The 70,379-nt window shown below is 35.5% G+C and overlaps 1 protein-coding gene, 1 long non-coding RNA gene and 1 pseudogene across 5 annotated transcripts; 2 read left to right on the forward strand and 1 right to left on the reverse strand.

Moving 5' to 3' along the window:
- The first annotated feature begins 35,767 nt into the window (after positions 1-35,767).
- On the forward strand, positions 35,768-40,428 carry LOC145119832 (R-linalool synthase QH1, chloroplastic-like; annotated as a pseudogene).
- Positions 40,429-41,580: 1,152 nt separating this feature from the next.
- LOC145121565 (uncharacterized) lies at positions 41,581-43,639 on the reverse strand. Its single transcript, XM_079057290.1, has 7 exons — positions 43,635-43,639; positions 43,369-43,459; positions 43,105-43,239; positions 42,928-43,031; positions 42,664-42,834; positions 42,454-42,583; positions 41,581-41,616 (listed from the first exon to the last, which is right to left on the reverse strand). Exons 1-7 carry the CDS (start codon positions 43,637-43,639, stop codon positions 41,581-41,583), a joined length of 672 nt encoding a protein of 223 aa, XP_078913416.1.
- A 3,289-nt stretch (positions 43,640-46,928) lies between these two features.
- On the forward strand, positions 46,929-49,494 carry LOC145118521 (uncharacterized). 4 transcript variants are annotated; one of them, XR_013713334.1, is made up of 5 exons: positions 46,929-47,662; positions 47,769-47,851; positions 47,945-48,108; positions 48,537-49,181; positions 49,278-49,494. It is a non-coding gene; the product is annotated as an uncharacterized LOC145118521 (long non-coding RNA). The 4 variants fall into 4 exon arrangements; XR_013713335.1 differs by having other exon boundaries at positions 46,932-47,163; positions 47,223-47,662; positions 48,537-49,494; XR_013713333.1 differs by having other exon boundaries at positions 46,937-47,662; positions 48,537-48,698; positions 49,029-49,494.
- The last annotated feature ends 20,885 nt before the right edge of the window (positions 49,495-70,379 follow it).

Genomic DNA, 70,379 nt, shown 5'->3' on the forward strand with positions numbered 1-70,379 from the left:
GTCAAAACCTGTGAGATCCAGGTCTTCATACAAGTCAGTTTCTGACCCCGACCCCCTGTGAGAATCTTCTTGAACCCAAGCGGATGTCAATTCATGTTCCGAAGCTACATCAGCATTAACAGCTGGATCTTCTTCTTCTTCATGATATGAGACAGTGATGACATTTTCAGAAATGACCCTCTCGGAGGAAGTTGGCTCAGATGACATTTTCTCTGACGTTCCATGCGACTCAGAAGACTCGTCAATTTCAGCAAATTTTCCAAATTTGACCAGAGGATGCAATCCTTGAAAAACGACTTTGCCCTTTCTATTTTGCTTGATAAGACCAACTGTGTGAGGGCCCAAGGATTTGATATCCAACTTGTCACCATCCTTGACCATTTCTGGAAACTGATTGTCGACAAACACTTGGATAAGCCTTGGATAAAGTAGAAATGCATCTCTGGTCCCCCGGGTAATGGCATTAATGTTCACCGAGAACTCATCAAGAATGAACTTTGAGAAATTAAACTTTATGCCAGCAGCCAAGGAGACAATTGCCCCGGTGTTTCTGAGAGAGATCTCACCGGCTCCTGATCTCCTGCCAGAAATGCAGCTCACGAACACGTGTGCCAGGAATCGCCAGTAAGGAGGCAGGAGCTTCTTCACTGTGGGAGGGTAGATACCCTCGTATCCCATCCTCTCAAGAACCCTTTGTACATCTTCAATTCCAATTTCAGTAGGGAAATTAGATTCATCGACGACAAGCAAAGTATTTCTGATGTACTCCTCCGTAATAGTGATCTTGCAACCTTTGACTATGGCTTCAATTGTTATCTCTCCGTTGACCTTTTCCATTTTTACAGTTTGCCAAAATTCCCGGATGATGTTTTGATAAATGACGGGATTGATGGCATAGGATAAGCAGCACTCCCTTAGCCTATAGATCATGGATTTGAACTCCGCATGAGCGACTGGAGGATCATCCAACACGATCGCCAAATTATGCATATCCGCGAACTTAAGATTGGCCATTTTTTTTTTGCACTAAACAAGCCAAGTAAGAAAACACAGGATTTTAACAAGTTAAATCATTTAGTTTTCTCAATTAGACAATTTATTTTGGCTTTTAAAAATTAGTTTGACTACAAAATATTGGAGTTTATGGTCAAAATAGTCAAACATTGGAGTTTACGGTCAAAGGAAGTCAAGCATGGGTTTACGGTCAAAGATGGTCAACAGACCGTAAACTGAGTTTACGGTCGTAAGACCAAAACTTGGGTTTACGGTCGTAAGACCAAAACTCGGGTTTAAAGTCGTAAGACCAAAACTCGGGTTTACGGTTGTAAGACCACTTTGGGTTTACGGTTCTTGAATGATCCGAAACCGTAAACTCCTCGTGAACAGTAAACGCCGACAAAACTTTAAACTTCGATTACTCCTTCGTTTTTGGTCGGAATGGCGAATAGAGAGCATATCCTTGGTCGGATTCATCATACCTTTGAGATGTACTAGGCCGATTTCTCAAAAACTTCAACAAAAATTTCGATGAGAGAGAGTAGAGAGAGAGAATGTGATTGCGGCTGTAAAGGGAGGAGGAGGTGGAAAAGGGTTTACGGAAGTAAACTCTTTGTTTTATACTTCCTCGAAATAACCAGTCTCCCACACAGTGTAAAACCCAGTCTTCTATCCCGATAAAAATTTTATGAATAAATCTCTTGAGGATTTATTTAAAATAAAAATAAAATAAAAATAAAATTAAAATTAAAATTAAAATTAAACTAAAAATAAACTAATTTCTAAAATTTAAGAATTAAAGGATTTAAAAAATAAATTTTGACAATTATAAAAAATAAAATAAAATTAGAATAAAAATTAAAAATAAAATAAAACAAAGGAAAATTTAAATTTTGAACAAACAAAATTTATTTCAACACTACTAACAAGATCTTGTGACACTGGGATCAAAGTTGTTAGACAGCCTTAATCCGCTTGTCGGTACCTTTCATCTTCACATCTTTATCTGGTCGATCGCCAGTATTGTGGTTTACTTAAACACGAAAAATCGTGACAGATTTTGGACATTACTATTTGTTACAAGACAGGTGAGCTTAAGTTCCAAGATACTATATCTTAAGGACCATTCAGCCGACGACGACCAGGGATATTGTTGTCCACCTAAATTGAGCAGCGAGATCTATAGACAATCTTTGAGAGTTCAATTGTTAATTGTACTGGAACATGTTTCCCGCTTCCTGATATGCCCCCGTAATCAAGAACTTCCAGAGTACTCCTTACATCGGGTGAGAAGACAATCATTAAGAGAGAGGATGAATTCAGACTATTATTAATTATAGTTTTTAGAGGGATTAAGATGTAGAAGGGTGCATATACTGTGTACCAGGTCGGATTATGAGTCACGCAAAGGAGACAGTATATGGCTAACAGATGGGAAGAATTTCATAGATTTAATATGCAGAGAGATAGATTTGCATATGTTGCAGTCCAGGTCGGATCTCTTCCAATCATGCAGAGGAGGCAACATATGACTGACAGATAGGAAGAGAAAGAAAACAATTTTCTACAGACCTAACTTATCGGAATTTACCAGTCGCCCCATCAATACCGGATTTAAGGACAGAATCCGCACATCGAGGAGAAGTTAATCCACGGTTCCAAGTACGGGTTCATTTAATGTGACGAGTCGATTCCCATATATATCTCCCTGCTCAAACTATCCAAGCATCGTATTGTCAGGCTAAACGGATCTAACTAGGTCAAGATTTGTTAAGTCTAAGAATTTCTTAAGTTCAACTCTGCCTAGTCAAGTCCATTTATAATCTTTCGTGCCTACCGACGCATCAGCCCAGAGTAAAGACCCTTCAATTTTGGGTACGTTACGCAGACTCAGATTGCCTGTTATCACTTGATAATATCACTTCCCAGTCTTTTATCAACAAGCAAAACTGTTAGAGACAATATTTTTGATTTTTCTGAAATTTTTAATGTTTTTGGATTTTTGTTTATTTCTCCCCCTAAATTTGTGCATGGAAGAGAATGAAATGACTGAAATGCTCAAATTTAAACTAAGAAAAACCTTAAAAAAATCCTCAAAACGAATCATTTTTAAAAATCCCACAAGCACATCGAATCGAGCTTTGTGAAAAGGCTTTGTGAACAAGTCCGCCACATTATTATCAGTGTGAACATGTTCTAGCCTAATGAGCGAACGCTCATAGCAATCTCTAATAAAATGAATTTTGATGTCAATGTGCTTGGTTTTGGAATGTTGGACAGGATTTTTAGCGATTTGAATAGCAGCCTCATTATCACAAAAAATTGGGGTTTCTAGATAATTCAAACCGTAGACCAACAGCTGATGTTGGATCCATATGACTTGAGAACAACAGGCAGACGCAGCTACATATTCCGCTTCTGCTGTTGAGGTTGAGACCGTATGCTGCTTCTTGCACTGCCATGAGACCAGTCTATCTCCAAGAAACTGGCATCCTCCTGAAGTCGATTTTCTATCAAGCTCACACCCGCCATAGTTGCTGTCTGCAAAAGCATAAAGGTCAAATTCGGGATTTTTCGGATACCAAAGGCCCAGTTTTGGGCAACCTTTGAGATACCGAAAAATCCGTTTAACAGCAATTAGATGAGAGAGTTTAGGATTGGCCTGGTAGCGTGCGCATTGACAGACCGCAAACATTACATCTGGGCGGCTGGCAGTCAGATACATAAGCGATCCGATCATTGATCGATAATACGTCTGATCTACGGATTCGCCTTCAAGATCAGGAGTCAGTAAAGGTCTCTCCGCCATGGGTGTAAGAGCAGGTTTCGCGTCTTGGAACCCGAACTTCTCCAGCATATCATCCACATACTTCGCTTGGTGAATTAGGATTCCGGTAGAAGATTGTTTGACCTGAAGCCCCAGAAACATGGTCATCTCCCCAAGAGAACTCATCTCAAACCTTTTCTTCATCACACCTTCAAATTCCTTGCAAAGCTGTGGACAGGTTGACGCGAAGATAATGTCGTCAACATAGATTTGAACTAGTATCTGATCATTACCTACATGCTTGATAAACAAATTTTGATCAATGGTGCCGCGAGAGTATCCATGCTCGAGCAAATGCTTTGTTAGAGTCGCATACCATGCTCGAGGAGCTTGATGTAACCCATACAATGCTTTGTCCAACTTGTAGACACGATTAGGGAACTTTGAGTCAACAAACCCAGGGGGTTGATCAACGTAAATTTCTTCCTTCACCTTGCCATACAAGAAGGCAATCTTGACATCCATTTGGTAGACCGTGAAATTCATGTAGGAAGCATATGCGAGAAAGATGCGAATAGCCTCCAACCGAGCCACGGGAGCAAATACCTCAGTATAGTCAAGACCCTCAATTTGTCGAAACCCGCGAACCACCAGCCTTGCTTTATTTCGCACGATCACACCCGAATCATCTTGCTTATTACGATAGACCCAACGCGTGTCAAGAGCCCTTTTGCCCTTCGGTAAGTCAACCAGCTTCCAAACCCCGAGCTTTTCAAACTGATTCAGCTCTTCATGCATTGCATCCACCCAGCTGGGATCATTCAAAGCCATGTCAACATTCTTCGGCTCTATTTGAGATATAAAGCAAGAGTAGAGACATGCATTAACGTCTCCACTCTGACTTCTGGTTTTAACTCCATCTCCCAGCTGGCCAATGACGTTATCGATCGGATGATTGCGTTGAATACGTGAGGGAATGTCTTGGCTGATATCATTGATAGAAACAGGAAGAGTGTGAATATTGAAACTTCCATCATTTACTGATTGATTCACATTAGATGAATCTGCTACAAACTCATTTGCGATTTCTTCGGGAAAGAGGAGTTCCATAAACGTTGGATTGACAACGGAAGCGTCTCTGGACATGAACTCTCTTTCAACGGGTGTAAGAGGTGTAGCATCAGTATTAGGAGTTCCATCTTGAACTTTAGACTCTGGACTATTAGGTTGATCAGATGGCTCCCCCTCAGGTGGAGCAGAGGACTCCTCCCCAGATGGAGCAGAGGACTCCCCCTCAACCGTTGGAGGTCTGTAGACAACTTCTTCGTCTTCGTCTTCATACACGATCTTCGAACCAGAAGAGGATCCACTTGAACTATTTGAAGACACATTTAAAGATTTGAAAAGCGATGTGTAATCAAATAACCAGTCAGGACCCACTCGAGCGTCTGTTTCATTCTCCTCCAGCCAGCGTACGTCGTAGGATTCGACTATCTGCTTAGTCTTCTTGTTGTAAACCCTATACGCGGTGCGCGCAGCATACCCTACAAAGTAACAATCATCGGCTTTGGCGTGGAATTTAGGGTTGGATTCCAAATGAAGAAGGGTGCAGGGGCAGCTAAATACACGGAAATGGCTGACAGAGGGCTTGTGTCCATAGAGAATTTCATACGGTGTCTTCATCTGTGCTTTGTTGATTAGAACACGATTCTGCACGTAGCAAGCAGTATTAATCGCCTCGGCCCAGAAGAAAACAGGTAGTTTTGAATCACAAAGCATCGTCCTTGCGGCGTCTTTCAATGTTCTATTTCTCCTTTCAGCAACACCGTTCTGTTGAGGCGTGTAACCAGAGCTATATTGACGCACTATCCCCTTTTCTGCGCAAAAATGGTCAAGAACCGAATTCTTGAACTCAGTTCCATTGTCAGTACGAAGCGCTTTCACTTGATTGTTGGTCTGTTTCTCAATCATCACCACGAACTTCTTTATCAGGTCAGCAACCTCCGCTTTGTTGGATAAGAAGAAAATCCACGTAAACCGAGAGAAATCGTCGATCACAACGAGGCAGTATGAGCTTCTGTTGATGCTCAGGACGTTGACCGGACCAAATAGGTCCATGTGTAACAATTGGAGCACTTGACTTATTGAGTTGACATGCTTGGGCAGGTGTGGTTTCCGATGGTGTTTGCCTTGAGCACAGGAAACGCACTTTTCAAATGTAATAAAGTCTCTGACGGGTAGGCCTCGGACCATCTCATTCTTGGCAAGACGATTCAAGTTTTTCGCGTTAGCATGACCGAGCCTTCGGTGCCACAGCATTGCGTTTTGTTCGGCGACTTTTGAGAAGAGGCAAGTGACTTGTTCAGGGAGATTGGTGTTCATGTCAATAATGTAAGCATTCCCATCCCGCTTAGATTTGATGAGGATCCATTCTTCCGGGATGATAATGCCTGGCTTTAAGATCATACATTCCTTGTCGGTAAAGTGGGTGGAGTAGCCTTTGTCGCAAATTTGGGAAACACTCAACAAGCTGTGCTTTAACTCGGGAGCGAAGTTGACATTCTCAAAGCTTAACACTCCATTTGTAACAGTTCCTCTTTGCGTGATCTTTCCTCCATCTCCGCCCGCAAAGGAAACATACCCCCCATTAAAGGATTGAATTTCACTCAATTGGGATATGTCTCCAGTCATATGCCGGGAGCAGCCACTGTCGACGTACCAGGGACGAACGACATTCCTCCGCAACTGTCCCTGCAAAATGAGCGGAATCATTTAGATTTAGGAACCCAGATCATTACAGTCTTGGGTTTCCTTTTTACTTTCTCTGAATTAACATTTAAAGATGTCAAACTAGGATCCTCATTCCTAATTACTTCAGAGGGTGGCAAAGATGGATTAGAAAGTGATTTAGGCTTCCATTGAAGTTTAGGTTTTACAACATTCTCTTGTGGTTTTGAAATAGATTTCTTAGGAGTTTGCACAAAGCTTCTAGATGTTCTACCAGAAGTGGTTGAAGATCTAGAATTGCTTTTTGACGAAACCGATCTTGGCGGAGCCTTGTTCGGTTTTGGCAAGCTCTTTTGAGTTTTGTTGATAAAAACCTTTTTATTCTTTTGAAAAACAGCTCTTTTTCTACTTCGGTCATCTTTCCAATCATCAATTCGAGAACAATTTCTTGAGGATTTTCTAATTAAAGACCTTCCTCGAGATTCGTTCTCTCCTCTTGGTGACAGATAGTTCACAAAGATCCTGTTATGGCAATTCCTAGCTATGTGACCACCAGCGCCACAATTAAAACAAGTATGTTTATTATTTGAACTTGTGCTACATTTATCAGATTTATTTTCTTGATGGACACTCTTACTTTTCTCAGAGGAGCATACATGAGAGACAGATTGTGATATAAGTGAGGGTGCCTCAGAAGGTATGACATGTGGAATTGATGGTTTTTCATGAGAATTGCCAGCATCAGAATTACCAAAAAGTTCATCAAACATATCAAAGAAATTAAATTCAACAGAATCAGAAATAGGAACATCACACAAAATACTATCAGTCTTAACATCAGAATCACAAATAGGAATAGAAACATCAGAAATAGGAACAGAAACAGAAACACCAACTCCATGCTTTGCCTGATCTAAAGGATGATCTGCAGAGGAAGAAGAAGCGTCAGTACTTTCAACATTTATAAATCCTCCTGAAACGAAGCCAGATGGATTGCCATAAACCATAAAAGATTCATTGGCAATCTCATCTTTGGACAAGAGTTGATACTGATAGGTATGATTATATGGAGGAGGCACGTTATCATATCCTAAACCCTTAGACTGATTTCGTTTAAAATCCATGCAGTGATCAATCATGGTGGCAACTACCTCGCTTGATCCATCAAATTTTTGAAAAGCAAAGTTTGCAGAATTAAACCTTTCCTTTAATGTATCAAGCTCGGCAGTTAGCGCATCATTTTGTCTTTTAACATAATTGTACAGTTCACATTTCTCACTGTACTCTGCCTGGATTCTTCTAAAATCGTTTATCTTAGCTTCTAATTGGACTTTAAGAGGCTTTTGTCCTTTCCTAAGTTGGTAGCCCTCATATCTAAGGTCCTCTACTTCTCTACGCAATAATTGGACTTCATCACGAAGAACTTTAACATATTCTTTACATGCATAAGAACAGGATGGTAGGGTTACCTCGCTTCTCTTGGGCTCAGAAGAAGTAGACGCCATGAAAGCAAACTGCAGCTCCATCATTTCTGCCTCGGGATCAGCTTCATCAGTCTTTAATGAGGCATCATCGATCTGATCAAGGTGAGCATTTTCTGGCCCTGAAATGTTCAAAGCCTGAATCTGGTCCTCCCAGTCAAAAGACTGAGCGACCATAGCGGTCTCACCATTAGCTGCAGCACCTGCACGGTTGTTTCCCACTGCTACCATCATTCTGTTGTTGTTGACCCTGCGATCTGGTTTAGGACATTCACGAGCAAAGTGACCCGGCTCGTGGCAGTTGAAACATCTCAGTGTGCTCTTGTTGAATCCCACCTTCTTGTCAGCATTCATGCCCCAATTGCTCTTCCCAGTCTTCTTAGCAAACTGCTTGGCCCTAAAAACAGCCATAGCAATCTGCCACGTGATGTCCATCTCTTCTACGTCTTCAGGATGAATCTGGTCCAGGTCAGCAAATGACAGCTGAGGTGGAAGCTCTCCAACTACAAAAGCATTATAGCAGTTAACAAGCCCAGTAGCTAGAGCCAGATTTTCATCAGTATCTTTAGGGTTTGAGGAAGAGGCTACAGTAGGTACATTTGGGGAAGGAACAACTTGTAGGGAGATAAATGGTTGATTCTGAGGATGAGGAATAGGTGATGCAGCAGCGAAGGTCTGAATTTGAGGTGGTTTAGCAGTAAACCCTTGACCTGAAGAGGACATGATTGAGGAAAGAGCATTGTTGGATGAGATCCCAAGATTTGTAGTAGAGTATGAGCTCACGTGATGGATCTCTCTCTGTTTGTCATCAATATCACAAGATTTGATGATTGCCATGGTTTCAGCAAGAGTGAGGCGGTTTAGATCCTTAGTCTTCTTGATCACATCAACATTCATATCCCATGATCTGGGAAGAGCATTGAGAAGCTTTTTGTTGATTTCTGACTTGGTCAAGTAAATCCCAGATATGTTCATATCCGTTGTGAGAGTTGTGAACCTCTGCAATTGAGCCTCAAGAGTCTCTCCTGGAATGTAGTTGAACATGTTGAACTTTTGCCTCAACATGTCCTGGCGACTCTCCTTCATATCCTCATTGCCCTCATAAACTTCAATTAGGGCTTCCCATAGATCTTTAGCTGAAGTGTACTCACGAAAACCTTGAGCAATATCAGGAGATAATGCCATGGTTAAAGTGGCTAAAGCTCTTTCTTGCTCTTCTATTTTCTCAAACTCCTCATCAGTGTAGTTTTCAACCTCCTTGTCAATCACTTGGCCTGCAACTGTCATAATGATTCTAATAGGGCCTCTAAGAATTCTTCTCCATACCTTAAAGTCCTTCATTTTGATGTACTTTTCAATTCTATACTTCCATTCGGGGAAACCATCCGCAGACATCAATCTTGGAATTCGTGTGGTGGTGCCCATAACAGCGTCAAGTTCATGGAAATGATTTTGACCTTGAGAATCCATTTGAGATTAAGCAAATTAAGCAAATTAAGTTCAAAATTTGAGTTTACAGTTGAAAGGGTTTACGACCGTAAACCGAGTTTACGGTCCAGATGATTTCGACCGTAAACGGAGTTTACGGTTCTGAGCTTACGACCGTAAACTGTGTTTATGGTTGAACAGTTTACGGTTTGTGAGTTTCCGGTTTATGTGTTTACGGTTCTCGAAAGTTGGTTTACGGTTTATGAAGATTCAGTGTTTATGATTATGATGTTTTTGATTCAACAACCGTAAATGGAGTTTACGGTTGACAGCAAACTCCCAGAAAACCCTTATGAACACGATTTTTCAGTAGAAACGATTCCCTTCACTACGTAAACACTAACAGCAGGTTCGAACTTCAAAGATATCGGTTGAAATAGCCCAAAAATCGATTGAAAGAAGCTTTAACACCGGTTTTAGCTCTGATACCAATTGTAAGGTCCAAATATGGATCTTTACCAGTAGTTAAGCAACAATCAATCACAGAATAAGAATAAGATGAAAAGAAATCAAGCTTGCACACGATTATATTGAGAAAATCGTCTGGTACAACTCGATAGGACTCTATGGCATCAACAACCACTAAAAGACTAACACCTCCTCTATATATACAAGACACGACCATAAACTGGGTTTGCGACCGTAAACAGAGTTTACGGTCGTAAACATGTTCCCGTAAACACAGTTTACGGTCGTAAACACACAAAAAGTTCAACAATCAACAAACAACCCATAAACACTAAAACAGACTCATTCTGAACACAAAACAATGAAAGCCTAGACCAAACCATTTCCAGGGTCCTTCACAACCTCGTTCTCGGCAACGACGTACTATCCTACCTCACATGGATCTATCATTAATGATAGTACCTTCTATCGTTAGTGACTTCGTTGTTACCCTTTAAACTTGAGAATTAGGAGCACTAATACCAAGTTGGGTTTCCATCACTAAGCGATTCTATTGTGGTTTTAGAACCATGACTCTCGTGGTAGATGTAACCAAATCTTTCGTCAGAGGTTTTGTAAACGAATCTTCCAAGTTCCTACTTGTCTTGACATAGGCAACTTTGATTGTACCACTTACAATTAGTTGTCTCACAAAATTGTGTCGCAGACCTACATGTCTCGACTTCCCATTATATAGCGCATTATATACTTTAGACAATATGGCTTTGCTGTCACAGTACATGGGTATTGAAGGCATTGGAATATCCCAAAGACGGATATCCATAAGTAGATCTCGAATCCATTCTGCCTCTTTGCATGTTGCTGCTAAGTCAATTATCTATGCTTCTATCGTTGAATGAGCTATGTATGTCTTTTTTTTGCTCGCCCAAGAAATAGCACTGCCAGCTAGAGAATAAATCCAACCACTTGTGGATTTCAACTCACTGGTGTGATCTATCCAGCTAGCATCAAAATACCCTTCTAGTATTCCATTTCATGATGAATACGTCAACTCAAAAGTACTTATCCTTTTCAGGTATCCTAGCACACTACTCACTGCCTTCCAGTGCTCCATCCTTAGATTGACAATATATTGACTCAGTTTGCTCACAGCGAATGCGATGTCAGGTCGAGTGCAATGTGTAGCATACATCATGCTCCCAATTGCACTTGCATATTCTAGTTGAGCCACTGCTTGTCTAGAATTCACGTTTAGTTTTACACTTGAATCAAATGGAGTGTTGAATTCCTTAATATTCAAATGTTGAAACTTTGTCAGAATTTTCTGTATGTAATGAGATTGACTCGGAGAAATCTGACCGCCTGTCCTTTTCACCTTGATACCAAGAATTGTATCAACTTCACTAAGATCTTTCATCTTAAAGTTCGAGGATATGTATTTCTTTGTCTCAAGAATACCTTCTAGGTGAGTGCCAACGATTAATGTAACGCCCGTAGATCCGGGCTAGTCAATTTAGAGATAATAGGGTCGAAAACGACTTTTCGAAAAAATATTATTTAGAATAAATAATCTAAACCAAGTTGTAGAATATGTCTCAAGGGTTCCGTAGATATAAAGAACGCCGAAATCCGAGTTATAACGAAGAAGTTATGACGCGTCGAAGTTTCGCGACGGAACCGGCTCGGCACCGGGAAGCGTAAATAGTGAAATTACGATAGAGCGACTTTTAGCCTTAGCGATCTAAACAAAAGTCGTATAAAACGTTAAACCGAGAGCGTCCATAAAAAGAACGCCCAAATCTGACTTCGTATGAGGAAGTTATGATTTTTCTAAGATTTGGCATAGCAGTGCACGGCCCGAAACTCGAATTTTAGTTCGAGCGGTTTTTGGCTTACGCGACCTAAATGAGAGTTGAAGATCTCATTAATAGGAAATCAACGACAAAAAGACAGACGAAAACGGAGTCCGGATGTAAAAGTTATGAATTTTACGCGGACATTTAACAGTGTAATCACCTCCTACTGTTAAATTTAAGATCGGTCGAGAATTAGCCGACGGAGTAAAAAGGAAAGTTGTAGATTTTATTTTTACCTACGCGTGGATATAAATAACGTCAAAAACGGAACTCGTATGCGAAAGTTATGGACGAAGCTTAGTCTCCACTTTTCGAGCGCGGCGAATTCGATACAGTTTTGTAAATCCGAGATAGAATGAGAATTAGCCAGCGAGGTCTAAATGAAAGTTGTAGTACTCGTAAATACCAACGTATGGATATAAATAACGTCAAAAACGGAGCTCGTATGCGAAAGTTATGGACGAAGCTTAGTCTCTACTTTTCGAGCGCCGCGAATTCGATACAGTTTTTGTAAATCTGAGATAGAAGGAGAATTAGCCGACGGGGTCTAAATGAAAGTTGTAGTACTCGTAAATACCAATGCGTGGATATAAAGAACGTAGAAAACGGAGCTCGTACGCGAAAGATACGGACGAAGCTTGGAGGCTACTTTACTATAAAATTACTATAAATAAGAGATGAACTCTTCATAATTTCTTCACACCATAAGCCTTTCTTTCTCTCTCTAACTTCTCTCTAACCTCCCTAAACCCCTCCCAAGTCTAGGGAACCTCCCTAGCACGAGAAGAAAGCCCCGGAGCGCCCGACGGCTCCGAGAAGAAAAGCTTTCGGCTCGGAAACACTGCTCCAGCGAAGCCCGGTTTTTAATAAAAACCCGCTGTAAGTGAGCTACGCCTATACTATATTTAATATAGCTTTTATTTAATTATAGTAACATTATTAGGACCTTAAAATAATTATTTGGGATATTATTATGAGTTATATTGAGTGTTATTTAACGCTTATATAATAATAATAATAGCTAGACTATTAATTAGTCGCGGTTAACGTTAAAAACTAAACCCTAGTGGTATTGATACTAGGTTTTGTCGAGGAAAATTGTTTTGAGATAACGAAGCGTTGTCTGAGTTCGGAATCACCACCTAATCAAGTGACTGCATAGTTACTTTCATCTTACACATAGATATGAAGTATTTTATATAAACTACATGCTATGTGTGCATATTATCTGAATACTTGCTGTCTATGCTGGATGAACGTTTTTATATAGGTTTTAAACGATTTAAACTGTATATGTATTTTATATCTACAAATATGTTGGGTGTGGCATGGGTAGATGAATGATGAGAGATAAAAGATGATGTGAGTAAACATTGGCAACTATAGACTTAGTGCCTATTGGACAAACACTGGTAGCTATGGACTTAGTGCCTGTTAGGAATTGGTAGCTATGGACTTAGTACCTATTAGATAAACACCGGTAGCTATGGATTTAGTACCCGATGAATAAACTATAGCAGCTATGGAATTAGTGCTTTACGAACGAGCATTGGCAGCTATGGATTTAGTGCCAGTCCTATAACCCTGGAAGCAAGGGACTACGGAATGAACGAATGCAGGATAGATGACTCTTAGGGTAGATCCTTAAGAGTAAAGAGGATAATGGGGATGGGGAATTGGGTTGATTGTTTGATTGTTTAAACATAATTATTATATTATTGTGGGTTGAAAACCCTATGTACTCACCAGGTTTCCCAACCTGACCCACTCGGTTATTTATATCACAGGTGTCGATATGAAGTTACATTACACTGAGAGATTAAGGAGATGTAAATCACTAGTGATAATGAATGTAAGTTCTGTTTATGCTTATGTTTCTGTATTGACAATGACATCCCGAATGTTTTAAAAACGAATAAAAATACATTTCTTCGGAAATGCTTTGATAACTTATTTATCATGTTTTACTGGGAACAAATTCCGCAACATTTTTGTTAAAAGAAGTACTCTGATTTTTATAAAGCATAAACAAAATCGGTCTTTTCTGGCCGTGAAAATGGGGATGTCACAGTTGGTATCAGAGCATTAGTTTAAGCGAACTAGGAATATGGAGTTATTTCTAGACTTAAACTTAGGATGCTAAGCGATGATTGTGAGGAGTGTGTCTAATAAAATTTAGGTAATGCACCTGAATAGACACAAGCACTAGCTTATTTAGGGAAAATGCCTAACATGCTATTATGTGCTAAATGATTTGTGATGCTTTATGCTATCGTTTGATCGGATCTATGGTCTGTTGCCGACCGGATCTGGAAACCTTATGTGTTTAGGATTCTAAACGTACGATTATTATATTAGAACTAGCATATAAACGTTTCGGAGTGATAAGGACGGTTTAAACGTCTATCCTAAATAAGGATCTAAATTCACCGTATTCGCTATATAGATCAAGATGGCAAGAAAATGCGAATGGGAACAGGAATCAACCCCCAGTGATTCAGCAAATACTTGTTGTAGTAGAAGTTACACCCGAGCCAATCACCATGGCTGGAGTACAAGCCATGATCCGAGCTATGTTAGCTGAACAAAGGGAAGAAATGAGGCAAATGATGCAAGAGAATAGGGACGAAGCCACCGTGCGCATTGTGCAACAAGAGATGATTCCCGAGCAATCGGAGGAAGGTAACTATAGCCGCCATGTGAGTCAAATTGGGACTCAAGCAGAACGAAGGAATGACCCGGAGAGGGGAAACGACAAGGATGGGCGGATGTATAAGAATTTCTTGGGTGCCAAGCCACCAAGCCTTTCTGGAAGCCCGAAGCCGGTTCAGATTATGGACTGGATCTCCGAAATGGAGATGGTGTTTAAAAGTTGTGACTGTAGCGACAGGCAAAAAACCGTCTTTGCAGTCAGACAATTAAAGTCTGGAGTACTAAGCTGGTGGAAGCTACTAGCTAACACAATGCCCAAGGGAGAAGCAAGCAAGATGTCTTGGGAAGATTTCCTGGTGCAACTGAAAATGCAGTACTGCTCTGAGCAGGATCTTCTGGAGATCAACAATGAGTTCCAGAATCTGAAGAAGGGAAGGATGAGTGTCACCGAGTATGCTGCAAGTTTTACGGAAAAGATGAAGCTTGTCTCCTACCTAGTTCCAACGGAACTTTCCAAGGTTAACAAGTTCGCCAATGGATTACCAGCGGACTTTGGTCCAATGGTCAAACAAGCAACCACTTTGAAAGACGCCATCTGGGCAGCCAAGAATGTTGAGACCCAAATAAGGGAAAAGGGTCTGGAGAAAGCTGAAGTTGGCGAGAAAAGGAAGCTTGAAGGATCCTCAAGACCTGATAATAAGGGAAAGTTCTCAAAGTCTAACCTAGATGACCAAAGGTATGGAGCCAAGTGGTGTGAAAAGTGCAAGAAGAAACACTTTGGAAGATGCAACGAAGAGGTAACCTGTTACAAATGTGGAAGGATCGGCCACTATTCCAAGGATTGTACACAAAATGATAAGGTATGCTTCGGATGTGGAGGCAAGGGGCACATGTCTAGAAATTGCCCAAAGAAAAACGAAGCAGCAAGGCCAGAAGCACCACCAAGGCCAAGGGCATTCCACATGATCCTCGACGAAGCAGAAAACAACGCGAGGAATCAAGGATGATGACTTCATATATGAAGATTGAGTTATGCAGTAGCCATAGTATCGTATGATGTAACCTGTTAGAGGCATAGTATAGGGTGAACTCGAACACCTATGTAATAGTTTCAAGAAATAATAAAGCCTTCGTTTTGTTATCTGGTTTGTTAAACTGTTATGTGATTTTTGTATGGTGACTTCGGGATTGCGAGACAATACTTGGGACGAGTATGAGTAGGTGTGAAAGGTAGTAGATGCATATACTACCGGAAGCACAGGACTCACACTTGGATCAGGGAAAGTCACAAGGTTACCAAGAAACTAGTAATTGATTTCATTATTATTCAAGTATGTCGTTACCATTGTTTCGGTAATGATTAAGAAGATGATTGTTATTCCGACCCTAGTGGTCATATCGAATCGAGTCCGACTACGATGAGTATGATACGTGGTTCAGAGAACCAAGTTTGATGTAACATCCGACTTAAGGCAGAAGATTGAAATGGAAGATAATCAAAGCGATTGTGATCGTTGTTAAAGTAAAAAACTTGTAACTAAAAGGTGATTATATCGCATTAGAACATGAAAGAAGGTATATTCAATTATGGAATTTGACTCTAAAAGACCTGAGTCTAAACGTTGCATCACTCGATGAGAGGTCATTAGAACATGACCCATCGGTCTATTATGATAATCGAAGGAAGAAAATTATCTCAAGTTTGTTAAAGAAGGAGTCTCCAATAAAGATCGAGATCGTGACGTGAATATCATGATTGGAAGTCCAACATGAGATAGAGAGCGGGTCCAAGATCGGGCACCGCCTGCAGTCAGGAAGTCTTAGAGTTAGATTCTCGTTCGAAAAAACATCAAAGTTACGGTTATTACTTAGGATGAAGAGATAACGTATGGAGTCATCATGTGAGACCTGTTTCTTTGATGATTACGGGACGTAATCATCCTAAGGGGGAGATAATTGTAACGCCCGTAGATCCGGGCTAGTCAATTTAGAGATAATAGGGGTCGAAAACGACTTTTCGACAAAAGATTATTTAGAATAAATAATCTTAACCAAGTTGTTTAATATGTCTCAAGGGTTCCGTAGATATAAAGAATGCCGAAATCCAAGTTATAACGAAGAAGTTATGACCCGTCGAAGTTTCGCGACGGAACCGGCTCGGCACCGGGAAGCGTAAATAGTGAATTTACGATAGAGCGACTTTTAGCCTTAGCGATCTAAACAAAAGTCGTAGAAAACGTTAAACCGAGAGCGTCCATAAAAAGAACGCCCAAATCTGACTTCATATGAGGAAATTATGATTTTTCTAAGATTTGGCTTACGCGACCTAAATGAGAGTTGAAGATCTCATCAATAGGAACTCAACGACAAAAAGACAGATGAAAACGGAGTCCGTATGTAAAAGTTATGAATTTTACGCGGACATTTAACAATGTAATCACCTCCTACTATTAAATTTAATATCGGTCGAGAACTACCCAACGGAGTAAAAAGGAAAGTTGTAGATTTTATTTTTACCTACGCGTGGATATAAATAACGTCAAAAACGGAACTCGTATGCGAAAGTTATGGACGAAGCTTAGTCTCCACTTTTCGAGCGCGGCGAATTCGATACAGTTTTGTAAATCCGAGATAGAATGAGAATTAGCCAACGAGGTCTAAATGAAAGTTGTAGTACTCGTAAATACCAACGCGTGGATATAAATAACGTCAAAAACGGAGCTCATATGCGAAAGTTATGGACGAAGCTTAGTCTCTACTTTTCAAGCGCTGCGAATTCGATACAGTTTTTGTAAATCTGAGATAGAATGAGAATTAGCCGACGGGGTCTAAATGAAAGTTGTAGTACTCGTAAATACCAATGCGTGGATATAAAAAACGTAGAAAACGGAGCTCGTACGCGAAAGATACGGACGAAGCTTGGAGGCTACTTTACTATAAAATTCCTATAAATAAGAGATGAACTCTTCATAATTTCTTCACACCATAAGCCTTTCTTTCTCTCTCTAACTTCTCTCTAACCTCCCTAAACCCCTCCCAGGTCTAGGGAACCTCCCTAGCACGAGAAGAAAGCCCCGGAGCGCCCGACGGCTCCGAGAAGAAAAGCTTTCGGCTCGGAAACACTGCTCCAGCGAAGCCCGGTTTTTAATAAAAACCCGCTGTAAGTGAGCTACGCCTATACTATATTTAATATAGCTTTTATTTAATTATAGTAACATTATTAGGACCTTAAAATAATTATTTGGGATATTATTATGAGTTATATTGAGTGTTATTTAACGCTTATATAATAATAATAATAGCTAGACTATTAATTAGTCGCGGTTAACGTTAAAAACTAAACCCTAGTGGTATTGATACTAGGTTTTGTCGAGGAAAATTGTTTTGAGATAACGAAGCGTTGTCTGAGTTCGGAATCACCACCTAATCAAGTGACTGCATAGTTACTTTCATCTTACACATAGATATGAAGTATTTTATATAAACTACATGCTATGTGTGCATATTATCTGAATACTTGCTGTCTATGCTGGATGAACGTTTTTATATAGGTTTTAAACGATTTAAACTGTATATGTATTTTATATCTACAAATATGTTGGGTGTGGCATGGGTAGATGAATGATGAGAGATAAAAGATGATGTGAGTAAACATTGGCAACTATAGACTTAGTGCCTATTGGACAAACACTGGTAGCTATGGACTTAGTGCCTGTTAGGAATTGGTAGCTATGGACTTAGTACCTATTAGATAAACACCGGTAGCTATGGATTTAGTACCCGATGAATAAACTATAGCAGCTATGGAATTAGTGCTTTACGAACGAGCATTGGCAGCTATGGATTTAGTGCCAGTCCTATAACCCTGGAAGCAAGGGACTACGGAATGAACGAATGCAGGATAGATGACTCTTAGGGTAGATCCTTAAGAGTAAAGAGGATAATGGGGATGGGGAATTGGGTTGATTGTTTGATTGTTTAAACATAATTATTATATTATTGTGGGTTGAAAACCCTATGTACTCACCAGGTTTCCCAACCTGACCCACTCGGTTATTTATATCACAGGTGTCGATATGAAGTTACATTACACTGAGAGATTAAGGAGATGTAAATCACTAGTGATAATGAATGTAAGTTATGTTTATGCTTATGTTTCTGTATTGACAATGACATCCCGAATGTTTTAAAAACGAATAAAAATACATTTCTTCGGAAATGCTTTGATAACTTATTTATCATGTTTTACTGGGAACAAATTCCGCAACATTTTTGTTAAAAGAAGTACTCTGATTTTTATAAAGCATAAACAAAATCGGTCTTTTCTGGCCGTGAAAATGGGGATGTCACAATTAACATATCATCAACATAAAGACATATTACTACTATGTAATCGGATGTATATTTGGAATAAATACACTTGTCAGCACTGTTGTGCTGAAATCCAAAAGCAGTCACAGTGGTGTCAAATATCTCATTCCACTATTTGGGAGATTGCTTCAACCCGTACAAGGATTTAACAAGTCTACAAACTTTGTTTTGATGTCCAGGTAACACGAAACCTTCAGGTTGCTCTAAGTAAATCTCCTCCTTGAGATAACCATTTAGAAAGGTTGTCTTCACATCCATTTGATGAATGTAAAATCCTTTTAAAGCTGATATTGCTATGAGAGTTCTAATAGAACTGATCCTAGCAATTGGGGCATAGGTATCAAAATAACCGATCCATTCTCGCTGCCTGTAGCCTTTAGCAACTAATATTGCTTTATAGGCAGATATAGATCCATTTGGATGATATTTTATTTTGAATATCCATTTGGATCCTATGGGTCTCCTCCCCTTGGGTAGATCAGCTAACTCCCAAGTTCCATGACCTATAATTGAATCCATTTTTTCATTTATGGCTTCCTTCCACAAAGGAGCATCTTTAGACGTCATGGCTTTAGTAAAGGTCTTAGGATCATCATCCTAGTTAATGGAAAATATGACCTCTCTTATCACTTTCTTTTGTGTTCCTTCGACCAAATAAGAATAGAAATCGTCTCTAAAAAATTTCTCTATTCTAGCCCTAGTACTTCTCCTTGGTTCCTCCACAATAGGAGGAGGTGGGGGTATTTCTCGAGAAGTACTTGTAGGTGTTGTATGACTAGAGTTTTCATCATCCCTAGAAAACTTGTCCTCAAAGAATTCCACATCTCTGGATTCCACAACAACACCTGATTCAATATCTAATAATCGGTAAGCCTTGCTATTGTTAGCATATCCAACAAATATACTCTTATTAGCTCGTGCTCCCAATTTGGTTCGCTTAGAATCAGGAGTCCGATAATAAGCAACACACCCCCACACTTTCAAATAATCTAGGTTAGGCTTTATACCTTTCCACAACTCATAAGGGCTTGTAGGAATCACACGACTAGTGATCCTGTTATGAACATAACAAGCAGTCAATAGTGCTTCCTCCACAAATTGTTTGGTTGAAGTTGGACTAGCTGCTCCTCCGACCCGTAGTGGATTCTAGTGGAAGGGAAGAGCAAAGCCTTGCAGTAGGAAGGTATTCGTTACTGGGACGAGTTCAAACTGGACTAAAGGGATGAGGAATTCAATAGTCCTTTTCAATTGGCTACAATCCCTTACTTGAACGAAACTAGATCTTGTGGAATCATATTGAATATTTGATGATACATTTCGTACCTTGAGAACAAACCGATCCTTGTTTACCAAACACACATTGTCTAACAAAATCAAATTCTCTCTCGATACGGAATGCCCAGTATACTACTTGAGCCAAGTGATCACAGGTCCGGGGACAAGGTACTCAGTTGTGGAAGGGCACTGCCTCACATTAGTCTTTGTTACTCAGAAGTTGCGTCACTACTTCATGTCCTTCACAGTTTATATTGTGACAAGATGTGACCCAATCAAACACTTAATGTCTCGAGTGCTTCTCCTTGCGTCTTGCACTAGAACAGGGAAATCGATAAAAAAAAAATGAAATTCATAATGGTATTCTAAATAATATCTTACTTTTGACCTCTTCCCTCTTCCTGGGCAGCAGGATAAAGTGGGCTTTATGGTTGATGTTAGCTATAGCGAACGAAAGACCATGAGATTGGATCTAGAAAGTACTTCCAACAGAGTTGACGGTTGTGTGGTCCTCATTCAGCTAGAAGTAGGAAAGAAATCTTGGCACTCCGACTTAGAAAGACCAACTAACACTAGCTTTAGCAGGTTATTCAAATAAGTCGTGTTTTCCGTGGTTTTCCCATGTTATCCGATTGGTTCAACATACAGTTGACCATCTCACAAAGGGTTCAGTTGTTTCTTTCAGCCAAACCATTTTGTTGGGGAGTATATGATGAAGTTCTCCCATGTTTGATTCCATTCTTTTCACAGAATTTGTCAAACTCTTGGTTGAAGTATTATTCGCCTCTGTCCGAGCAAAGAATTTTGATGTGTCTTTCAAGTTGATTTCCGACTTCAGCCTCATACAGTTTAAATGCATCAAAAGCTTCATCTTTTGATCTCAACAAATAAACATGTAGATATCGACTGGAGTCATCACAAAATGTGATGAAGTACCTTTTTCCTCCTCGAGTAAGTATTCCATTTAATTCAAATATATCAGAATGAATCAACTCAAGTAATGATGTATTTCTCTTAACTGATGGAAATGGTTTCTGTGTAAACTTTGATCTCACACAAATTTCACATTTTTCAAAATCTTTTGAGTCATATTTTAACATTCCTTTAGTTTGCATTTTTTTCAATGTTCTTAACATTAGTGTGTGTTAAACGTTTATGCCATAAAGAAATTGAACAAACAAAATAACTAGAAAAGTTCACTTCATTCACATTAGCAACCAATCCCTCAATTACATCATTATCAGTAACACTAGACACACTTGCAACACTCGCAATAGCACCATTACTCTCAAAACTTAGCCCACTCACACTACCCTCATCACTAAGGCACAAACGATACATTCCTGAACAATTGTTTGCCCTCCCAACATATCGGTTACTCTTAGTGATCACAATTTTTCCATTCTCATGCACCATTTTGAACCCACCCTTGTCAAACTTGTCCGTAGAAACCAACACCTTCGAGATAGTAGGAACGTGAAGAACATCTTGAAGGGTAACCCATTCACCACGTGTGAACTTCATACTAACATCATCTCTTTCTTGAACTTCAGCTCTGTGACCATCAGCATAGACAATTATCGTTCCTGCCTTCCCGGTAGCATTGGATGGTAAGTGCGGAAGCTATCTCGTTGCCCACAAACATACACAGTGGCTCCAATGTCTATGAACCATCCTCGAGCACAGATTGCTCGGGTAAGCGAAGAGATCATGAAAATCTCTCCAAGGTTTATATTTGCCACCATATCAGTCACTTGCTCGACTGCATGTGCAACCGGTCCTGATTTGTGATCTTTGCATTCTCTAGCATAGTGCCCAATCTCTCCGTAGACATGGCAAGGTCCGACCCTCTTCGAATTTAAGTTAGAATTCTGATGACTTGGTTTCTTGAAGCTTTGTTTCTTGGGTCCCAAGTTCATTTTGTTTTGTCCCCCAAACTTGGTCTTATGACCAGAACTCCCAGCTGATACATGGTGCACACTCGATCCGGATTTACCACGCTTGTCCCCGATGCGAGTTTCCTCCTCATTGCGAAGGTGTTTCATCAGATCATCCAAGGAGTAGTCCTCAGATTTGTGCATCATTCTCTTACAGAAGTCCTTCCACGAGGGGGGAAGTTTTGCGATAATCGCACCAACCTGAAAGAGTTCTGGTATCTAGATGGAGAGTGCGTTCAACTTGTTGACCATGGCCTCGAGTTCATGCACTTGCTCCATAATAGGTTTTCCATCATCCATTTGAAACTCTAGGTACTTTAACACTAGGTACTTGTTGGTACCTTCCTCATGTGCCTTGTACTTGAGTTCCAAAGCACCCCATAGCTCTCTCGGATCTTTGATCGGCGCGTAAACATCATAGAGCTGATCAGATATGAGTTCTTGATGTGGCCCACACACAGTTCCTCAGACTCTATATGCAGAGCCGTTTGCTTTTCCAGATCAGAGATGATCGTTGGATCCACAGTTTTCCCCACCTCGGTAATTGGATCAGCAGGAACTGGGGCCAATTTTGGGTCCAAAACATAGGCGAGCTTCAACACATGAAGCATGAACTTGACCTTATCATCCCAACGGGTGTAGTTCTGACCATCGAATCGGTCAAGCTTGGCAAGCTCTTGGTTCATGTAGTGGAGACTATCAGTTAGGATTTGGGTGTCCATTAGTATGTTGATTTATAAACACAAATTATAAAAAACCTTTAAGAATGTTGTAAATCAAACCAGTAGACACGTAGGGAAATCGAAAAATAATATTGAGAATTATATGTCGATTACTTGCGAATAATAGATCCAATTATTATTAATATGATTACCAAGTTTCGTCCAGAAACCAGATTAATCCTTCTCGGTTAGATTTGATTATAAGAAAGGTAGAAGGAGAGTGTCCTGTTATTGGACGAAATTAACAAACAAAACAATAATATAAAACCAACCTTTTGACGGCTAATCTTGGATCTTGATTATAGAATAACTGCACGGATCAGACTCCTATCCTTAAAGGTTTTTACTTCGTTTCTATCGGCTGTAAGCAACAGAGTAAAACCGCAAGATTTAATGTAGATTTACCGAGTTTCCAACAGCAATGGAAAACGATAAACGCAAAGTGAATACTGAGAAAATGGAAGAAATCGCAAAGAGAGAAAGAGAGCTTCGAAATTCGTGTAACTCTAATACGGATCCTAGGGAGCTGTATTTATAGGCATCGAAACCCTAGAAGGCAGAAAAGGGGCCCACATGGACCGGCCCCTGGAAATCCTAAGGCGACGACTTGCTCTCCGAGCTAGTCATTTTCTAAGCCTTCTAGAATATTTTGTTGCCATGTTTACGAAGTCAACCGTTTGACCAGATCGGTCACATTGACTTGAATCGAACTTCGCCAAAAATAAAAGTTCCTCGGCGACTGATGCGTCGTGCAAAGTGCCAAGTGCGCCTAAGTCGCGCCATTTCGCGCACTCATGGCGTCGGCTAGTGCTAGGCTAGGCTAGGCGTGTGTGTGTGGATTTGACCCATTCCTTTGATCCACTAAAGCCTTTGAAGGCCTATCAAGGGAAAAGACTTATAAACCTACACAAGGTTTCTTTCCCCACCAATGTGAGATAGAGGAAATTTGTCAACTTGCAAGATTACCTCTATAATTTCCAACATCCCCCTCCGCCGTCGGTGAATCAAATATCGAATCTGGAAGAAGGAAGCAACGAAAGTTACTATGACGATAAAAGTTGAGAGCGAAGGACAAGAAACATGATCAGAGAAGAAATTGGGAAAATATGAAATCAGAAACAGCTGCCACCGTTTGAGAAGACGAAGCGGTCGCCACTGCCATCTTTATCTTCGACGTCAGCCACTCTTCGATTACAGATATTCAATTCTGATACTGGAACAAAAAAACTGATTTTCGTTGCTGATTTCTAGGGTTAATATCATCAAAATTGAGAAATTGAACACTTTGATTTTGTCTAGGTCTATGTTCGTTCATGGAAGCAGATTTTTATATTTGATTTCTAGGTTTAATATCATCTATATGTGCGTATGTGTATGTGTGTGTTTAAGCTTAACTAGTGAATGATTGAGTGTGTGGTGGTAATACTGATGCAAGGTGAGTATAGGGGAATGCCCTTTTGGCTACATATGATCGAAAATAAGGCAAGGTGGATTAGTTGGTAATGTGCAACGGTGATGAATATATGGTGATTTAGGGGGTTGGGTAGCTTATGAAGATGGCGACGATAGATATAATGGTTAGAAGATGTTAAATATGGGTCCTGGTAAACCAATGATGGTCCGGTTGTCTTGGCTGGTGGTCCAACAGCAGTGGGAGTTGATGATGGCGATGGTGGTGAACAATGGTGTTGGTGTTTTGTGATGGTATGTGGTGGTGGAGGTCTAATGGTAGTGTTTTATAATGGTTCGGTGAGTGGTAGTTGGTGGTGGTGTACGGTGTTATGTGATGATCGCGTTGGTGGGTATGTGGTGGTCCGACAGTTTGAAGTTGATGACGGCGATGGTGGTGGACAGTGGTGGTAATGCGGACGTCAATCGGAAAGGGGAAGACAATAGGTAGGATAGAATAGGGCAAGATGGGGTGGGGTAAGTGTTTTTTTTTAAATATAAAATTAGTCAAAAGAAAATATAAAATAAATTAAAAAAAGTATAAACATCTCTATAGACGGATAAAAGATTATTTGTTAAAATTTTTAAAAATATATAGACCGTGAGATTTTTTGAATTTAAAAACTATATGTTAGATTTCTTAAACCACATGCATAATAGGTTTTGTCTTTACTAGAATGACCGAACTTTTGTCTTACTAGAATGACCGAAAGAGGTAAAAGTGTAACCCCATAATCACCTTTTCAAATATAAAATTGATCTTCTATTATGTGGAAAAGATTAATAAATTTAGAAGAGTACTTTTTTTTAGTTCCTGATACCATATTTATGAAATATTAAAATTTTCATGCATATAGTATATTATATTAAGAGGATGTCATTTTCAATGGAAAAAATAAAAAATAAATAAAACGTCATGGATCTTTCTCAAATCACAAAACTTACCAAAAATAATTTTGTTTTCTGAGAAAAGACGATGAACACGGTTTTTTTTAGGGGTTTGTCTTCTCTGTCGTTCTTATCTTCCCTCCTACTCCCGCTTGCAATTTTTAAGCTTTATTGAAATCCACATGATTCGCATGGTCATTCTTTTATAGGTTTATCTTCCTTTTTTCAAACCCATATGATTAACATTGTCAATTTTTTATAGGTCTATTTTCTTTTTTTGTTAATCGAGAAGAATCTATGACAAATAATTTTGTTAAATTGTTTGACGCAAAAATAACATTATTTTTGGCGAGAAAACAAATTAAAAATTCGTGAAAGATGAAGTCAATAACCAACCAATTCTCAAAAAGGAAAAATAAATAAACCATAATAATCTTGATTTGGCTTGGGCTTTGTTCCATTAGATTGACGACACTCCTTTTCTGAAAAAAGATGTCATTGATGTTGTAGTTTGTACCACATTTTGGTTCCTTTGGCATTGAGCTTTTGGAAGCGTTTGGGAGCTTCTAGCTTTTAGCTTTTGACAAAACACTCTAGTTTAAACAAAAAACTTCGTTTGACAGTAGGAGCGTTTAACTTTTAATTTAAACAAAACGCTCCAAATCTAAAAGCTACTTTATGTAGCGTTTAACAAAACGTTACTGAGCTTTTGAAATCAATTTCCATAATTATCCTTAAAAATATATTTACATATTTATTTATTTTTAATCAATTGTCATTTTATGTAATTTTATATATTTCAAAAGCTCCCAACTACTTTTGCCAAACACTCATATAACAAATAAAAGCTACAGCTTCCTGCTACCAGCTACCCACTACATGCTACCCGCTACCAGCTACCCGCTACCCGCTAACCGCTAACAACTACTTTTTGCCAAACACGCCCATAGTTGATTTTATTAAGAATATTTTTTTTTTGTGGTTTTATAATAAGATTTTAAATGTTCTAGCAACTAGGTTAATTTGTAAGATACAACTAGGGCTGACAATTCTCGACACGACCCGCAACACGACACGAAATAAATGGGTTTGGGTTGAGTTTTTCAACCCGCCAACCCGCTAACCCACCAACCCGCTAACCCGTTTATTAAACGGGTCATATATGAGTTTCTCAAAAAATAAACAGGTTGACCCGCCAACCCGTTTATATTTTTAATAAAAAAAATATATTTTTTATTTTTAAATGTATTTATGTATCAAGTATCAATATTTATTAAGTATTATATAATAAGTAATATCTATGTTTGTATTAATGTTTAGTTTGAACATGTTTTTATGAATGTTTTTAATTTTCATTTGGATGTTTAAGACTTAAGTAGTTAAGTGTCTAAAATTCGGATATGTTTGCATCAACCATCAAGAATTTATTCATGTTTAATTGTCAATTTTATTTATGGAATCTGACCTACGGACCCGCCAACTTGTAAACCCGTATAAATAAATGGGTTGGCGGGTCATATATGTGTTTATGTTCCAAACCCGCCAACCCGTGACCCGCCAACCCGTGGTCTGTATATTTAAATGGGTCGTGTTTGGGTTGACATATTTTGACCCGCCAACCCGCGACACGCCAACCCGAACACAACACGATTGCCAGGCCTAGATACAACACCTTTTAAATTTTTTGAAATTGATCTGTTTTTTTTGTTTTTGTTTTTTTTTTTTTTGTTTTTTAGCTTTGCTTTGGCTCTTAGAGTTTTTCATTTAATATATGGCTATTTCTAAAAAACTTAGTAAATAAATAAAATGTTGACATTTTGGTTTTTTTTTAAAATAACAAATCTAACCTACTCCTAAACTACACCTTAAATCTAGTTATGACCCTCAACCTCAAGGAGGGAGGACAACACCAGATACCGTTGTTATTCACTTGTAGCTTTTGATCATTGTTATTAAATCTATTCTATATCCCTTGTGATTAATAATATTGTAAATTAAATCAAATATAGATTCTTCATATTTAGAATGTTAATAGTGCGATGCACTTTAAGAGATAAGAGATGAAATATGTTAAGGGGACACATGGGTGGACGTGTGATTTCCCAGTAGGGGTTTCACGAGAAAGTTAGGGGTCGCACGATAGTAGAAAAAATAAAAATTTTAAAAAAATTTCGAAAATTTTTCCACTGCGACCGAAAAAGTCAGGCGTTGCCAGTGCCACCGGTGACCCCCCCCCCCCCCCCCTGAAATCCACCCCTGAGGGGACATCCATCGTTTGCATAACCTTTGGAGGTCACAAGTCAATGACCCTAATTATACTTAGTAAAACATAAAATTATTCAGATATGTCATTATCGTTGACATTCTTGTTTTTGCCCCTACTTGTGATGCACAGCTAGCAAAAGAAAACGTCATTTACGAAGATACTTTCCTTGAGATCCGTCATTTAACCATTTGACCGACGGAATATTTGTCGGAAAAAAATTCGTGGGTAATTATTTCCAACATATTTTCTGAGGGATCCCCGGTGGAGTTTGCCTTTGGAAAGTACATAAGGAACGTGATGTGGATTTATAATCAAATCTTAATCGCATGCGGATTGATAATCAAATGGTAATCGCATGTAGGTTTAGAATCAAAATAAAACTATCGACTGGTAGAGTGCAATACAAAATTATTGCAAAACTGTTAGTGAATCGTCTGACCCTTGTGATTGATGTTATTGTTAGCCCGGAGCAGTCTGCTGTTGTTAAAGGCAGACAAGTTCTTGATGGGCCTTTGATGGTAAATGAAATCATTGATTGGTATACGAGGAAGAAGAAAGGCTATGATTATAAAGGTAGATTTCGATACGGCTTACGACTTGTTTTGCTAGAAGTATTTGTTATAGATCATGGCTTTTATGGGATTCGATGAGAGATGGATTTGATGGATTAAAGCTTGTCTTAAGTCGTCGCGTGCCTCCATTCTAGTCGATGGGATCCCCACTGAGGAGTTCTCGTTAAATAAGGGTCTTCGGCAGGGTGACCCTTTGTCTCATTTTCTTTTTATCTTGGTTATGGAAGGGTTGCATGTTGCTTTAGAGGATGTTGTGGGCCATGGCTTATTTTGTGGTGTCAATGTAGGTAACGATAGGCTTTCTTTGTCTCCTCTTTTCTATGCAAACGATGCCTTGTTTATGTGTGATTGGGACGAGCAAAATATAGCTAACTTGGTTATATTCCTTAACTGCTTCTATTGGGTTTCGGGTCTGAGACTTAACTTGCAGAAATCGAGTATGTATGAGGTTAGTCTTACTTAACAATATGTGGAAGAGATAGTTGTGGTTATAGGATGTTCGGCTGATTCTATGCCTTTTCATATCTAGGTTTACCTGTTGACTCAAAGATGAATCGTATTGCTAATTGGAATACGGTGACTCAAAAGTTTAAGAAGCGTTTGGCAAATTAGAAAGTCAATTTACTTTCGATGGGCGGTAGGTTGACTCTCATCAGGTCCGTTCTTAGCATCTTGGCTACTTATTACATGTTTTTGTTCAAAATGCTTGAGACAGTGACTGATTACCTAGAATCGATGAGATGTCGCTTCTTTTGGGGCGGGAATGAGTCAGAGAGGAAGATTTCCTGGATTAAATGGGATTGGGTGTTGAACTCCAAGGATAAAGGTGGGTTGGGCATTGGTAGTTTGAAGACGTTTAATATGGCGTTACTTCTTAAATGGAGATGGCGTTTTTATACCCATATGAACTCCATCTGAGTCAAGGTAATTAGGAGTATCCACGGGATGAATGGGGGCCTTGGATCGGATATGCCCAAACCGAAGGGTGGAAGGGTGTGGGCCAATATGGTGAAGTTGTTTGATAAATTGAATGTTCTCCATATTATTCCGCATTCTTTGTTACGTGAAAATTTGGCAATGGAGGTCATACTCAGTTTTGGATGGACATTTGGCTGGGCGATGAGAGTCTTAAGAATCGTTTCACCCGCCTTTATGTGTTGGAGAATTGTAAGGATTGTTTGATCGTTGATAGATAGAGAGTTGATGGTTGGTTCTGAGAGTGGTTTCGAGATTTTCATGAGGGTGGGCGTATTGATACGCAACTCAAGGAATTTACAAAGATGCTTAGCCATTTACTCATTGTTAATCAACAAGATAAATGGGAGTGGGGTATTGGCACGGATGGTACGTTTGCGGTTTGTAACTGTAACATCCATAAAAAATCATGCCAATTTAAAACTTTTTAAAACATTAAAAAACCAATAATTATTACAAATTGTTTTCAAAATAGTTTCATATCAGAGTATCCCAGAAATCAAATCATAAAAAAATAAGGAGGTGCACGATCACGCCTTCGCCTTCCAGCGATCATCTGAAGTACCTGAAACAAAATCAACAACTGTAAGCCCGAAGCTTAGTGAGTTCCCCCAAAATACCAACGCCATACAAACCATAACAATATCATACAAACAACATGCATATAGAATCTGCAGTATGACTGGACCACCCTCACCAGGTCTTCAGTCTATCTGACCCGCTCTTAGAACCTTCAGCATGTCTGGCCCGCCTCACCAAGCCTTCAGCCTGTTTGGACCGTTCTCCGGGCCTTCGGCCTGACTGATATGTCCCCATGGCATGCAGTCTATCCGGGCCGCCCTGGGTATGTTGGCCTACAATACAAAGTAGGTCCGCCTCAACCCACCCCCAATCATAAAATCAATACATAGATAACAAATGCTAGCATATACAAACAGTCAAACCGATCTAACAGATCACTAATCATAGCATCATCCTACATACCAGGATACCGACCTAACCGGTCACTAACATAGCATCATCGTATAACCAGGATACAGATCTAACAGATCACTAACATAGCATCATCCTATAACCAGGATACAAATCATAAAGGGCCGGCCTTGGTGCCTTAGACCCTGTTGATATAGTGAGAAGAACTCACCTCACAATGTCGATCAGAACTGAAGTATCAAACTCCCGAAAAACAGCTCCAAACACCAACACCCACATCCACCAATGATCCACTTCCATAAATTTCCAAATTACTAAAATACCCCCAGAAGTCAAACTGGTCAACCCTTGGTCAAAGTCAAAGTCAACGGTCAAGGTCAACAGTCCATGTTGACCCAACTCGTCGAGTGCAGCTTACTGACTCGTCGAGTTCCTTCAGAACTCCAAGAGTCGAGAAAACCCCAGTCGACTCGTCGAGTCTATGCAGTGTCTAGAATGTCGGGAAAACCCTAACCAACTCGTCGAGTCATCTTACTAACTCGCCGAGTTCATGCAGAATCCAGAAACGGGAAACCCTCATCCTAATCATCGAGTTTACTATGCAACTCGTCGAGTTCCTTCAACCCTTTTCTCATTCAGATGCTTTTAAGCGAAACCAAGGCTCCAAAATGTAGATCTAGGCTCCTAGGGTGTAGTTATCATGTAAAGTTGCTAACTTTACATACATGCAAGGCTTTAAGAAGCTAAAACACTCAAAACTAGCCTTAGAAAGAGGTTTTGGACATGGAGGAGGGCCAACACTTCATAAAGCTTGAGGCTTTATGTCCAAAAGGGCCTAGAGGAGTCCAGATCTGAAACCATGCCCTTGTGACAAGCTCAAATCCGAAAGTGACTCCATTTTGCACCAAAATGCCCATATACTAACATAAGAAGAGATCTAAGAAATGGAAGGCCAAGGTAAAGACTGTTTTCCTTCAACTGGATGCCAACATGATGTAGATACTGGATCCACAAGCTTCTTCTCGTTCCAAGCCTCTAAATCTTCAAGCCTCTTCAAGGAATGCACCAAACACACACTTTTAGCCTCACACACACACACACACACTCAAGAATAGGGTTAGATCGATTAGGGTTCGCTTCTGGTCGTGAAAAGTGGCAAGGGTGGCTGGGGGAAAGGACTTAAGGTCCTTTAAATAGGGTGCAAACCTTAAAAATTAGGGTTTCCATGCACAGCCTCTACTCGTGGATTTGGGGTCCTCCAACTCGTCGAGTAGATTCTAAAATCCACGCGGGCTGACCAGGTTCTACACGACGAGTTAGGGCCTCCAACTCGTCGAGTTTCCATAATAATATGAATATAAAAAGCTTTTAAATTGTACATGGGTTTCGGGATGTTACGGTAACACTAGACGCCATATTAATAGTATTATCTTACAGGAAGGTCCTTCTCTTTCAAGGTCGTGCAGACTGGTTCCCATTAAGCTAAATGTCCTTATTTGGCGATTGTTGTTGAATAGGCTGCCTACTAGAGACAATATGGAATACTGGAATATTGATGTTCCCTCTGTCCTTTGTCCCTCGTGCTCTCTTCAGGTTGAGGATTTCAACCATGTGTTCTTTAATTGTGAGGTGAAAAATAATGTAACGTCTCAAAAATCACAACAATTTTAAACTCTTCAAAACAACCCATAATCATAAAATGTTTACAGAATCATTGTTTCCAAAGTGTTTATCGATATCAGAGTATCCCAAAATCATAAAGTCATAAAACAGGAGGATGTGTACGATCACGCCTTCGCCTTTCCACGATCATCAGAAGTACCTGAAACAATAAACTAAAACCGTAAGCCAAAGCGAAGTGAGTTCCCCCAAAGTACCACCACATATACATAACAAACAACAACATGCATAAATGAGCCTTCAGCTTGACTAGACCGCCCTCCACAGGCCTACCAGTGGCGGAACCAGAAATTTTGACTAGGGGTAGCACAAAATTTTTCCCCGCTAAAATATAAAAGTAATACCAAATTAACACACAAAATCACTGGTTATGAAGAGGCAAATATAAAGAGATGAACTAAAAAGAAAAATCGTACCCTATAAATTTTATCTTTAAGACATTGTGTCCAGACTTTCCTCCCAATAAGAGGATCAAAGCAATTTTGACCAGATCCTGTTTAAGAGCTTCACCCCTACTATTGAAACTTGTTGAAGTATACCACATAAACATATGATTTTGTTAAAACAAATAAGTTATTGATTTCTTTAAAAGTTAAAACCAACCATTTCATCAAATTACTGATAAAGATGGTTTATGTTTCTTGTAGAAGCAAAAGCAATAGGACAATCAAACATGCCAGATTGAAACAAATACACTTTCCTCCATTCCATGTAGATGAAAAAAAGTAATGCTACTTATAAAACTAAATGAGGTTATTTGTACATGATAAGTAAATATATATCTTACACTCTTGATCAAATCATCAGAGTCAATTGTGTAGAAAGAAGCTTTTTGCATCATCATATGTCACTTTCAATTGGTGGGCTAGTGCTAAATTAGTGAATTGTACACATAAGCTTAATAGTGTGACATCTAAATGATCAATAGGAATTTATGTTTTTGTGTAGTAGATTTGCTAAGAATAACATGTTTTGTTGTGGCTAATTAGGTAAATTAATAGTAACTTATGTTTCAGTGCAGTAAATTTGACAAAGGAACAAGTATTTTGGAGCAAATTAATATGGAACATGTTTAATTGAAGTAAATGGGTGAGAATAAATTGAATGCGTACCTAGAAAAGATGATCTGATACTAATTAGTAAGCCAATCAGAGCAGGTATGAACATTTTATGTCTGATTCATCATTTTCCTCGGAAATAACGAGTTACACTTCGATAAACTACTAGCAGCACCGCTGCAACATAAAAAGAAATACATATCTCGGATGACTTTGAGGGGTAGCACGGGCTACTCCTGGCTCTTAACTGGTTCCGCCTCTGATATATATATATATATATATATATATATATATATATATATATATATATATATATATATATATATATATATATATATATATATATATACACTACTAGAAACTGGGGTATTAGCGACGGACAATTCCGTCGCTAAAATAAAAAATTCAACATTCAACTACCATAATAAATATTAATATTTGATTAACAAAATAAAAATTCATGGTCGATTTCCATGTATTGAAACCAAATTACAATAATCAAAAGTGTCAAAGTATAGTTAGGTGAATAATCTTGGCTATTTCTTGTTTTTTGTCTCAGATTCTTCATGTTTTCCCATGTGCTCTTCCTTCATCTCATCATGATTAAGATCAACAATAACCTACAAAGCAAAAATACCAAGTTTACACCTAATTAAACATCTAACCGATTGAGTGATAGTATTAGTTTCCATTTATAACAAGAAATTTAAAAGTTTAATACCTCATCCACAACATTGTGAGTAAGTTGTGTTATGGATCCCATGCAAGTTTAATAACGTAAAGTATACTCTATCTTATGAATGAAATCCACATACGAAACAACTATTAATGTCATATTTGGGCACATTATTCAGAGTGCAATGTCTTGATTGGAAAAAATAATGAAAGTGCATTGCTATAAATATATTGCACATATTAATTAATAAGTTAAAAGAAAAATAAGCATACATAACTGTGTAGTGCATCCATGGAAATCTAAATGTTAGAGAGTTAATGTATCCTTCATTAACTACCATAATAGCTGCTACACCAAACTGAAATGAATGAATAAACCAAAGTATGTGTAAATGTAATGCATGGAAAAAAGACATTATGAATCATATATATATATATATATATATATATATATATATATATATATATATAAATGAACACATGAACACAAAAATGATTTTAAGATGGTCCTTTAGTGAATCTAATAAGGCATACCAGAGCCCATGAAAATGTGCAATATGAATACATAACTATGTTGTATCAAGTCACATAGCTAGTAAAACACACAACCTGTTTTGCATCAGTACACTACAAGGAAAAGAACATGAAGTTAGAACAAACATTAGAAAGTATAAATGAATTGAAAATGCATACAATGGTAGAGTTGTTCATCTTTTTTGGTGTGTACCTCGAAGTAGTCCTAAGCATCATATCCCTTTTCATATTACTTTAGCCAACATCATTCCATATTTCTGCATTAATATAAAAAAAACATTCAAAAGTCTCTTTCAAAAACATAAAAAAATAAGATTCCTAAAAACAAAGTTAGTGGCTTCATTCAAAGATAATGTAAAAACTATATACCTTATTTTGAAGACATTGTAAAAACTATATACCTTATTTCTCAACAAACATCAACCAAAACAAACGAAAAAACACCATCCTTATTTTATTTATTTTTTTAATCTACATAGCCAAGAGATTTAGATCTAACTTGTGGAATTGGACCTTTCTTGGTATAAAAAAAACATCATATTTGTTATGTTTATGGTTTTCTTCGTAGCTTTTTATTACTTCTCATATGTTCTTCACAGAAAATACGACCTTTAGTTATCATCTACATCACAACAACAAAACCATAAATCATAAGTAAAATAAATATCATTTTATTAGCAGGGCATGGGAATAAGGTTATCCTTCAAATAGTCAAAACACTAACAACCTAGATTTGATACTCTGTATAAAAAAAAACTAAAATAGTGGAGAAATTTTTTACTTCATTTGAACCAGAACATGAAGAGAAGGTTTTATCCTTCAGATAGCTAAAACACCCACACACACAAAAAAAAAACCCAGTTGTTATCCTACTGAAGAATAAAAACCTAAAATGATGTAAACGAGATTACCTTGTCATGGTGGTTGATAAACAAAAGTCGAAGACATGAGCAGAAGGTGTGAGGATATGAGACTAAGATGAATGAAGATGGTATGCGCTCCAATTTTGAACCCTAAATGGGAGTAGGAGGTATGATCGTGTGAAGACGAAGAGTTGGGAGGCGGGACATTTTCGTGAATGAGAAAACCTAAGAAATATTTGGGTAGGGAGAAGCGGGGTAAATAAAATTTTAGAACTCATTTTGGGAGACAGTCCTTGAGAGGGAACTGAAAAAGCAAGCCGGAAATTATAATAGTGACCGATCTATTATAATAGCGACCGATCTAGGGTTTATTTTCGAGAAGACATTACCGAGGGATTATTTCCGTCATTAATCCCTATCTAATCCCTCACTAAACCGTCGGTAATCTCTCGCTAAATGTTGCATTTCATTATTTGTCACTTTATATACTTTCCGTCGTTGATCCATCAGAAATCCGTCGCTGATTTAGCTATGGATTTTGTCCGTCGTTGATTCCGTCGCTGAAAGTCCAGATTCTAGTATATATATATATATATATATATATATATATATATATATATATATATATATATATATATATATATATATATATATATATATATATCCTGTGAGAACTCATTTTAAATTGAGGACTCGTGAGGACACCTTAAAAATTTTGAAAAAATTCTAAAAAAAATATAAATCATAAAATCGAGCATAGATCTATGTCCGGGAGAAAAAAAATTGGATTTTTTTTTTCATCATTAAAATTGATCAATGATTCAATTTTAATTTTTTATTTTACATCATTATGATCCATGATTCAATTTTAATGATCCAATTTTTTTTTTCTATTTTTTTTCTTCCGAACATAGATCTATGCTCGATTTTATGATTTGTATTATTTTTTTTTTCAATTTTTTTAAGGTGTTATCACGAGTCCTCACCCGATCCTGTTTCTATATATATATATATATATATATATATATATATATATATATATATATATATATATATATATATATATATATATATATATATATATATATATATATATATATATATATAATAATAATAATAATAATAATAATAATAATAATAAGAATCCCTTATATATATGACCAACTTATTACTTTCTAAGATATATCTTTCTAGATGGCTTCGATGTGCTTTTTTTATGGGTCATTTCTTCATTACAACTACAATCATAGCAAAACGAGATCTTTGCACATTTGTAAACCATTATCTTCATTACAATCGACATCAAAGGTCCTCATTGCAGTTGAACCCCTTGTTAGACGATCTGCAAATTATAAGTCATCATTATGGTCCTATGATCGTGTTCAATCGCTCTCTTCCAAATACATAGTAAGATTACCATTTTCTATTCTATTATTTTTGATAGTATGTCACATTCAAGAATTTAACATTTATACAGGGAGAAGATTACATGGCTAGAGCACGTACTTTAAAGGAAGCTGTGAAAACGTTGATATACAATGTGGGAAAGCCATTGGGTACTCTGGAGCTGGTTGATGAATTACAGAGACTCGGTATCTCATATCATTTTGAGGATGAAATAAGTGAGGTCTTGGAGATGATTTACTATAATTACTACAAAACTCACAACAAGTGGAATAGCATGGATTTAAACGTTAAAGCCCTTGGCTTTCGACTACTAAGACAACATGGCTATCATGTTCCTCAAGGTAAATTTAATAAAGGATTCATATATACGTAGAAAGTTTCATCACAGCTTATGTACAACTTCATTTGTTCCCTGATGCATGAAGTTAGTTTATATTAAAACATACACTAAAAGTTTTGTTTTCTTGATTTTTCTCTATATTTAGAGATATTTCTTAACTTTAAGGACAAGACTCAAAATCTAGACCCACAACTCGAGGATATGGTGGTAATGCTAAACTTGTATGAGGCTTCTTATTATTATTCGAGGATGAAAGCATATTGGACGAAGTTAGAGACGTCACATCCAAATATCTCCAAGAAAATCTTGAGAAACTTTATGGAAATATATCATCATTAGTAATAGTAAGGCATGCGTTGGAGCTTCCGCTGCATTGGAGATTACCAAGGGTAGAGGCGAAATGGTTTATGGAAGTATATGAGAAAAGAAGTGGCATAAATCCCACATTGATAGAGCTTGCAAAACTGGATTTTAACATGGTCCAGACTATCCACATCGAGGATCTAAAACACTCCTCAAGGTATATCATCATATGGCTATAAATTATTTTATCTTGACTTGTTATACACTACAAATAAAGTATCATGATATATAGCTGGTGTACCCTATGAATAGGTGGTGGAGAAATACAAGCTGGGATAAGAAGTTAACCTTTGCTCGAGACCGGTTAGTTGAGAATTTTTTGTGGGCACTTGGTGTTAGTTACTTACCTCACTTTAGTCTTGGAAGGAGAACGTTGGCCAAAGTTGTTGCCATGATAACTACAATTGATGATGTCTATGATGTATTTGGTACCTTGGATGAACTTGAACAATTTACTGACGTTATCAGCAGGTAATTGCATGCTACTATGTATATATCCCCATACGATACTTCAGTTAGAATTACATGCATGTTTAATTGTTTATTAACTGCTATTTGTACAAATTTAATGAGCACTAAAGAAATTTTCTTTCATAGATGGGACATCCATGCCATAGGAGAACTCCCAGATTATATGAAGATATGTTTCCTTGGATTCTACTCATAGATGGGACATCCATGCCATAGGAGAACTCCCAGATTATATGAAGATATGTTTCCTTGGATTCTACAACTCGGTAAATGAGATTGCATATAACACATTGACAAACACAGGATTCCTCGTCCTTACACACCTAAAGAAAGCGGTAAGTAATCCTTTTTCATAACAATATTTGTTGAGTTAATTTTTAAATTGAGCAATAGAGATAGGGATCAACATATATAACACGATGCATGATTACCTTTTTAAAATATATTACGAAATTGATCACCATTCACCGATTATGTGTAAAAGATTCATTAATTTACAAAATTATATTTAGTGATCGATCTCTGACATTATATTTTATAACTAGTTTATAACCCGTGGAAACCACTGTTACAAAATTAATTAAATTTTAATAGTAAAAAAAAAACTCAAAATTATTAATCACTTATTTTAAATAAATTATTAATTAAGAGATTTTTTAGTTATATAAAATTATAATCATTGATTTAAATAAATATGCAAAATTATATCACTTTATAATTTGTATTAATTTTATTTTAATTTTTATTCTAATGTTATTAATTTAATATAATTAGAGTGAGAAATTTAAATTTTAAAATTTAAAATGGATAATCAATAGGTTGACAAGTGGCATGCATTAATTAGGAGACATAATAGGGTAACACATGACAAAAGAAAATAAAATATGCATTAATTATGAAGGTCTAATATGGTGACACATGTCAAAAGGAGAATAAAACTATTCTTTTATTAGAATAGGGAAATGTTTAATTTTTTTTTCCCCAAATAGGATATTATATACCGAAAATGTCATTTTAACATATTAAAAAATAGATTCTTTAAGAAAAGAAATGACACATGCACTTCCCTTTGAAGATATCTGTCAATTTTTTTTATGTAGTTGGGAAGCAAGTGTTTTCTTTTTATGTTTTTCTAAGGGATAATCTTATAAAAACCCAACATATTTTCATCAAAGTCTTAAAAAAACCACTATATTATTTTTTTTGTACGTTAAAACTCTTATATCTTTTAAAATGTATCATTTAAGACATTGAGCTCGGTAAATCCTAGATAGCCAAAAATGTTAGGTAATCGATTCTTAACGTTTCTATTGTTACAATTTATTAGATTAAAAAAAATATATATATAAGGGTTTAAATGCACTAAAAAGAAATAATATAATGGTTTTTTTAATCATTTCATGAAAATAGATTAGGTTTTTCTAAGCTCAGAAAACCATAAATAAGAGTTTTTGAAAATATAAGGGTTTTAGTGTACTAAAAAATAATATCGTGGTTTTTTTAAGCATTTGGTGAAAATACGTTGGGTTTTTCTAAGGTTTTCCCTTTTTTTAATAAATTATGATCCAAATGGGTTTGTCTCTCGAAAAGGAAACCTCCTTTTGATTATTTTTAGGCAACTAGTTAATGATCCAAAATAGCAATAAAGCATTAGATATTCTTCCCAGCTAGGAAGGGAAGAGGACACTTCCATAACACTTTCAATGTTTTAAAAATCGGTTTCAACTGTCCGAATCGGTTGGATCAGGAATCAGAGAAGAGAGCGGTTCAATTATCACCGGTTTTATGTTTATTTTTGAATCGGGACGAATCGACTGGTTTATAAAAATCCGGTTGAACCGGTTAAATTAAATAAAAACACATGAAATTGAAACATTTTACATAATAAACTTTGTTGGTTTTTTCACATCTATTAAGAATTTTCTGAATAAAAACAAATGATAAATATTATGAAGTTTTTTTGATGCGTTTATATACATCTATGACTTTAAATTCTTTTTAATGCACGTAGATTGATATAAAATTTATGGTTATGTGTTGTTTTAATATATTTAAATTGATCTATAACTTGTTTTCATGTCTATTTTTAATGTTTGAACTTGTGGAAATCAAATTCTTGATTTATGTATGTATGTATGTGTAGGAAAATACAAAAAAAAAAAGATGAAAATTATAGAAACCGGTTTACTCGGCCGTCAAACTGGTTAAATTGATTGAATCGGAAACCGGTCACCACAACAAAAAAAAACTTGGGATTTAAAACATTGCTCTCATCCTTCTCTTCTCTTCTATTCCCTCCTACCGTCCTACGTCACTCTTTTATAGGTTTATTTCCTTTATTATTAATTTAGAAAAAAAAATCACATTTTTTCAGAAAATAAAATTGCTTGTGAAATTTGATGTCAATACCCATTGGCAACAGTTCGCTAATCATCGTTTTGTTTTAAAGAAATGTACAATGTTGAAAATGTTGTGATTTGGAATTACACTCTTGCCCTTTTTGGTGATTTTTGTTACTAAATACTAACTCTATTCTATTTCCTTTGTGATTATTAATAATGTGATTTGAATCAAATCTAGATCTTTTATTTTTTGAATGCCAACATTGTAGTGGGGAGATTTATGCAAGTCATACCTAGTAGAAGCACAGTGGTACCACAATGGATATACACCCACACTCACAGATCTAGAGTACTTGGAAAATGCTTGTGTATGGATATCGGGTCCTTTACTACTCATGCATGTTACCTTTTTAACATCAATTACTTTAACCATAGAAATCCTACAATGCATAGATATATCTGATAATATAGTTCGCTACTCATCGATAATCTTCCGACTTGCTGATGACTTGGGAACATCCTCGGTATGCTCTAGCATTATTCGTATTTTAACTATTTTCCTTTCCACACGTATGTTAAATTGGAAGTGTTTTCAATGATATAGAATATAAACAAGTTAAACATTCTCTTCTTCCTTTAAGGATGAAATGGCAAGAGGAGATACACCAAAAGCAATTCAGTGTTACATGCATGAGAGTGGTGCAACAGAAGAGGAAGCTAGAAGGTATATAAAAAAACTAATCAACGAAACATGGAAGAAACTTAACAAAGAACGAGCAGCTGCTAAATCTAAATTTTTACGGGAGTTTATAGACCATGCAACAAACCTGGATAGGATGGCACTATTCATGTATGCTAAAGGAGACGGGCATGGTTGTCCAGATGTTATTAAATCTTATGTATTATCATTGTTGTTCAATCCAATTGAATGACAACAATGGTAATTTTCAATGTGTGTTTTTATTTAAAATGCCAAATAATCCCACGTTATATGTTGCTAGAAGATCTATGAAGACATGGAAATTATGATATCTTAATTAACATATGTTAACGTTGATGCTACTTTCCAGTTGACTTCTATGCATGTTTTATTAATCAAATTCGAGAAGTGATTGCACCTTGTGCATTTGAAGCTGATCCTTCTTGTATTTGCTTCTCAAACATTATGCATGCATGGGTTATTGTGTTTGAATCGATTATATGAGGCATCCACTCCGGTAATAGTTTTAAGGCCCAAGATATTGACAAAGCAATTGCGCTATGGTGTGTATAAACACCAAACAATATATATATATATATATATATATATATATATATATATATATATATATATATATATATATATATATAGGGTTGAGATCGGTTGAGAACTCAAAGTTTTCCGAGAACCCGAGAACTAAAAGTGGAGCGTTGGATCAAAAGTAATTCGTTAAGGACATGATCGTCATCTTACCAATCTCATTTAATGTTTAACTTTTTTGTGTTATTTAATATATTAATATAAATGTCTAAAAATTAACAAAATAACTCAAAATTTCGGATTTTTTTTTTTAAAAAAAATAATTTTCAATTTTTTAAAAAAATGGAGATTTTTTAATTTTTTTTCAAAAAATATGAATTTTTTTAAAAAAAAAATGAAAAAATTTATTTTTTAAAAAACTGCATCTTTTTTTTAAAAAAAAAACTGCATTTTTTTTAAAAAAACTGCATTTTTTCTAGAAAAAAACTGTATTTTTTTTTCAAAAAAACTGCATTTTTTTTCCAAAAAACTGCATTTTTTTCAAAAAAAAAAACCTACAATTTTTATAAAAAAAGTGCAATTTTTTTCAAAATTGCATTTTTTTAACAAAAAAATCAACGTTTTAGGTGCATATATGCATATTTTTTCAAATGCATACATGCATATTTCTTATAATATAATATTCGTAAGTAAATTATAGAAATCTCATTTTTATTAATCAATCTATAAACATAATACAAGTATTTTATTCGATACAAAATAAAATATAAAAAAACTACAAAGATTCGCAATGTTATCATTTCTTCATATCAGCATTTCTATATTTTTTTCAATTTATCACTTTTCACCTCTTCAATATTTTCAACAAATTCTTCAAATCCTACAAGAAAATTTTAAAAAAAAATTGATTAATGCAAGAACACTCAGAAAAATGCACAAGTATACATCATGTAAGATTCAAATGTGATTATATCATGTAAGATTCAAATGTGATTATATAATGTGATATTCACATGTGATTGTATCTTTTAAGATTCAAATGTGAAATTCACAAGAAAATTAAAAAAAATTAACAAAGACCACCCACACAAAATGCATGTGTGTATATTGACGTAATTCATATGTGATTCACTAGTGATTTACATGTGAATCACATGTAATTCATATGTTATTCACCTGTGATTTACATGTGAATCACATGTAATTGATATGCGATTCACTTGTGATTTACATGTGATTAATATGTGAATTACATGTAATTTATATGTGAATCATATATGAATTACATGTGATTTACATGTGAATCACATATGAATTACATGTGATTCACATATAAATCTTATATGAATTAGATGTGATTCACATGTAAATCACATGTTATTCACATGTAATTCATATATGAATCACATCTAATTCATATATGATTTACATGTGAATCACATGTAATTCATATGTGATTTACATGTGAATCACATGTAATTCATATATGAATTACATGTGATTCACATGTGAATAACATGTGATTTACATATGAATCACATCTAATTCATATATGATTTATATGTGATTCATATGTGAATAACATGTGATTTACATGTGAATAACATGTGATTCATATGTGAATCACATGTAAATAAGAACAAAAACTGCAAGAGAAAGTTTTTGGGAACAAAATTGAAAAAAACAGCAACACTCAGGGACCAAAATTATAATTTACTCTAAAAACAAATTTGAATCTCTTTCTCATCACTTCAAATGTGTCAAGCAATCTACCAAGCTGGTGGGCATGCTGCTCCTCATCATTCACACCATCTAACATTATGTACTCAATGAAAATCTTTTGCTGACTATAAAGTCAATACCAGAAGGGTATTATAGTAATTTTACACTTTGAGGAAATTAAAAAAAGAAGCAAAAAAAGAGCTACCTTTTCTTTTGATATTCTACTAAAGCATTCATAAGTTTTTCTAAAGGAAAAGCTCGAGCTGCAGGCATTATTTGACACCTAATATCTTGAACTGGTGCATGAAGAGGCACTGCTAGGTTTATATTTTGTAAGTCACCATGAAGCTTGTTTATTGCATGAATTATTCCAACATACAAGAAATTATGAGAATGATAGATATGAATCCAGAAATGTTCTTAAAAAGACTAATATTGAGGATGTAAAATGGAGCAAACAAAACAAACCGTTGAGACAGTAATTTTCTTGGGTGAAAGCTGAAAAGGGAATGCTGTCATTACTCGAATAGCTTCAACTAAAGCATTGTAGTTGTTTAATGGCTCTCCCATTCCCTGAATACAATATGATGGTATCAGTTGTAGTGACATAAATTTCAAGGAAAACAAGTTTTTTTTAGGTATTTACCATGAAAACAACATTGCGAATGGGTGATAATCGAGAAGCATGTACTAATTGTTCTACAATCTCTCCTGTTGAGAGGTTGCTCTTGAATCCCATACTTCTAGTTGCACAGAATGTGCAGCCCATTTTGCATCCAACCTGTTGAAGAGAATGATTCACATACATGTGTTGTGATATAGAGCAAAATGTCGATTGAATCTATCAACTGAAGAACTCAAATCAGGAAAGAATTTCAGTTTGGAAGGAATGGATAGGGTAATGGTTTACCTGTGAGGATATGCATAAGGTAGATCTTGGACCACCAGGACGAGGTTTGCCTCCATATTTCCCTAAAAAAGTCAAAAAACAGCAAGAGTACCTGAAGTTGAGGTAGATTAGATCGCATGAATGGATTAGTTTCTAATTCTTGTTCAATGGTTGATGGAATAGTTGCAAGGCCAGGTTGTGTCTGACATGTATAAAATATGACATCTAGTATTAATTAATTTTAGTACAAACTAACAAATACAAAAACAATATAAGTATTAATTTACCTCATGCCCACAGTAAACTTTAGTTGGTTTTGGCAAAGAAGCCAAAGTCACACATAGTGACTCATGCATCTGTTCTGCTGTTCCCTCAAAAACTTGCCACAACCAGCAACAAACTAAAAAAAAAATACAACATGAGAAATAAAAAATGAAAGTAGAATGCTATTTCTAGCATTTAGCAGAAAATGTATATCAGGAAATGACACCACCCAGCAGTGTGTCGCTTGTAAACACAGCAGGGTCCTCTTCTTTTTTCCAAGTTACATAGTAACTTATGTGTCCCTTTGTGTGGCTGACAAACCAACAAACCACATTAAAACTGCTTTGTAATAATATTTGGCAATGTATTTTTTAGATTAACCTTACTTTTTTATCTACTAAAAACATTTACATTTTTGTGTAAAACTAAAAGATTACTAATAATATTACTAATAAAAAAATAGACGAATTGGAAACGTTAAATATTTATGACCAAATCCATAACAATACAAAAACAACACCTTTTGTGATACGATCTTCAATGGCGTTCTTCAGTGATAAAGCTTCCCTCCAATCTGGTGCAATCTACAATACAAAACCACATCACTTAATCACTCATAAAATCCATGTCAAAAATAACAAACACAACAAATAATGTAAATCAGACAGTCAATGATTCTTATTAAATAACTTGACTTAATGTGGCTGTTTCGGAACCTTAGAATTTTGCTAAGTTGTAATTACTTGTTATATTTAATACTTTTTTATTTACATGCTTCATAAATATATAATTATTCATATCAAATATTTAAAAATCTATATCATTATTATATCAGATAACTTTTGTTTGGATATTTCGTGAATTTGTAATCTTTTTGTCAGCTAGAATTTACATTCAGACCGGTTATCAAACAAATAACCCATTTTTCATTCGCATTAGTTCCAAACAAAAGGGTAAAATAGTCAGTGACGGTTCATTCAGCTCAAATAAGAAACACCATTTACAAATAACACTCAATAAAGAAAAAAGAGAAACAGACCTTAGAGTTTCCTTAATCATATGATTATTATTGGTCCATATTCCCATCAAGCACTTAATCATATGATTACTATCAAACAGAGAAGAGAGTGTCAACTTGGCGCATTTTTGTTTTTGTTCCCTGTGGGGTGGGTTGCAAGGAGAAGGATTTGGAGATAGTTAGTTTTTTTTTTTTTTATGCAAGTAACATACTTTTGGAAGCTTTCTTAGCTATTTCTTATAAAAAAAGTAAATAAAAATGTGAAATGAGAAGACTTTTTACCAAAAATGCGCTTTTATCCACATCTCATGATAGCCATTCAATACATCAACGCAGTCGGATGTTAGTAATCTGTCTCTAGAAAAAGAGAACATTGGAATCACTGATTCTTGAGGTAATTGGCAAGAAGTAAAGAGTATTAGAGTAATAGTATGTACCTCAATTCCGGAAGGAGAATCCATCCTATCACTGTTTCGTCTGCATATGAGATTCTAGCTATGCGGTTACTTTGTTAAAAAAGATGTTACATTTTTTTATAAAAAAATAATATAGAATAACAAAATATACTTGTCAAATGTTTGCATGACGAAATAATTTTTTTTTTGTAAATAATTTAAAAAAATATTATACAAACCTTTCATTGTCTGAGGGTTGATGGTTGCTATGAATCATGTTGGAATTGGATCCCACTGATCAATTATGCTTGAAGTTAATTGGTACTGGTTATATCAGATACCTTAAATGGTACTACATGAGTACATGGTGTTAATCGAGATGCAACATGATCGGTATTGTGTGAGTAATTCAAAAATCTGATTTAAGCATTTTATCAAACAGTTGGTGTGCAACATTAAACTTACCTTGAAATCTCAAAACCAACTGGGTGCGTATAACCGAATTGTATTCCTGGGATACGATGAGTCATCCTCCTCACATCACCTGAAAATAGAAAGTAAAAATAATTTGAATTTCAAGTTATGGCGAAATTGGTAAGCAATTGTAGATATTTCTGCAAAAAGGAGTAATCTTTTTCTTCCTGACAAAGAACATTTGATAGGTTTTGGTTTCATAAGTGATTGCCTAAAAGAAATTACAGGTTCGGGTTTATAAATCAGAATTGCATCAGACCTTATTCAGAATTGTATCGGACCTTCAAATAACAATAAAAATATAAGAACTAAGCACCAATTTGAAAGATAATCACCTGATTCGAAATCCTCACCGGGTCGATTTTATGGATGGTCGACGACAGAAGTGCAGGGTTTGAACTTGGAAGAAAGTAACGATCCATACAACAATTAAGCATGAATTGTTGATGATCAATGACAATTAAGCCTAGATCATTGGAGGATTTTGGATTCCATGTCGATTGATGATAACGACTACGAAATATGGATCGATTGTGGATCCAGATCTGAAGGCGAGAAAGTGACGACTCTGGATTGAACGGACGGTGTTGCTGCTTCCGAACATCGAGTCGTCCTCTGGCTCAGAGACCGGAAGCTCAAAGGCGAAGGAGAATCGGGAGGTCCGGAGTGATCAGACCTCTGGCTGATTTATTAGGGCACGAAACTTCGAGAGGGAAGAATGACGCAACCACCGCGATGTTAAATCTATCAATCATCGGAGAATCTTCAATGAAGGCGGTGGTTGTTGACAGAGGTAGGGTGGTTGTTAGAGGGAGGAGGGAGGAGTCGACGAAGAGGGAGGAGGTCGATGGAGTCGGTGAAGAATCGGAGAAGGGAACGAGCGATAGAAAGACTAATCACGATCTGATATGTTTATTTGGGGAGCTAATTACTTGTTCCCTAAAATGTCATTATCTTATTTTATTAAGATACCCTTCCTTGTTTTTTTCTATTTATTTACAAAATTGCCATCAAAGATCTTAGCCCTTAACTTTTTTAATCTAACGGTCCACTTTTAGTTCTCAGGTTCTCGGGAAAATATGAGTTCTCAAATGATCCTTGCTCTCTCTCTCTCTCTCTCTCTATATATATATATATATATATATATATATATATATATATATATATATATATATATATATATATATATATATATATATATATATATATATATCTTTATACCTTAATAATCATTTAACATGTTTTGCTGAATTTTAAGAGGTACAAACTATACTGCAATAAGTACAATTAGTTTATGCATAAAAAAAGTAAATCTTATATCCGGTCAAATGACAGGATAAAAGGAATGGAGTATAAAACATATAGCCTGAAATACAATTACTCACTGCACAATTAAACCTTATCTACGTTCGTTTGACAAAGCCTTCAATCATTTGACCCAGCCCTCTTTAATCCTTTACGTTCAATGTTGAATCCTGATTTCCCCCGGTATCGGCAAATATCTCTCGGATATCGCCCACCTTCCCCTATATCTGGCATGTTTCTTCCCTTTCTCCAAAAACCCAAGCGACTCTCTTTTTCAGAAAACCATTCCTTTGTTCCTCTTCTTTGTATACTATCTCATAGCCACTGCAAACGCAAACATAGCAGAACCTTCGTATCCAGGTACAATAATCAAGAAGCAGTTTCATATTTTATATTTTAATTTTGAATTAAATCTGCAGACCGTTTCCATTTGAGGTTAGATCGAAGCCCTAGAAAGTCGACCAGCCACTTTTTACTTTGTTCATCATCGTTGTTGCTTCGACTGCTACCACCATCTGTAGCTTTCACCATGACGCTTCACTGACCATCTTCGCCTTCACGCCACCATAGAAGCACTGTGATCTCAAAATCTCTACTACCTCTTCTCCCTTCTCCGACATCGATCTCTTTGAATCACTTTTATTTTGAATTCTATTGTTGCGCACTTTCGCTTCATTTGCTAAGGTTTCAAAAAGTCGAAGCCACCACCAAGTATTTCCTTCTCCCCCTAAACACACACCAACAGAGAACTTCTTCTACAACTGATTGGTCAGAAAACGAGTTTGTAGCTTATGACCTTGCTTCTATATAGGTGTGTCAAGAAACGATTCCAGTAAATATACGGGTTTCAGCCTTTCAGGTATCACTTATTTCTCCACCCTCCCGTCTCACTCTTTCTCTCTTTATTCATGTGTTGTATCATTTTGTAACAATAATATTGGTTTTTTCATCCTAAAATAATACAGCCGACTCTTGAATTTTGATTGTACTGGATTGTTGTATTATTGAACCTTCTGAAACAGGGTTTCTAGGATTCAATACCATCAAGGTTTCTCTCTCTCTCTCTCTCTCTCTCTCTCTCTCTCTCTCTCCTCCTGGAAATTTAGGGCTTAAACAAGCTCAAATTTTCCTTATTTGGCAGTTTTGCTTCCTTAAAGCTTGAATTATGGGAACATTGGTCAAATTGAGGCTATGGCATGAGAGTGGCTGTCTTCATGGACTTTCGCCACTGCAGATCCATCTATGCAGCACTTTTATGGAGTTTCGATGGAATTGTATGAATTAGGGCTTTGAATCCTTTCTCAGGTATGAATCACTATAATTAATATATGCTTTCTTCACATCTAATCATACTTTTGGTGATTTTTCTGCCTCAAATCCTAATGGAAATGGGCAAACCATCCCATATTTCTCTATAAATAAAAATAAATTGATCCATGTTCAATTAAGAGCACAGTTGCAACCGGATGGATTCTTTATCGTATCCTGGGGTTTTTCTGTGAACATTAACCAATTACAAGAGATCGTAACTTATAACAATCTATTGACTATGCACTCAAAATGTGCATGGAAGAATTTATATATAGGAAATATTGCATTTTTATTTGATTATTTAACATTATATTTGCTTGATCATGTCAATATCCAACAGATTGACTGTAAATTGAATTTTATCTTAGTTTTCATTTCCATGTCCAATCTGAAATTGTGCAAATATTTATTTGTTGGTGTAGATCTTTCAGATCTTAAAATACAATGATGGTGTTGATGGAGAAAAAGGTGTTGATCATGCAGCTTCAATAGGGCTCTAAGTAAACCTCAGCTTAGTGTTGAGCCTGTATGTGGTGATATAGGCGTTTGTGGGACCCTGAACAAATGACTTTGTTGAGATAAAGGTTTGTTCATTCAATACTTTCAATAATTTTCCTCATCTTTTGGTTCTTTCCATAAAGAGTTGTACATTATCAGCACACCGGTGAAAAATTAATTATTGTTGGACCATCTACATCCAATTAAAAATGATATAGTTCCAAACTACTTTACCAAGATTCATGATTAAATAAATGTTTTAGTCCATTCATTATTAAAATGGGCACAAAGATTGCGGCTTTTGATTAAATTGTTGAGTAGAATACAATCATTTAATATGTGTGGTTCTTCAATTTGCAGATATAGTTTCAGTTTTCTAATTTTTTTTTGAGACTCTATATCTAATTAATTAGAAGATGAATTGAATTTTATGTGAGGTGCAAACCTGGGAGACATAGGCATCCAAAGGATCCATTGGGATGCTTTTTACTACTTCTGCAACAAAATGAGTGTGGATGATACATGATAGATAATTTCTTTATACTCTTACTTTCTTTTTCTATGGATATGTAAGTTTTCCGACAGACATGGATTTATATGGTATCGGAGCCGTTGGCTATGGGGGATTACCATGAATGATTTATATCATTTGTATGTGGTTGCAGAAATTTTTGATGATGTGGAACTTTGACTAGCATCAACCATCAGGTTTCAAATTACATATATGATAAATGTATGTTTAGTTATGAAACTTCCTATTTTTCAGGTTTTGGTTATTGGTTAAGAAAAGGAGGGTACCCCTTAATTGCGATAAAAATGTAATTGTTGTATTTACATTATAAGTAACTAGATATTCAATATTATTTTCTCATTCTTTGAGAACCTGGTTGAGGCTTATTTGATCAATTCTTTTTCATAAAGTAAATAAGCAAACCACAAAAGTTAATGTGGTTGAGGAATTGTCATTGTAATTAACTAAAGTGGTTTTACAAAAATAATTCATATAAATAAACATGTAGACCTCAATTTAAAAGTTGGTGTTTGCCTACTATTTTGAAAAAAATGTCTAAGAACATTTAACATACACAAATAATACATACAAATGTGCTAACATGCATAAACATAAATTAGTAACATCAAAAAATAATAAATATAAACATGAATCACATTTTAAAATAATAGTTAATTTAAATAGTATTAAAAACATGCATTGTTTATAAATTAGTAACATCAAAAAAATAAATATAGACATGCATCACATTTTTAAATAGTAGTTAATTTAAATAGTGTTAAAAACATGCATTATTTGTTGCTAGAAACAATGTATAATAGGTGGCTAACAGTTTGGAACCAACGGAATCAGGATTGGTGATATCGGTTTTGGTACCAAAAATGTTGCTTTTTAACCGATTTTGATTCTAAACGGAGGTACCTCACTAATTGTAGGCTAGAATCATGTATTTTAACATAAAAATAATTTTAGGTACCAAAAATGTGGGTAACAGTGTAACACCATGAACGCCAATCACACCATTATATAATAAAAAGAAATTGATATAAACCATAAATCCTAAATCTTAATTGTTGTAACGAACTCTTGGCTAAAAAGTTGACATGGTTCTATGTTGGCAAATCAACTTGATTTTCTTTAAGGTTTACGAATAGTAGTGAAACTTTTTAGTTGGCTAATGATTATTACAAACTCCTAAATTTTGTATCATTTACTTTGACGGTGGATCTTTAAGTTTTAGGATTTTTAACTTCTTTAAAATATTCATTATATTTGTAGGAGTTAATAATTATAAGCTTCATATACAAATATTTTATGGATAAATCATATTAACTATTACAAAAAACGATATTAAAATTATGATACCATAAATTGAGGAGATATGGCTTAATATATAATTTCATTTTTATACCTTAAATATTTCGACGAGCTAGCTTCAATTTAAAGTCATCTCGAAACTAATTTATGAAAAAACTATTGTCACCCGTCGCTTGGCGCAGGTAAACGGCTAGTATATATATATATATATATATATATATATATATATATATATATATATATATATATATATATATATATAACAGAAAAAGGAAAATTAAACAAACAAAAGTTGTAGTGTAATTAGGATTTTAAAAAACTTGAAGATTAATCATAAAGTTTTTGTAAATTAATTTTTATAATAATATTTTTTGTGTTAACTAACATTTATAAACAGATTTATGATTCAAACTAAAAAATAAATTAAAAAAATGATTTAAAGAAAATAAAATAATAATTATATAGGTCTGAAAACTTATTTGGAAAAAAATAGAAAACAAAAATACCAAGATAGTATTATTAAGATAAAATTTATAATAAATTATAGAAAAAGTTATCTGTCCTTTAAAGAACAAAGCTTTATATAAATCTTCATACATTTGTTTCCTATTTTACCCTCATGTTTTTGAATCAATGAAAAAATGGATTTGAAAATGCAAGGCCATTGCAATGTTCATCTTCAGTTGGTGGCCGGTGGCTATGAGTTTGAATGAACATCAATTGGGAACCAAAATAAAGTAGAAAGCTTATTTTCCAAGAACAAATCAAGGAATTGGTAAATTAGTTACTTTTTAACTAATGAATGAAAAATAATAATCGAAGTGATACCATTTATAGCATCCAACTGCATCATATATTCATATTAGGGGTAGGGGGTATTTTGGGTACTTTCAGGACAAAAGAAAAAAAAACCAAAAAAATAAAAGTAAAAACCATTATGATTAAGACGTTTTACCAAACAAACTTGTATTTGGATTGATAAATGTAATGTTCATCACATATGTATTTCTTCATCAAAATGTAATGTTCATCACATATTTATTTCTCCAAACTTGTATTTCGATTGGCAAAATGGTATTTATCTCCAGATTAATGTTTTCTGGGATTCTAGAGTTCACCGTTTCGTTCTTCAATTTGAAAAATAACAATCATAAATTTTGATTTGTTATTTTTCCAAATTTCTTGATCTTCTTTCTAGTGTTTTTAGCGATTTTTCTTTGTCAAATTAGCTAAAATTGATGTGCATTTTTACAGATCCAAAACAACTAATTCTTGGTTTATAGCACTTATTTTCTTGAAACTTTTCAAATTCATGTCGAATTTGAAGGTGAAAAGTTAGTTCCTTTTAGGGGTGAGCAAAACCGAACCCGAAAACCCAAAAACCGACAAAAACCGAGGAAACCAAAACCGAAATACTGAAACCGAAGCATAAACCGATGGGTTGGGTTGAGATTTTTCAAAAACCGAAAATTTCGGTTTGGGTCGGTTTCTTTATATGGTAAAACCGATACAAACCGAACCCGAACCGATTATATAAAATACTTATAAAAATATATATTTATATACATAATATACATATAGTTTGCATAATAATAACACAATCAGCGCCTGGTTCATGTGGTTAACGTGCCTGCCCTCTCTTGCATGTTCGAAACATGGGACATATACAATTGATTTATTTTTCCAAACACTTAATACTATCCCACATCGCTGGAGGATGCAACACAACGCCTTTGTCAAGTGTTATAAAGGAATTTCTACTTTTTCATAAGCTCAATTCATCCCACATCCCCAATGGGATTGAAAATTAGTACCTCTTGGTGCTTATATAAACTTGTATCATGGTTATCTTTGGGAAAAATGATTTGTCAGTGCAATCATCTTTATCGTTTTGTTCACATTTAACTAACTTCTTTATTTTTGTACATATTTGATCATTTAACTTGTTATATGTGTTCCTATATTGTCAATGTCACCGGCTATAGCAGGTGACAATGGTAATATGTGAACAAATTTAAAAGTTAAATGATGGTAATATGTGAACAAATTAAAAAGTTAAATGGTTAAATGTGTACGAAAAAAGAAAGTTGCCTAAATGTGAACAAAACGAAAAGTTAATTATCCTGATAAATCATTTTTCCCACTTTTAATAGCGATTTTATTTTTTATATTTTTTTGTATTCTTTTTTACAAATGTTATTTTTAAATATGCATAATTTCCTAAATATTAATTAAATATTGATCAATTTTAAACTTTACTTTTTAATTAATAAATATGTTTTTGTTTTGTGAAATGTTTTATATAGCCTCTTATAATTTTTTTCGTTTGTTTTTAAGCATATACAATATTTTTAAAGTAAACAGTATCTAACAATAAAATTAAATAAATTAAATATGTAACAATAAGTATGGATGATCTTTTAAAAAAAATAAAAAGAAAATATTACTTAGCAAATAAAAAAACGAAAAAAAATCTATATAATGTAAATGTTTTAAAATTATTCCAACTTTTTAATACTTTTTAATTATAAGTTTTTAAACTTTTAATTTTTTTAATACAACGTTTTAAACTAGTATTTAACGAAAGTATTTTAAAATGTTATAAAAAAATATTAAACTATCAAACAAAATATGTGAAACACTTTACAATGTTGTAAAAGAAAGTTTAGAAATAAATGTATGAAAGATAAAAAAAAATTGTATGAAAATGTAAAAAAAAAAACAAGTTAAATATTTGTAGGAAAAATTTAAAACATTTATAAAATATTTGGTTTAAAAACACTTGTATTAAATTTATATGAAAGAATAAAAAAAAGTTTTAAAAAAAATTATAAGCAAAGATTTAAAGCATTGTATTCGAAAAACCTGTAGGAAAAAAATATCATAAAAATATTGTAAGAAATTATAAAAAAAAAATAAGAAATTTTTAAAAATGTTCATTTAAACAACTTTCTTTTTGTGTACACATTTGACCATTTAACTTGTTAAATATGTTCACATATTACCATGTCACCTGCTATAGCAGGTGACAATGATAATATGTGAACACATTTAACAAATTAAATGGTCAAATGTGTACAAAAAAATGAAGTTACCTAAACGTAAACAAGACGAAAAGATAATTACCCTCGCAAGTTATTTTCCATTATATTTGCTCAAAGGTATCCAAAGTTCTTTAACCCGGAACCGAACCCAGGAAACTGGGAACCGGGAAACCGAACTCGTTGGTTTGGGTTATGGGTTCAGTTTTGATTATTTAAAAACCGATTCCATCAGTTATGGTTTGGTTATAGGTCGAAACCGACCCAAACTGACCCATGCATGCTCAACCCTTGTTCCTTTGCATACATCCTTTCAACTTTTTTACATTAGGTATTTCACCAATTCCATATATTTATAAAGTACATTGCCCTTATTTCTGCTTTGTTCAGTCAACATTTGCTTATGATCTCTAACCGATAGCAGCAAGAATTAATATTGATTTCAGGAACATAAGTCCCTGATTGGAGTTGCCCTATATTTTACCTACCGAAATCAGATTATAAACAGATAATATTGTTATATTACAATGCCTTATCGAAAATTGCATTACCTTTTTACTACATGCAAAAATACATTAAACTAATTAAAAATACATAAATACCATTTTACATAAATAACTACATTTACCATTTCATGATATTACATTGACATTTTATGAAAACGACAAATATGTGGTATTCTTTTAGTTGTCTAATTTTAACAATCTACTTTTGGTGTGTCGCTAACTGTTACATAAATGGTCACTGTTACAGTTTACGGTTTCGTAAATGGTCCCTATGATTGTAAAATTTAACAGAAATGGTCCATGTGTCAGTAAATTGTTACAGAAATGGTTTGTCCCTATTACAAAATTGGTTTCTGTAACAGTAAACTATCAAAGGGACCATTTAATTCATGAACGATGTATAAAACAAAAAATTATGATATTTTTTATATATCTGTTTTAGGGACAAAATGGTTAAGATGACGGTTTGCATGGGCAAATGGTTAATTTGACAGTTCTCAAGGGCAAATATGATAAAATAAATGAAGAAAATTAAACTTTCTGTTAGAAGAGTTTTACAAAAGAAAAATACATTGCTATAATATCGTAATAAGACAATATGAAAGCCGATTTTCTTTTTTGCCCAGTCCCCGAAAATTTAAAAGAAATCATAATTTAACATTATACTTTAGTAGTAATGTACTTTATTTTATGCATTGAATAGAAAAATAGGGCATATGATGCGTAAAGGAAATTACAAAAATTTCAATTAAGCATTAAATATTCTGGAAAAAGTTACATGAAATAAAAAAAGTAAGATGCTATAATTAAAAAAATTTAGAGCATAATGATATCATTTTATAAAAAGTTACAAAAAAACAAAAATAAGATTCCATAATAGGAGAAATGAAAAAAAAGGACATAACGAAATGCTTAACAACCCTACAACTTTCAATTGAAGAATTACAGAAATTATCCCTTCTCGTACAAATGACCAGTAATGGTACATGTTTAAGAAATTAACAAAATGATAAAAATAGATGGAATAGATTTTTTAAAAAATCACTTTATGTATAATCAATTATTGATTTGCTGTTGCAGGATATAAGTAATGAACTTTATCAAAAATCAATTGAAGAGGCTACAAAGGTACATTTATGCATGCAATTGAATCACATGAAGAAACTTTATCAAAAATCCAGGGTAAGGATAGTTATCGTATGAACGTATAAAAAAACATACCTCCTGTGTTTTACTTGTATGAAGAGTTGGAATAGAAACAGGGAAAAGACAAATCACGAAACCGTGAAGGGTATGTTATCGTATGAAGGTATATATTCGTAGATTATTTGTATTTGTAGCTAATAATGTGCAAATCGTCCAAAATTTATTAATATATCGGTAGATATGATCTTTATCACCATAAATAAGGACATGATTATAACTTGCCATATGAATTGCCACATTATTAGGTGTACAACATTTTTTTTAAATACCTTGTTGAAAGGATTGTAGGTTATGAAATTACCGTATTTACAGGTGATGTTATTAAAAATTCAAATTTTAATACTGGATTCTATGGATGACAGGCGGTTGATTACGTTCAAAATCTGGAGAATATAGGGACACATGGCATAATGGCTAAGGAAACGACACGTGGCGAATTGGCTGATATAGTGACACATGGCAAATAGTAACTATTCTTTTATTAAATAGGGTAGAGGTATATACATAACATATATTGGATATATATATATATATATATATATATATATATATATATATATATATATATATATATATATATATATATATTAAATAATCAATTCAAAAATTTTTAAATCTTAATAATAAATTACACGAATGGTCCCTATGGTTTAGGGTAATTTACGCGTTTGGGCCATAACTTATTTTTATAACTTGGACCGTCCCTGTAGTTGATTTTGTTGTGTCATTGGTCCCTGCTTTATGTAAAAAGACTATTATGCCCTTGTGTATTTGTTTTTTAATTTTATATTATTTATTAATCATTTTAACTTTTTTTAAAAATGAAAAACACAATAATCCAATTCCTACCCATATGGGACATACCCCATCCTCCACCCCCAAACGTTGCTGCCCTCCTGTACCGGATGTCACCGACGAACGTCGCTGATGTCGGACGTCTCCGCCGCTGCCGTCGGACACCTCCTATTCACCAGATATATATTTCTTCACCATCCTTCAACATTCCATTTTTTCTCCATCAAACAATGGCTCGATTTCTGTGTGTGGAAAAATTTCAACCAACCACCAACGATGAACACCGTCTCAACTTTCCAACCCCCAAATGACCAATATGACAAAAACAAATCCTTTTGTTCTGATATCTCAAAAATATCCCCAAAAAATCCACCTATGAACTCAATTTGAAAACCCAATAACTATTGTATTAATCTTTCTCGATTGTTTCTCATTCTCATCTTTCAAAAATGTAACACCCATAAAAATCATGAAAAATTCAAACTTTTAAAACCAACCCAAAATCATAAATTGTTTACAACATAGTTTTCAAAACATGTTTCATATCAGTGTTTCACAAAATCATAAGTCAAAACACGAGGATGTGTACGCTCACGCCTTCGCCTTCCCGCGATCGTCTGAAGTACCTGAAACATAACCTAAAATTGTAAGCCCAAAGATTCGTGAGTTCCCCCAAAGTACCAACACATAAACAAACAACACATATACAATAACAACATGCAATGGGTCCACAGCTAAAAGACTGGATTACCCCTGAGCCCACATCATAAGTTTGGCTTGCCCTCGGGGCCCACAGCTTATGTTTGGCTTGCTCCCCAACCAGATCAGTCCTCAGACTGAACACCACCAAGCCCTCAGTACAAGTTTGGCATGCCCTACCCAGCCCACAGCTCGTATCTAGAATGCTCATGAGCCCTCAGTATGAGTATGGCATGCCTTACCCGACCCTCAGCTCATATCTGGATTGCTCCAGGGTTTGTTAGCTACCTCAAGGAGCAGTACAACCTCAACCCAACCCACACAATATGTATACATATAACATATACTAACATATACAGACAATCATACAGATAGTATCACATGTAGTCCTACCGATCTACCAGACTAGCATATCAAAACTAGCATGAAAATCTATTACATACTCATCATATTAACGGATATCAGGTTGTCAAACCAATAGGTCGGTCTTGGTGCCTTCGACCCGTAAGTATAGTGAGGAAAACTCACCTCACAAACTGAACAGAAGTTGATAAGGTCCTGGCTCCGAATCTTAGCTTTGAGTGCCTCCTATTCCATCCAAGTGACCAATCCAATTAGAATTTCCAAAATACCGAAAATATCATTAAGGTTAAACTTGGTCAAAGTCAACTGGTCAAACCCACTAAGTCAACTGAGTCAACCCATCCGAGTCAACCCTACCGAGTGAACCAAACCGAGCTAACCTAGTGCGAGTACGTGGAGCGTACTCCGTGGGTACGCTGGGCGTACTCCAACCCTCGCAGTTGACCACCAGCGGGGTGGTTGACCTCGTACGTAGGGCGTACTACGAGTACGCGAGGCGTACCCTCGCAAACTCTAAAACCTCATTAAGAGCTTAATGGCTTAAGCTCTTACAACCCAACTTCAGATCCATGACCAAAACACACCCTAGAGTCATAAAGTTTCCAACTTTATGACTTTACACGCCTAATAAGAGCTTAACTCAAGGTCTTAATCCATTAAGACCTTCTACAGGATGCATGGAGCAATTCTAACCAATGGGACTTCATTTTTATGACTAAGGACCCCTCCTAGGGTCTGAAAGGACAACTCAAAACGTGCAGAACATGTCATGCTCAAAACATCCAACCCTCACAGTTGACCACCATTGGGGTGGTTGACCTCGTACACAGGGCGTACTACGAGTACGCGAGGCGTACCCTCGCAAACTCCAAAACCTCATTAAGATCTTAATGGCTTAAGCTCTTACAACCCAACTTCAGATCCATGACCAAAACACACCCTAGAGTCATAACGTTTCCAACTTTATAACTTTACACGCCTAATAAGAGCTTAGCTCATGGTCTTAATCCATTAAGACCTTCTACAAGATGCATGGAGCAATTCTAACCAATGGGACTTCGTTTTTATAGCTAAGGACCCCTCCTAGGGTCTGAAAGGACAACTCAAAACATCCAGAACATGCCATGCTCAAGATGAGACTTTTGGGACCAAAAGGGACATAAAAACACCCACAAACAAGATATAGAAAACTAGCCATCAAGGTATGAACTTTATACCTTGAAATGATGGAGAATGGTGCAAAACTTCCAGATCCAAGATGCTTCTTCCTTCAAGATGAGCTTGGTTCCTTCCTTCTTCTTCTAAGCACACAGACACACTCTTTAATGTTTGAAATAGCTTCACAAGGTGGTTCTAGGGTTATAATCACGAAAAAGAGGGTGGAGGCTGTCAAGGTGAAGGGAAATGAGGCCATAAGGATGCTTAAATACCAACCAAACCCTAAAATTTAGGGTTTCCTCATTTAGCAAGTACGCCCTCCGTATATAGATGTACGTATTGGATTAGGTGTCTAAGCCTATAACTATAATTGGTATGTACTTGACCCGATAGTAGCATGGTCCTTTTGGGTTGCCTTCACCGGAACAATTTGATAGGATGGATATTTGAGAAAGAGGTTATTTGTGATTTATTAATATATTATAAGAATAATATATTAATTGAGAAATCATATTATTTAATTGGTATTGGTCAAGAATTAATTTGGAATTAATTTAGTGATCAAAAGAGACTGATTAAATTAACGGGGACTGATTAAGTAAATCAGTAATACATATAGTTTGAGCTAATGATCCATGTTGATTAGGATGGACTAATTTTATGTGGGAGTCCATGAAGAGTTAGTCCAAAGGGCTTATCATATGGATTATTGCACTAAAGGCCCAAGGAAGTGAATTAGGGTTTACAAGTGAAACCCTAGCAATTCCACACTTTAAATGTAACCCCTAGCATCACCAAAAAGCCCCTAAGAGTTCCAAGAAGAACCCTAGCCGTTTTTGTGTGCCTCCTAGCCTCACTCTCATTATCCTCCATTTTCTTATGGTGTTTGTGACTTATTAGAGGCATCCCATTTGATGTGCTAAGCTCTTGAAAGGCCAAGTTCTACAAGCTACAACAAAGAGGTAATCATCTAACTTGTTTTATATTTCAAAATATCAATGTTGTATACTAGTTAGGCTTCATGTTTTGGATAATATGAAATTGCATGTATAATTAGAGAAAACTTGGATCCAAGGCATTAGGGTTGTATGTGCACCATAGGAGTGTTATTGTACTTAAAACCCAATAGTGGTATCAGAGCCATGGGTGTTTTTTGTTATATTGATGCAACTGTTTATTTTTCAAAGTTGAAAAAATGTAATTTTTGGCCACTGAATGTTGGACTCGTCGAGTCCCATAAGGGAACTCGACGAGTTGGATCATATGGTAATGAACTCGACGAGTCCATAGCCTGGCTCGACGAGTTGGATCATCAGATGGCCAGAATTGGATTAGGAACATTGCCATAAACTATTTTGTATCATAAAATTCGTTTTTTTATAAGGTAATGATTTGCCTCATCCAAATTATAAAGACAATTGTCAAAATTTTGAGATAATTATTTGATTATATGATAAGTTGATTATTTTCATTATTTGATTTGAATTGTCTTGGTTTATGAGTTAAATTTGATCTAAATGTTTCTTGAAGAGTTTCATAACTTGTCCTCAAGTTATACAATATGAAAAGTCTCATTCATGAAACATTAACTCCTTAAGTTATGGAATTCAAGAGGTTTTGAAAAGTTTCAAAACTTGCCCTCAAGTTTTGGAATTTAAAATATGATTAAAAGTTTTAATTGTGAAATATTAAATACTAAAACTCTTTGGTTTCATAACTTAAATTTAGAATTAAAAGGTTTTAAATTATGGCTTTGTTGATAATTAATTAAAAGAGTATTAATAAATCCATAATAAAAAGGTTTAATGTTTAGTTGAATTAAAAGTCTAATTTATTTAAAAGATTAAACCTCCTAGTATTTTAAATGTTTAAAATACACCCTTATACTATATAAAATTAAAAGTCTAATATATTATATATGTATAAGTTAAAAGTTAGTCTTTCCATTAGTAGGCCACATTCACGAAGCTGATCTATAAGGGGTGTTTAAGGAAGCGGCCTGTAAAATGACCGTCATTGGGTATCCACTCTTACCCACCGCAACCTTGACCAGTGGAGGGTCGTTAGCCGAACAGGTAAGATAGAACACAAACTTTCATTAATAAGTATAATGAAATACAAGTAAATAAATGTTTTATAAATTCCCAAATCTTAGTTACTTAGGAAAAATGTGAATTTGATGCTAATCCATGAAATTGCACATTGCACCTTATTGGTCGTTAGTGGAGCGTGTATTGTTAACCGGCACACTAATCTGGGACTAATGTAGGATGGCAATGGGTAGCTCGGAGATTATCATAAATAAATGGAGCATGTGTGGTTAACTGGCACATTGATTAGGTGATAGATGTCTTCGAGAGTACCAAGCAAATTTTCATGGTTATTCACACCTTGTTTGTGATCCTCGGTATCCCAGTCACAAACTTGACGGGCATAATCGAGATTAAACATGCCATTGAAAAGTTCAATGAATCTCAAAGAATCTAGGAATTTCAATTCATTTAAAGCCTAATGTTCACTTTCGTTTTTCATGGTGGAAATTGGTAAATCATCATTTACCTCCAAATATTTTGCAATTGGATTACGGCATCCCTCTTCCGAATTGTAAAATACTGTGTTGGGTCCTAGCCTTAATATTTCATTTAGGTGTTATATTAAGGACTTTAATCAATTCACTTGAATTTCTCCCTTGTAGATGTCTAATTCTGACAACTATGGTCTTCCCGAATCTTTTGAAAATAGCTTCCCTCATGAAGATGATGTTCCACGCTTCGATCATGAAAATGGAAATCATTATTCACTTCCTCCACCTCCTCCAATTATTCTCCCTGACCCACATGTTCGTCGACTTGAAAAGTTCAAGATCACTCAAGCCCTATTGGCAAGCAAACATGAAGATGGAAAGTCTGTATGTGCTCACGTCTTGGACATAAATCTGCATATTGACAGGATGGGAATGTTGGGTGTCGTGTTCCCAAGGAAGCTGGCTGTTGACTTGGTTCTTCATTCACTTCCTAAGTCATATAGTGAGTTTGTTAAAGACTACTATGTGACAGACCACGACGTGACCCTTATCGATCTTACTTATTTGCTTATTGTTGCTGAATCGTCAATGATTTGGCGCACTGGTAAAGCAAACTTGATTGGAAGATATACTTCCCAAACTTCCATGGACATTGACAATGGCGACATTAGAAGTCCAGAAAAGCTTTCTCTTCCTAATGGAAAGGGATTGGACAAGGTCAAACCGTTTGACCAAATGGTAAAGAGAAAGGCTAAGTCTGTGATTGTCTCGTGTACCATTCCGAGAGATTCTGTTTGTTTCTATCACCAAGAGAAGGGGCATTGGTTGCGAAGCTGCCCTGACTACCTGAGAGATCTAAGAGATGGTAAAATCAAATTGTATGGTTCTACTTCAGGTAAGTTCACTATCTAACTCTATTAAGTTCCTATTTGAAGATTCTTAATATATGATGTGATAAGATTGCATTTTGATGTTTTGTAGGATCGAAGAAAAGAAAGGAAGCTTAAAGGAAGAGTAAGCTGAGTCTGATCGCGAAGAAATGGATATCGATCGCATGGTTCGATGATCAGATTTTTGAGCTGCTGCTTAGGAGTTATGATAAATGTCTTAGGAATATTTAGAAACATAGTTTTCATATGTATTTGCATTGTAAGGACAAGTTTTCCGCAATATTATAAATAAAAAAATTTTGATTTTATCTTATTTTATGTTTCCTTGCAATGGCATTTGTGAAAATTGTTGCTCATATGTTTCTATTAATAACAATATTGAATATGATTGATTCTTAGTTATATCAATTGTGGTAGTATCGTAATTTACTAAGTAAGGAAAGATTCCCATCGCCCAATTTTCATTTGGACAGAAACTTGGAATCATATGATTTGAATCATTTGATGTATGGAAATCTTGGTACTTGGGAAATTAATACTAATTCCTTGTTTACATATGTATGTAAGACAAGTGAAAGATGAAAGGATCTAGTACACATTGATGTGCACTGGTCAGATCCACCACAAAGAACGATAAAGTATATTCGTCATGAGTTACTGAAAGTTCAGTAAATATGGTTGTGCTTACAAGATTAAGTGTAATTCTGAATCATTGGAAAAGTTTCAATGTATAGCAGAACGAATAAGAATAATCAATTAGGCAGAAAGATAAAAGTTTCTTCAATCTGAAAGGAAAGGAGAATACTTTAGTATTATGTTTTATGATCATCGTAATGATTATGGAACCATATCTCAACTGATCCTCTAAGGACACCTTAGAGCATTTGCATGACTAAGAAGAGGAATCAAGATTTGTTGAAATGGTTAAATAAAAAAGGTGAGTCATACTTCGTTCCAAAATCGAGTCTTAGAGTCATATTCCAAGATTGTGCCTTGAATGACATAATCTTAAGTAGGTTTATAACACATCATGAAATGTCAAAGGTGTCTTACTCGTGCACATTTGAAATTGGTAATTGTGATGTCATGGATAAGACAAAGACCAACTAATACCAATTATGTGAAGTGTTTTTCTTGATAAGAACTCACACTAACTCTTGAATATTTGATTGTCAAGGAATGTTTCTTGACAAAGAATCTTATATGTCAAGAGGTCAGTGGGAGTCTTAAAGATCTTGAAAAGGTTCAAGAACAAATCAAGAATAAACCTATTGTTTATCACTAGCACACGACTTGAGGTTTATAACCTATCGTGTTGACATATTCTTGTTTCTGTGCCTATTCCAGTTAGTTTCACTATGCATGTGAGTTCTATGAGTTCTCATTTGAATGCATAAGGCAAATCACCTTGATCAATGGAAAGTATATTGATTTGTATAGGTGAGCTACTCAACAACATGGAAGCAATGGTAGGACCCTTGTGCTACCAGATGGTAGGAAATTAATATTGAACTAGTTCAGTCCATATGAGTTTGGATTTGTCACAAACCTTGTCATGTGATTATGGTTATGACCAATTCACATGGATAGGAACACATACACCATTAAATGTAAGTGGTAAAGGTTTCTCTCCGCTTCATGAAAATGATTGTGAGGAAACTCTTTCACTAAGTAGATTTTAAAGAGATTACAGTTGTGTTAATTGCATTCTCAAATTCGATTATGATTACAGCATCCCTCTTTATAGTTCGAATTGCGAGAAATGGCAAAAAGTTTAAACATTCAGGACTTACTGCTGTAAGTTCGAAAATTGTTTAGACACACATGTGAGCTTTCTAATGAAAGGTGTATAAGCTTGTGAAGTCTATATAAAAGACTTTCAGAAGAACCAAGTATCAGAAATCTAAACTTTGGAAAGAAAGTCAATAAGTATTGATTTCTAGAAGTCCAGCTGATTTCTGGGTACATGTCAAAGCTAGTGGGAGCATAAGTGTTATGTTTGTAAGAATGTAATTATTATGCTAATAAGAGCACAATTATTACGTTAAGTATTGCGAGTTAGCAATGCTAATTATAGAAAACAAAAGTTTGCAAAGTTGCACAGTTTGAAAAATACTGTTTTGCTATAATTAGGGGAGAGGAACTTATACTTTATTTCGAATCTAAAAGTTTAGATTGAAGTATTAATCAAACTTAGTCATGGACATATTGATGGGTTTTGAGCATTCTAACACTCCTATGGTGTACATGCAACCCTAAAAACCTTGGATCTATGTTTTCTCTATTATACATGCAAATATTTGATATTCCAAGGTTTTAATCCTAACTAGCATAATATGAAGCAACTATACTACAAAAGCCTAGTTAGATGACATACCTTTTGATGGAGCTTGAAGTCTTGAACTTGAAGAGATTAGCCCCAATAGTGTGGAAGCCTCAAGTGGAATCACAAATCACCAAAAACACCTTGGAAAGCTTGAGAGAATAGTAACCACACTAGAAATCGGCCCACTCTTGTATATTCACACACTAGTGCCATTTCATGTGCCAAAGACCTCTTTATATAGTATGGAGGATTAGGGTTACATCCATGTAAACCCTAATACCCATGACCTTTCATTTCTATAGGATCCATGGGTTAAAAACTCCATGGACTATCCATGCAAGCTTAGCCCAACCTAAATGAACTTGGCCCATGTTATATATATAAGAGTCCACATTTAATTAGTTCCTTTTGATCACTAAATTAATTCTAAATTAATTCTTGATCAATACTAATTAAATAATATGATTCCATATTAATATATTAGAACTTATACTATATTAATATAAATCATAAACATACTATTCTCGAAAGAGTATCCATATAAATTGTTCCGGTGAAGTGCAACCCAAATGGACTATGCTACTCTCGGGTCGAATACATACCAATAATAGTTATGGGCTTAGACATCTAATCCAACAGTCTCCCACTTGGATAAGTCTAAAACTATTATTGCATATGACTCCAAGATCCCGACTAGCAATCGTAGCTCTTAAAGCCGCTGCCGAACTCTGACTTAGTCAAATGACTTGTCCATTAGATAAGGGATCATATATTCCTCCATTCTGGATATCATATGGACGGAGACATGTATTATAATCATTCTCTCTGTCCATTTGTTGTTTCCCGATTTCCGATTTATGACGACCGACTAATTGAACAAATCAAATCAGTCCAGGCTTGGCCAAGCACTTAGGGGTGTCATCACTAAATCATCGAGGGGCCCACAGATATCGCTTTTATCCCTACAAGGGTAAAAGGAATGGATAAACTTCGACTCATATGCTTGTTCTACTACTTGTTGTATTATACACAAAGGTACGTTTCATGACATCGAGTTACCAATGCGTTTTCGTACAATCAATGTATAACCAACTCATAGTCAACAACTCATATCTCTAGGTTTGAAGAATATAAGATATTATCGTCTCATGATTCACTCGTGATAAAATCCATGAAGTAATTCAAATGAGCGTGGGTTGAATCTAATACTCGAATCTCGTTCCAGGAGCACTCATGAATGTTGTAGCAACTCTTGCTATGTCCAACACCTTAGACATCTACAAACCCAATTCATGACAGTCTTGCCTTAATATCTACTTCCAACGTATTATCGACTGTGGATGATTTGAATAACTTACTCATTCGAGAAGAATGACCTAGTTATTCTGGAAGTCAAAACATGCAAAGTGAAACACAAGAATAATCGAATCCAATATGGTATCAGAACTTATGAATATAAATAGAACACCTTTTATTTATCACCATATTGATTACACATTATTCATTGCATAATGTTTCAAATAATCAACTTTATACTTGAATCAAAACAATAGTCATGCCATGCTCCAAGCATGCACACTATGTTTTGTCCAAACAACAGTTATGCCATACTCCAAGTATGCACACTATGTTTGTCTATGATCCTTACTTTGTGAAATAGACCAATTGAACATGATTCCAATGTTTCTGATTTCACAATCCCAAATCCTTATCGTAAATGTAAGAATTCCAAATTCCTGCCATTTACAGAAATATGTTAGATTCTAAACTTATATGCACTGATCCTCTTGTAATGATTATGCACGAAGTCACAAAGACTTGTCAACAAACATTACAGAGTATTCCAATGGAGATCATTCCATGGAAACGAAGTCTCATATTCAAAGTACATTCCTTTGAACATCCTTCTTGCATTAAGTTTTTTATAATCTTACACAGATTTAATGAATAACTTCCACCTATGGAAACATTTCCATATTCCCATTTTGACTATCACTTCTGAACAAGAGTTGCCTCTTTTCAGAATATGTCAATATGGTCCTTTCCAAAAATCTACACCATACTTCCAACTGACCCTGAGCAACCAATCTTTGGTAAACCATAGATTGTCCTCGACAATTGCTTAATCACTTTAGTCATGTCCAGTTCTAGTACTTTTTCCCTCTTAATGCCCTAGGCATTTGGAAAAATTTAGAACAGATGAATATTATAGCACATGCAATCGATCCTATATCCGAAGCATATGGGACACGATTCATGATGTCTCACATAAAGACATGATACTAGACCAGTCTTTTGCTATAATATTTCTATTTCTATTTGCCATGTTCTCAAAATTCAGATTATGAAAAGGGATGTCGTAATCACAATCGAATTTTAGAACGCAAATAATGTTCCCATATATAGAATTTCATTATGTTGAACCATTCCAACATAACATTCATATATATACTTGACTAAATTTGATTAAAATCTCACAATCTAAGCTTTTAGATTCGAAATGAAGTATAATTTTCTCTCCCTTAATTATAGCAAAACAACTTTTCAAACCCTGCAAAGCACATTTTGCAAATTGAAACTTCTGTTTTCTATAATTAACATTGCTAACTTGCAACACTTATCATAATTATCTTGCTCTCACTAACATGATGATTATTAGCATAACACTTATGCTCCCACTAGCTTTGACATGTACTCAGAAATCAGTTGGACTTCTAGAAATCAATACTTTATTGACTTTCTTACCAAAGTTCAGATTTCTGATACGATATGCTTTGATAAAACTTTATCAAAGTTATACACCTTCCCTTAGATAGCTCATATGTGTGTCTAAACAATTTTAGAACTATGAAAATGGATGTCGTAATCATAGTCTTAATTGTTTAGACCTTTTCCATTTCTCACAAGTCCATGTTAGTGTGCCGGTTAACCACACACGCTCCACTAACGACTTTGAGAATGCAAATATCACAATTGCTATCTATTTAAAATCTACTTAGTGAAAGCGTTTCCTCACCATCATTTTCATGAATCGGAGAGAAACCTTATAACACTTAGATTTTATGGTGTATGTGTTCCTATCCATGTGAATTTGTCATAACCACAAGGGGAGGTTAGTGACAAATCCAAACTCATATGAACCGAACTTGTGCAATCTTAACTTCTTGCCACCTGGCAGCACAAGGGCCTGCCATTTCTTCCAAGTAGTTGTCCCAACACTGAGAACTTGTAGAACTCAGATGTATAGTCAACTTTAACTGGAATGGGCACATAAATAAGAGTATGTCAACACGATAGGTTACAAACCTCAAGTCGTGCGCTAGTGATAAACTACAGGTTTTATTCTTGATTAGTTCTTGAAACTTTTTCAAGATCTTTAAGACTCCCACTGACCTCTTGACATATAAGATTCTCTTGTCAAGAACCATTCCTTGACAAAGCAAATATTCAGGAGTTAGTGCGGATTCTTATCAAGACAAACACTTCACACAATTGGCCTTTGTTGGTCTCTGTTTTATCCAAAACATCACAACTTACCATTTTCAAATGTACAAGAGTAGAACACATTTTACTCTTACATTTGAAAAGTGTTATAATCCTTCTTAAGATTATGTCACTCAAGTTACAATCTTAGAGTATTACTCTAAGACTCAATTTTGGAACGAAGTATGATTCATCTTTTGATTTAACCAATTCGACAATTCACGATTCCTCTTCTTAGTCAAACAAATGCACTAAGATGTCCTTAGAGAATCAATTGGATATGGTTTCATAATCACTAAGATAATCACAAAACACGATACTAAAGTACTCTCCCATCTTTTTAGATTGGAGAAACTTTTATCTTTCTGCCTAATTTGATTCTTCTCATTCGTTCTGCCATACATTGAAACTTTTCCAATGTTTCAGAATTATACTTAAACTTGTAAGTATAACCATATTTTACTGAACTTCACTAAATCATGACGAATAATCTTATCGATCTTTGTGGTGGACTTGACCAGTGCACAAGAATGTGTACTCGATCCCTTAGTCCTTCACTTGACTCACATATACATGTGAACAAGGAATTAGTCTTAATTTTTCCAAAGATGAAAATTCTCATTCATCATACAATACAACTTACATGATTCCAAGTTTCTATCCAACTGAAGCTTGGGTGATGAGAATCTTTCCTTATTTGGTAAATTATGACACTACCAAAAACGAAGAATCAAATCCATTTTCCAATGTTGCTATCAATGGAATCATATAAACAACAATTTTTCACAAATGCCACTGTAAGGATATTTTAAAATAAATAAAAACGAAACTTTTCTTTTATTTAAAACTTGCGGAAAAACTTATCCTTACAATGCAAATGCATATGAAAACTATGTTGTTATCTATTCCTAAGCAATCTATCACAACACTTAAGCAGCAGCTCAAAAATTTTGATCACCGAACCATGCGATCGAAATCCATCTTCGCGATCAGAATCAACTTACTCTTCTTTAAGCTTTCTCTCTTTTCTTTGATTCTTAAAACTTCAACATGTGACCTAGTCACATCATGTAATAAGAATATCCAAATAGGAACTTAATAGTGTTAGATAGTGGACTTACCTGAAGTAGAGTCAAACTTTTTGACTTGACCAACCTTATGATCTTTCAGGTAAATAGGGCAGCTTCGCAACCAATGACCCTTCTTTTGGAAATATAAGCATATGGATTCTTTGGGAACGGTACACGAGACTGTCTCAGACTTAGCCTTGTTCTTTACCATTTGGTCAACCGAGTTGACTATGGCCGATCCCTTTCCATTGGGAAGAGAAAGCTTTTCTATATTTCCAATGTTACCATTGTCAATGTTCATGGAAGTTTGGGAAGTTGATCTTCCAATCAAATTTGCTTTACCCGTGCTCCAAATCATTGCTGATTTAACAGCATCAAGCAAATAGGTAAGATCATTAAGGGTCATGTCATGGTCTGTCATGTAGTAGTCCTAAAGGAACTCACTATGTGACTTAGAAAGTGATTGAAGAACCTAGTCAACAACCAACTTCCTCAAGACCTTGACACCCAACTCTCTCGACTTGTCAATATGTGACTTTATCTCCAAGATGTGAGCACACATAGAATTTGCTTACCAATAGGGCTTGAGTGACCTTGAACTTTTCAAGAACTTGTGGGTTAGGGAGAATAATTGGAGGAGGTGAAGGGAGAGAAGTATGATTTCCATGAACCAACCATGGGACATCATCTTCATTAGGAAAGCTTGTTCCTAGGGATTTGGGAAGATCATAGTTGTCTGAACCAGACATCTACAATGGGAGATATTCAAGTTAGTTGATTTAAGTCCTTAATATAACACCCAATATGAAATATTAAGGCTAGGACCCAATACAATACTTTTATAACTTGGAAGAGGGATGCCGTAATCCAAGCTATAAAATATTTGAAGGTAGGCGAATGACGATTCACCAATTTCCACCATGAAAAACGATATAGGAATTAGGTTTTAATTGGTTTGAAACTCCTAGATCTTTTGAGATTCATTGAACTATTCAATGGCATGTTTAAATCTCAAGTGTGCCCTCTCAAGTTTGTGACTGGGATGCCGAGGATCACAAACAAGGTGTGAATAACCATGCAAATATACTTGGTACCGTTAATATTTATCACTTAATCTATGTGACTGTTAACCACACGCGCTCCATTGATCCTATGATAAACATTAAGTTACCCTTTGCCTACCTTGTTAAATCCAAGCTAGTGTGCCGGTTAACCACACGCGCTCCACTACCGACTTAAGCAAAGTGCAAAGTGTAATTTAATAGATTAGCACCAAATTCACATTTTCCTAAAGTAACTAAGATTGGGAATTTATAAAAGGTTTAGTTACTTTATATTTATCATTATACTTATAATGAAGGGAGAATTAGAGTCCTGTCAAACCCGTTCGGCTAACGACCCTCCACCAGTCAAGGAAGCGGTGGGTGAGAGTGGACACCCATTAAACTGGCATTTTATAGGCAGTAACCTTATACCCCCCTTATAGACCGGCTTCGTGAATGAGGCCTACTAACGGTAAGACTGACTTTGTTCTTATACATATATATAACTATTAACTATTAATATTATAATAGTATAAGGGTTGAATTTTAACTTTTAAAACTCTAGGGTTTGGAATTAAAGTGTGTGTGAGAATTTACAAATTCCAAAACTTGAGGGCAAGTTTTGAAACTATTCAAAAACTTTTCATTTCTATAACATATGAGTTTAATATGGCTTTTAATGGCAAGACTCTTGGACATCCATAACTTGAGGACAAGTTATGGAGCTCATAAAACAATTTTTTGGAAGTGACTCTTCAAGTTCATAACCTAAGACTCTTTAATAATTCTTTTAAAGAAAAAACTTTTGGTTTTCCATAACTTGAGGACAAGTTAT

The sequence above is a fragment of the Lactuca virosa genome, chromosome 6 (assembly GCF_052849685.1).
Source record: "Lactuca virosa cultivar CGN04683 chromosome 6, Lactuca_virosa_CGN04683_v6, whole genome shotgun sequence".
In the NCBI taxonomy this organism is placed as follows: domain Eukaryota; kingdom Viridiplantae; phylum Streptophyta; class Magnoliopsida; order Asterales; family Asteraceae; genus Lactuca; species Lactuca virosa.

What these genes read in the sequence shown, in the direction of transcription:
- LOC145121565 (XM_079057290.1), bottom strand. An exon ending in CCTTATGCATATCCTCACAG is followed by an intron (nt 43,240 to 43,368) that starts GTAAACCATTAC and finishes TCTCTTCAACAG; the next exon opens with GTTGGATGCAAAATGGGCTG. An exon ending in TTCGCAATGTTGTTTTCATG is followed by an intron (nt 43,032 to 43,104) that starts GTAAATACCTAA and finishes TATTGTATTCAG; the next exon opens with GGAATGGGAGAGCCATTAAA.